Genomic DNA, 60,948 nt, shown 5'->3' on the forward strand with positions numbered 1-60,948 from the left:
GAGAAAATCTCTTTGTAGCCAACTTGGTCTATAAAACTCTCACAGGAAATTACAAGGAAACATGCCTCTTGTCAAGTCCACAGAAGGGTTATGAGCTACGGGTTCCTGTGAAAATCGCTTTGTTATGATTATGATCTCTCTGAGCACTGTGAGGATGATAAACGTCTCAAGGAACATTCACACCTCCCACAAATTATTGGATTCCATTACATTGTGGGCTCAAGAGATGAGGCTGTCAGAAAGATTAGGGACGGCACTGCACCAGTCCACCCCTGCTTTACACCCAGCTTGCCCTTTGCATTAGACACCTAAAAACCCATGCAGTGGCTGCTGCTGTTTTATGACATGTTCTATGCCCTCCTACAGTATGGGTATTGCAAAGCCTTCCGATACTTGCAGTTGCAAGAGTGCATATTTTAAAAAGTAGTGAAGTATAGACATTTTAAAATAGGGAAGCAAGTACATGGTGTAAAGTGAGTTCTTTATGACAAATGTCTTTATGAGTGAATTATTTGCTTAATAAAACAATGATTCGTTCAGTAACGCCACTACTGTTTGTTGTTCGGAGATGAGAAACTGTCGATTCTGCTTTGGCTTTGCTTAAAACCATTTTCATTGGCAGAGCAAAAAATAATAATAATAAGCAGAAAACTGCATGTTTGTAAGAAAAATACTTTTTAAATATGTATTTTTTTAACTTCAGACCATTTAAAATGTTACAATGTGAGTCCACTATCCATGATATCACTTTCTCCAGTGAAAAAGTCATCTTGTCTGAATCAGGAGAGAAATATGCACAGATCAAGCATTGTTAATAAGTGAAAACAGTCCAAAACATTACTAAACAAATATGTTGGATTTTGATGTGAGAAGACAACAGGGGATGGATTTTTTGGAGGAAGCACTATTTAAGACACCTTAATGATAGATTTGTTTGTTACAAACATGCAGCTTTTCACTTCACAAGATAGCCTACTAATTGTTCGATGACTTTCGAATCAAATTCAAGATAGAAGCCCAGTGAGTGCATTCAGTGTCATTGGATCTTGAGCAGCTTGGTTGACCTGCCTAACTTCTGCTTTTGAGTAAATCATGTCAGAATTTTTCAGAAGTAGCTCATTTTTAAGTTAACTACCAACAATGTGTGACACTCTATAAACAGTGGCTTGTTTCTTGCCTGAATTTGGCTGATGAGTGGCAGGGGATTAAAGCTTTTTACCTTTTTAAGTATTCTGAGCTTCTCAGGGAGAAAACTGTAACAAAACAAATGCTCCAGCGATCAGAAAATGATGCGCATGACTGAGCAATGAGGAGACTTGTGATGGGTTACGTAAGAACAGAGATAGAATTGTTAATGTTAAACTCAAATATTTGCATGATAGGACTTCAGTCTCAGTGAGTTAATTACAGAATGATGTGTAAGAGAATGAGACTTTCTTAATGTAATTCTCTTAATTTGACATTGTGATGAAAAAAGAAAGTCAGATAATTGCTTGGCAGAAGCAAATAACAGGGTGGCTGCATTGTTTTTAATTTAATTATGAAATGGGATATTCGTGGGAATTCTAATCTGCAATCATGTGTGTCCCTCACAACCGTTTAGCATGCTGATTGCTGTTTAACATTTTGATGCTCATTATGGGGTAATAGCCTAATGACAATAATGACTTTCTCAGATGATATTATCAGTGTTATCAGATAATTCAGTTTAAAGAAATCAACACTGTGACTGAGGGAGCATCAAACTGCTTTGAAAACAAAATCTTTTATATTAGATAAAGGCCATCAGATTTAAAAGGACTGGTGATCCAACATATTACTTTAATAAGTAAAGTTATTTTATACAAATCTTCCACTATGACTAAACGAATAACCTCCATAAATTACGCATATCGAATCGAATAAACCACATTTATTCTGTACATTTCTAATGAGATGTAAAAGTGTGCTGCCCTCTAGTGTTACCTTTATAAACTGACACATACCGACTTTATTGTATAGGGCTATGGTTAGTGCTTGGTCTGTGTTGTAGGCCTACACTATATTTGCGTGTTAATGGAGGAGTAATTTATAAATACACAACAGAAAATGTATCTTAAGCCATTGCTTTTAACCAAAAGTCTGTATAGTTGGAAAAATGGCACAACATCATCACTCACTTTTCAGAAGAGCAGTTATCTGCATTTGGGAGTGTAACAGGGAGACTGAGAGAGGCGTGCTGATCCATATGCAAGCTTTTATTAAAAGACGTGGTCAAAACAGGCATGGGTCAGACAATGGAAAACAGGTATATCATGGGCAAGACACAAGAGTAGTCCAGTAAACAGGCGAGGGTCAATCGACGGCCAACGTGATCCAGGGAGCGAGGCAAATGGTTAATTCAAACAGACAGACAATAGTCCAGACGAGGGGCATACATATTCCGAAACGGCAATACAAAGAGATAATTCAAGACAGGCTATAATTCCAGGGCAGTGAACCAGTGAATCAAGCGAGTTCATTGAGTTTGTCTCCCAGTGGTGAATCATTCAGCGTGGTTTTTACCTGATCTCGGATCAGTTTCATCAATTTATAGACAATTTTAACAAAACATTTGTGTAAATAAAAGGATGAGAAGTAGTTAATATATATTTCTGGCCTCTCCATAAAACAAAACAAAACTAGCCCTGCAAATTAATATCAAATATTTTAAAAGCCACATATTATACAGACATTTCATATTTAATGGTATTTTATCATTTTTATGGCATTTAATGTATTATACTTTCAATAAAACATTTGCAATGGCGTTTTAAAATCTGTTTTTATACATGTTTTAGTCTCAGTTTATGTTGCATTTACACACTTTTGACCAGCAGACGTCACCAGCGTGTGGTGTTTCGAGCGCTTCAAAACAGTGAATCATTTTGCGAAGGTCAATTGATTCCAAGCTTCGAAAAGGTTCGTTTCTCCCATCACTACAAGACAAGGGAAACCAGACTATGAACAAGACTAAACTAGAATCAGGAAACTCTGAATGGTTCCGTAATGTATTAGCGATAAACCCTAAACAATACTCAGCACTGAATGGTTGTTTGAGACTGATTTTTATAGTGTGTGAAATTGGCTGCAGGTGTAAATGTAATCAGTGAAATGGAACATGGGAAGTGTAGTCCGGAGTGACATGTATGCGTAATGTGAGCTGAATGTGAGAGTCCATGTAATAGGAGGGCGACTGTTACAGGGTATCCTGTTGTACTGCTTAGGCAGCAGCTCCACCTTGTGGAAAACTTGGGTATGTTAACATGTAACAGGAAGTCAGCAGTTGTTGTGCTACGTGTGCATGTGAGTTCTGCAATAGATAAATACACGGATCTTAACCCGCTGTAGGTGTAGCGTCCTTATTCACCAACTTGCAACATGGTGTCAGAAAGATTAGGACCCAAAAGTGAGCTTATGTAGCCTTCGCTAACGCGACGCGTTTTGTTTGTTGACTGGAAAGTTAAGTTCGCGGCGATCCAGTTAACATTAGCCATAACATTGTGACTGTAATATGGCGTCGTCCATTCCGCCACCGGAGCCGATGAAGATGTCTGGTGACCTGAGCAGCAATTGGGCAAGTTTTCGAGCAGAGTTTGACGATTACTTGCTGGCGACCGGACTATGTGAGAAAGATGCGGACGTGCAAGCGGCAACACTGAGACGGCTAATGGGCAGTGAGTGCCGACACTTATACAAGCACAACCTGGGCCTCACACAAGACCAGCAGAAAGACGTAAAAGCCATACTGGAAGCACTTGAAGACTACTTTACACCCACTAAAAATGTCATCTTCGAGAGGTACGTCTTTGGAAATCTTAGACAAGAGGAGGGTGAGACTACTGATACATTTGTTACGAGACTGAGAGAAAAAGCGGCAACATGAATATGGAACCTTAAGAGACCAGCTCATAAGAGACAGGCTTGTTCTTGGAATAACTGATGAGGGTGCGAGACGCTGCCTGCTTAGAGGAAAAGACCTCACATTGGCAATGGCGGTTGAGATTTGCCGCGCTGCAGAGATTATAGACTGTAAGTTGAAAACTATGGCGCTGGACACCTCTAGGCCTGGGGAAAGCCTTAATGTGGCAGAGGGACAGCGACAGCGACCTACCAACAGGCCATTTGAGCAGACCATCAAACCTGCACAGAGCATGAGAGGGACAGGCGAGTGCAGGTACTGTGGAACTCAACACAGACGTGGGCGGTACCAGTGCCCCGCTTTTGGGAAAACATGTCGCTTGTGCGGCACCCCCAATCACTTCGCTAAAGTGTGCATGAAAAGAGGCCAAAACACACGCCAGTTGCACACTATGGACGCCCCCTCTGAAGAGGACCAAGATGATGATGGCGGCAATCTGGGCCAGATCTACACAGCAATGAGCATAGGAGCAGTGAACACACAGGGTAAGAAGTGGTTTGTCAACCTCCCACTACAGAATGGGCCCCAGAGATGCCAGCTCGACTCTGGAGCAACCTGCAACGTGATGAGCATCAAGGACAAAATGAGACTATCACCCAGGACGGCTCTTCAGCCTAGTCTCACCAGACTGAAACTTTACAACAGTGCTTGGATGAACTCAATGGGCCTGTTCAGTACTCAGTCCGTCATTAGAGGCAAGAGACACAAACTTGACTTTGAAATCGTGAAATCCGGCCAGAGGCCACTGCAGAGGAGCTGAACAGTGTAGAGCACATCAAGTTGAGCATGCTGACTAAAGAGAGCTTAATCAGCACATACTGTGATGTCTTCAACGGCCCCATTGACTCTCTGCCTGGCGACCTTCACTTTGAGCTGGACAGCACTGTGGCCCCTGTGCAGTGCGCTCCCAGAAACGTACCAGTGGCCCTCAAAGCAGCCGTCAAAGCACAGTTGGACCAGTATGAAAGGGATGGGCACTTAGTCACAGTCACACAACCCACTGACTGGATAAGTAATCTGGTCATAGTAAAGAAGCCAGAGAAACTTAGGCTCTGTATTGACCCCAGACCCCTGAACCGAGCTCTCAAGCGGTCCCATTACCTTATGCCCACCTTAGATGATGTGCTGTACAAACTGCCAAAAGCTCGTATCTTCACGCTGGTGGATGCGCGGGATGCGTTTCTACAGTGCCGCCTGGATGAGGAAAGCAGCCTGATGACTACATTTTGGACGCCGCGGGGCAGGAAACGCTGGCTGAAACTCCCTTTCGGCGTGTCGGTTGCACCAGAGCTGTACCAGAGGAAGCAGCACGAGCTCCTGGTGGACTTGAAAGGAATTGAGCCTATAGCTGACGACATCTTAATTGCGGGCTGCGGCGATACAGAGGAGGAAGCCATTCGGGACCATGATGCAAACCTCACCGCACTGATGGACAGATGCAGGGAAGTAAAATTGAGGCTGAGTCTGAAGAAACTGCAATTTCGAGTTAAGGAAGTCCGCTTTCACGGCCACGTCCTCTCGGCCGAGGGCCTCAAAGCTGACCCTGACAAGGTCAGAGCAGTTCTGGACATGCCCAACCCCACAGACACTAAAGGTGTGCAGCGTTTTGTGGGGTTTGTGAACTACCTATCCAAGTTCATGCCGCGCTTATCAGAGGTCTGTGAACCACTGAGGAGACTGTTGGATAAAGATGTACAATGGCACTGGCTGCCAAAGCACGACACGGCTATGAAGGAGATCAAGACGCTGATTACAGCTGTACCTGTTTTGAGGTATTATGACATTAACAGGCCGGTCACCATACAGAGCGACTCCAGCCAGACAGGCCTGGGCTGCTGCTTGCTGCAGGAAGGACAGCCAGTTGCATTTGCATCCCGTGCATTGTCCCAAACAGAGCAAAATTATGCTCAAATAGAAAAAGAATGCCTGAGCATTGTGTTTGCCTGTCAGCGATTCCACTACTATCTGTATGGGAGAGGTGATGTTACAGCAGAGACAGATCACCGCCCGTTGGTGTCCATCTTCGTTAAGCCCCTCCTCAGCGCACCAAAGCGTCTCCAGAGCATGCTCCTTACGCTTCAGAATTACTGCCTCAAAGTGGTGTACAAGCCAGGCTCGGAAATGTACGTCAGTGACACGCTCAGCAGAGCTGCTACCCCACCACAGAGCACAGACACACAGTACAGGCGGGAAATGGTCTGCAGCCTGCAGCAGGAACAGTACGACATCGCAGCAATTCAGCAGACAGACTATCTGAATGTCACCAGCCAACGCCTCACACAAATCCGACAACACACAGAGAAGGATGAGTGCCTTCAGATGCTCAAGACTGTCGTGCTTGAAGGATGGCCAGACTGCAGAGAGGAGACGCCCATAGTTATTAGAGGGTACTGGGCCATCAGGGATGAAATCAGTGTGCAAGACGGTGTACTCTTCAGAAGCCAGCGTGTTATCATTCCTAAAACTTTGCGACCGGAAATGCTGAGACGGATCCACTATAGCCACATAGGGGGAGAGGCTTGCTACAGGCAAGCTCGTGACACTCTATTCTGGCCCAACATGCAGGGGGAAATCAAAGACTTTGTGCAACAATGCTCTGTGTGCAATGAGTACGCACATGAACAAAAGAAGGAGACCATGATGTCACACCCACTACCCACACGTCCCTGGCAGATAGTGAGCATGGACCTGTTCAACCATGCAGGAAAGGATTTCCTGCTCGTGGTGGACCATTACTCTGACTTCTGGGAGGTCGATTTGCTTCCTGACCTCTCAGCTGAAACTACGGTCCTGAGGTGCAAGGCTCAATTTGCACGCCATGGCATACCAGACCGGGTCATTTCTGACTGTGGATGTCAGTTTGCGTGTGGAGCTTTCAGGACATTTGCAAAAGAGTGGTCCTTTGAGCATATTACCTCATCGCCAAGACACCCAAAAGCCAATGGCAAAGCAGAGTCGGCAGTGAAGATTGTAAAAAGCCTTTGCAGAAGAGCCGCGTTTGCTGGCGAGGACCCATGGAAAGCTATTCTCCATTGGAGAAACACACCCACCGAAGGACTGCACTGCAGTCCTGCACAGCGGCTGATGTCGCGGAGACTGAGGACGCACCTCCCTGTGGCGGACCAGCTCCTGATGCCCCGGGTCATCAATGAGATACCGGACAAACTGTGTGAAACGCCAGATGGCGAAACTGAGCTATGACAGATCAGCCAAAGATTTACCTGAGCTGAACATCGGCCAGCCCATCAGGATGAAACCACTCCCTGGGGACAGGACTGGCCGGTGGAGAAAAGGGGTGTGCCTGCAGCAGGCGGGCCCCAGGTCCTATGTTATTAATGTGGAGGGGACAACATACCGTCGCAACAGGGTCGATCTTAGACCTGCGGAGAGAGTCCCCTCGTTGTCATCAGGGCATCTAGAACATTCCCCGGAGCATCCCGGGGATGCACATGCCACAGAGGAGGGCTCTGCAAGCGAGGACAGCAGTGAAGAGACAGGCACCAGTCATGGGGGGGGGTAACCCATTCATCACAAACCAGTTGCACGCCACACCGAGCGGAGCAGGGCCAGACATACTCCCGGAGTGGCAGGCTAATTAAGCCTCGGGATAGATTGAACCTGTAAGTGGGGCAAACTGAACAAGGAAAGTGAACACTGGAAAACAAGAACACTGCTAATAGCTGTCATATCGGTATTTGTGTTCCAACAGCTGTGTTAGGTAAATTAGGTTTTGTTCTGTTCATGGTAATAGCCTGTTAATAAGTTGGGGTGTTCTTTGCAGAGTTAACAGGTAGAGTTTAATGAAGTTCAGGTTTGTGAGCAATGCCATTTAATGTTTGGATATCTTACTACAGGAAGGGAGATGTTACAGGGTATCCTGTTGTACTGCTTAGGCAGCAGCTCCACCTTGTGGAAAACTTGGGTATGTTAACATGTAACAGGAAGTCAGCAGTTGTTGTGCTACCTGTGCATGTGAGTTCTGCAATAGATAAATACACAGATCTTAACCCGCTGTAGGTGTAGCGTCCTTATTCACCAACTTGCAACAGCGACCTCTGGTGGCAAGCGGACGGAAGTCCACGGATAGGATTCGTGACAGTGAGATTTGAGTTAATTCATTCAAGTTAATTGTATTTTAAGAAATATTGTTTAAGTGGACTCCTCCAATGGAATAATTTTACAACACTGATACAGTATAAGGTAGCACATTATTTTAAGGTGTCCTTGTTACATGTTACATGTATAGGCCTACTTACTATTATAATAACAATAAATTATGCATAATTATGCAACCCTAAGCCAAACTCTAATCTACCCCTAACCACATGGTAAGTACATACTTGATATTACTCAGTACTTAAATGTATAATTATACTGCAAAAATGACACTTTAAAATAAATTGTAACCCAGTATAAATATTAGTTTGGCCCAATTGATCTATGCTGAAAACCCTGTTAAATGAACTCCAGTGCACAAAATAATTTCTATTAACAACTTGTTTTTTTTTTTTGTTTTTTTTGCATTCTCTCTTGCAGTGTAATATAAAGTTGAATTCACACCTTACAAAATAAGGTATGATATGGATCTGAATCGAGATGGCACTCTTTTAACAATTAATCGTGCAGCTCTACCAGGAGAGTAACTATGTCCACCTCTTAAATGTGAAATCAGCTGTTGACTGCTGGGATGCTCTGACACATAAAACTCAGCATTCTGTGCATAATGTGCAGCCTCAGAGAAAACTAATTATTAAAGTGATTTTTCAAACATTGACTCATTAGCTAGTGAAAGATGGGAACACCAATGAAGACTTCATGATAAATCTCATTCACTTTTAAGCAATCCATATCAACACATATAGCGTAAAAGTTTACATGATAAATTATTATAATGCAACTACCTGATAAAAGATTACAAGTCTTTCAGCAGCATCGCATGCACTCATTTTTGGAGACTTCAGTCAACTCAGAAACTCAGTCAACCAAAAGTAAGTATTAGATGAACTTAAGAAAACACCAGTTCTTCATAGGCATCAGATAAGACAAAAGGTTGATATAAAACTCAATAGTATTTACCACACACTCTCTTAAAGGATAAGGAATCAACTAAATTGCATTTACATAGAATATTTCATTCAGCATTTTACATTAATGATATTTTTTTCAAATTATTATTATTATTACCAGGAAAAGAAGCACATTGAAATTACCCAGCTCACTTGGGTTTAACAGATAACATTCATACACACATACACATACAAAAAAGGATAACAATGCATAACTAGTCAAAACATCTACAGTCCAATGTTTCCATCTCCAAGTTATTTAAGATCACTTTAAAAACGTGTAGTGAAACCAGCTCCTTAAGATGTAATTTAATTTGCAAATTATTCCAGGCAAAGGGAGCAGCAAATTTAAATGATTTTTCCCCTGATTCAGTATGTACCACTGGAACAGAGAATAAGGAAAACTCCTGAGACCGAAGGCTATAGCTACGAACAGATTTTTTTACAGATGTAAGTATTAAGATATGAGGGAAGTAAACCCAGGATAGATTTATAAATAAAAACGTGCCAGTGTTTTAACCTACGGATGGACAAAGCAGACAATCCAACCTGGGCATACAACTCACAATGATGAGTGAGGGTCTTAAGATTTGTTATAAACCTCAGTGCACCATGATAAACAGTGTCTATAAAATGTAAACTCTGAGAAGATGCATGCGTACAGTATATATAATATCACCACAGTCCAGTACAGACATAAAAGTGGCAGCAACAAGCTTCGTTTTTGCCTCAAAGGAAATAAACAAATAAATCCTACATCATATTTATCAACTAAATTGCATTTACATAGAATATTTCATTCAGCATTTTACATTAATGACATTTTTTTAAAATAATCAAATAAATCCTTCATCTGAGAAACGGGAGGGTGACCAAATTCTTTTTTGGCCGTATGGTTTCTTATAGTTATAGTTATAGTTATAGTTATGTATGGTCGTGACTTGTCACATTATGTTTCATTCCTAGACTGTTAAAAAAGATTTCATTACATAATGTCAGAAGAATGTACACAAGCAAATTTGCCCACATCAGTCAGTTTGCATTTTTTTATTATGCAATTATGTACACATTAATACAAACATATGCATCTCACAACAGTAGTAAAAAAACAACAACAACAAAAAAAATCAAAAAGGGTATACAGAGAAAGAAAAGAAAAAATTAGATCTGTGCTAGGGAAAAACAAACAAACATTTAATTAACCAAATTAAACAGACATATGCTTCATAGGTCTTTTCAGCTTTTCTGTTTCTAATATTGTGCAAAGTAGTACCATAATTTCTCTAATAAAATGTTCACAATTTGTATTAATTTTAGCCCATTTCTTTACATGAAAATGATATTTTCCAACTAAAATAATTAGTTGTGTAAGAAAAGAAATTGTACTTTTAGAATCAATGGTATCTTGTACAAAAACAATTATGGCATCATATATTTCTATTTGTATTAATGTTCCAAACATCCTAGAAATGAAGTTAGAGACATCTACCCAAAATAATCTTGAGAAAGAAAAGATGAGTTACAGATTCTTTAACAGCACCACAAAAATCACAGGAGTTTTCCATATTCAGTTTGAACCGTTCAAATAATTATTTAACAGGGTAAATTCTGTGTAATATTTTAAAAGATAACCTACCTCTTTTACTTTATTACTTATGAAAAACTTGTTTGTTATTGGCCATACTTTCTTCCACTCAATGTTTTCATATTTAGATGAGCAAAAGACTGTTGAGCATGGCACATAATTCTTCTATAACACATTTCTAAAATATCTACTACTGCATTTATCTTTAACAATATTAATATCAACAATAAATATCACAAGTCAATGGCTGTTGGTCAGCATTAATGTAATGCGCAGAATTACGTAATAATGAAACAAATTTACTTGGAATTGCATCAGAAATAACAGCAGTCTTTAGGTTTCACAGGAATTTAAAAAATTTTAAGAAATTCTGAATATGACAAAAGCAAACCATGTTCATTATGCAACTGACTAACGGTAAATATTCCATTGTCATACCATGACTGATTAAAGATAGATTTTTATTTTTATTTTTTATACAAGATATCTCTATTATTCCACAGAAAATACCGATGTGGTGTGAAATTGTGCTTATAGACCAATTGCCAATCAGCAGGTCGGTCAGTTTGAATGAGTTGAGCGGTAACCCAACGTGTGACGTCACGCGTTACGATAGCCGTGCGCGCGCACGCACATGAATCGTCACACTCTACTGGCTAGAGATCCTTGAGAGGAGACAACTGGTGAGTGTGAATTAAACACACTTTTTTTTAAGAGTCTGTAGAACCAAATTACATCCTGAATGCTTTTAGAGTAAAACAGTGAATGGCGGCTAGCTGACTTTCAATCCTCATTAAATCCTCTTTTGTATTTATGCTAAATCACATGAGCGAACTGAAGCTAATGCTAACAGAATCAGCACTCCCTTTGTAAACCAATGGAAACTGTTAGCACGAGCTAACAGCTAGTTTGTGCTAGAATGTTCCATATCTGATAATAACGGTTTTGACTTGGTGAACACATTTACGGGTTAGCACTTATTCTCAGCAATGGTTACATATCTGAAAGTCGTTAATTTGTAAAAAGTCTATCATAAGCTGCTATTTCGCCTTTAAATCTTGTGTAACTTACTTAGTTGATAACTGTGGGCGTTTAGTGAAATTATTAACTTCAGAACAGTAAAAACTGGAGTGAATACATTGTTGCATACAAAATCTGCTCCAAATCCAAATCATTCTTACCAAACTGAGGTTTCTCTGATTTACAAACTTTTATCATACTGTGTTTTTCTATATTGTTGTCTTTGGTGGTAATAACACATATCCCTGTCTCGTAGGTTTCCTTCACATATTTATTTGGTGAGGTTTAAGCCTCAAGACAGAATGGCAGACACAAAGCGTCTCGCATTCTCCATCATCCAGTTTCTCCATGATCAGCTGTCTTCTGGGAGTCTGTCATCAGATGCTCAAGAAAGCTTAGAAGGTAAAACCTTAGTGCTAGAATCAGTGCTGGACACTGTTATGCTATTGGTTGGTAATTCCTTTTTTTATTTATTTTTTATTTACCCTTTTATCAAGTTGCCATCCAGTGCCTGGAGACGGCATTTGGCATCTCTGTAGAAGACCAGAGTTTAGCAGTCAGTCAGTCTCTGCCAGAGATATTTGCCTCTGCAGCCAAACAGGTAAAAGCTCTTCACTGGTGTCATCTAAACTTGGGGTTTTCAAACTCGGATCAAGGGATTGATAGGGGGTCCAGGTAAATGTTTAGAGAAAGTGTAAATAAATAAATAAAAAGTAGATTAACACACAAATAATAAAATTTTTGATTTAAATAAATTGTAAAAAGAATACAGTACTGTTAAAGAACAGTACTGTAATGAGCTGAAACTAAAAACTAAATTTTTCACAGTAATGGGTGCAAGAAACTATATAGGTGTCTATTAGGATGGGGTCCCTCACATGATGATGATCATATCTGGTGGTCCATGGAATTGAAATCCCCAGATATAAACCATGTCATTTTGGAATGTTTTTTCATAGCGTTCAACGGACTTCACTTAAGATATTGTTATATGTTGCAGACACCTCAAGTAAAGACCAATTCATCCAGTGATTCACCTTCAGAGGAGCAGTTAGCAGAAGCAGAGCATCTTAAAACAGATGGTAAGACCATCCATCACACCTTTACCATTTCAGGATTCTTCCTATGGTCTTCTCACTCAAAGTGTTGCATGTATGTACCTGCAGGCAACGATCAGATGAAGGTAGAGAACTTTAGTGCAGCTGTTGAGTTCTACTCTAAAGCCATTCAGCTTAATCCTCAAAATGCTGTCTACTTTTGCAACAGGTATATGCACAGTTTCATTAAATCCGAAAAAGAATAAAATAATGCTGTAGTGTTTGCATTATCCAAGAATGATTTAAAAAGTATTTTTATTTATTTTTTAATATTATTTCTTGGAGAATTGTTTTTATTATTTGAAAATTAATATAATTTTTCAAAATTATCTTTAGAGCTGCAGCCTACAGCAAACTGGGGAACTATGCTGGAGCTGTTCAAGACTGTGAACGAGCTATTGGAATCGATCCAAACTACAGTAAAGCATATGGACGGATGGGGTAACTGTAATGCTTTTATTTTTCTCCCTGAAATGTAGAGCACAGATAAATTATTGGAGGCCATTTGTTTACACTTTTTTTTTTTTTTTTTTTTTTTTGCACTTCAGGGTTCCTGAACATTTATCAAATTTAGAAAAGCAATAATCATGATGCAGTCTTATGTATTTCAAAAGGTTATGATTTAAGTAAGTGTGTGAAATTTAATTTAAAGCAGCACTTAATCCTCACTGAATATGTGCTGCAGCCTGTTTAATTAAGCAAAAGATTATGGGATACATGAGACATGTTCTGAGTGGACATACTGTATTAATTTTGATTTGTGTAGGTCTTACAGTTTTAAAAATCCTTAAATTTGTTTTTAAAAACCCTGCAGATACCCTCATAAAAAATTAAAAAAAAAAAAAAAATCAGGTATTAATGGATTTTGGTTTCACATTTACTTCTCTTATGTTTTTCTTAAAAACAAGGCTTGCTCTTGCCAGTTTGAACAAATACTCAGAGGCTGTGAGCTACTACAAGAAAGCGCTGGAGCTTGACCCTGACAATGACACTTACAAAGCCAACCTGCAAATAGCAGAACAGAAGATGAAGGAGGGACAGCCCAGCCCAGTGAGTTCACAGAACCACCCAGATAATAGGTTTCGTCTCTCTATGGAAACAGTGCTAAAGCCCATGTGTTTATCTTTGTTAGGCAGGGGGTTTGGGTGGAGTCGACCTAGCAGGTTTGCTGAGTAACCCTGGATTCATGAACATGGTCAGTAGAAATACATCTATATGTTCATCATTAATGCTTACTTATTCTCATCACTAACTCATTGTCACTCTCTTTAGGCATCTAATTTAATGAACAACCCCCAAGTGCAGCAACTGTGAGTAGGCAAAACTTAAGCACAGCATTTATTATACACGTAATATGCACATTATACATGAAGTGATGATGATTTCATATGATTTTGAAAACTCAAATGTTGTCATATGGTGTAAACATCACAAAATAGGGCTTGGGCCAGAAATTATAAACCAAAAATTAAAATAAGAAAAAAAGCTCCTGAAATTTAATATATGGAAAATGCCCTTGTATGAGTTTTGTTATAGCCTCTGCTTCATTTCTGCAGTGGAAAGATACTGATTTACTTTTGATTTGTAATGGCCATATAGTGACTTATTATTATTATTATTATTATTATTATTCTAATTAATTTGTTTTGATGTAATTTTAGAACTTGATATTTAATACTTAAATAATTTCATATTCAATAGACGGTTTCAACGGCAACATAAACAAACATTACTGCGCATGCGCGCTTTTGTGGCCCTAACTTAACTTCCGGTAGACATCCAAATACAATCAGTAACAACAGCTAAATCCCTCTAGAGTAGATTGTTTTGATAACAAGCAAAATATGTTTGCTGCGTAAATCAGACGGATTGAGATGCAGCGATAACTACTTGGACGGACTTATCAAAAATGCAAATGTATTCTCTGCCAGCAGGAGGCGCTTTAAAGCGGGAGAACTAGAGGTTCCCCCGGAAACGGCTGTTGGGCTGTACCTTACACAAAGCAGTGCTGAGCTCACAAACGCTGCTTTATCAGGCATATAACTTGCTAGATGAAATGAAAATGACATCGAACATTTTCTAAAGACAGATGTCCTTCAGAAATACAGTGATATAAAAACACCCGCGCCTCGTTTTGATTTTTAAACGTGCATTACGTGCTCATGTTTATTCAACGAAGCCATTTGGAAAATCGGTCCGTTTTGATATCGTGACGGGTCGCCACACATAAATAAATGTATGTGAAACACATCCCACAGCACAACAACCTGAGCCCAACTTCATTACTCATCACTTTAATAAATTAATAAATTGCCATTTATAAAGATTAGGGATGTAACAATATCAAAATCTCATGATACGATAATATCGCGATATGAAGTCCACAATATGATATATATATATATATATATATATATATATATAATAAAAGGTACTTTTGTGTACATTTTAAAGTTAAATTATTCTATCTAATGCACTTTGAGAGATTAAATTTAAGAACTTCAACCAATGTTCTTTGAAAACTTAAGTCAGAAAAAAGTTAGTGAATTGAATTGTACCTGAACTTTAAAGGGGACTCGACCCTCTTTATTTGTGATATACTGTCTCAGTCTAAATTACATTCACACTGGTGTTTAGAAGCTAAACAAATTAGAAAATAATAACAATAACAACATCACTGACAGTAATAGCCATATATTGTAAAACAATTGCAGTTTAAAATAAATGAAAATGAATATGTCATAGATATGCTTTTTTTTTGCTTTACACTACAGTATGGAAATTACAATACTTATTTCCTAATTTCTACACTTGAAAGAGATATTTTGAATTTGAACTGCATTTAAACCACTAGCTGTCAGCAATTCATAGCTTTTATGTTGACGGAAATGGCAGTAGAGCTTTTATCATGAAGGAAAACTCCAGCTTCAGTGAAAACAGGCTTACAAAAAACACGTCTCAATTGTGCGTTTTAGTTGGGCCATGCGACTTTGTGGGTCACACCACATTACATCAGTTTAAAGGGCAAAGATTTTCAGGTGTTAATAAAGAATGAAACTGATATTTTTTAAGAATTAATCATAAAAGTATATTAAATATTTAATAAGGTTTTCTTTTCAAGAATTACTTTTTTTTTTTTTTTTTTTTTAGTGAAGCACCAAAATGACAATTCTGGGCCAAAACGGAAACTGAACATTCAGGATGCACTTGGCTGAGAACTGAAACTAAAAATCAATTGTATTTAAAAATCAATTAATTAATCATATGTATTTAATAATCAATACTTAAATTAAAAACTGAGTTCTACAAACATTTAAATTGCACAGGATTTATGTCAAGAAACGACAATGGCCCTCCTAAACTATTTCGGACTAATATTTTTGGTTGCTGGAATTTTCGATGCATCGCTATTTTGGCTCAGTTGTACCAACTTGATGTAGAACTTTGTGTTCTCAGCAGAAATGTGTATCAGCTGTTTCTGTGCCCGTGTAGGATGTCAGGTATGATGTCTGGGGCTTACGGTCCAATGGGGGGAACCACCTCACCAGGACCAGGAGCCGGAGCCGGAGTTGGACCAGGAGCCGGAGTCGGAGCCGGAGTTGGACCAGGAGCCGGAGTCGGAGCCGGAGTTGGACCAGGAGCCGGAGTCGGAGCCGGAGTTGGACCAGGAGCTGGAGTTGGAGCCGGAGTTGGACCAGGACTAGGAGCCGGAGTTGGACTAGGAGCCGGAGTTGGACCAGGACTAGGAGCCGGAGTTGGACTAGGAGCCGGAGTTGGACCAGGAGCCGGTGCAGGTGGTGGTGCCAATGATCTCTCCAGCCTCATACAGGCGTAAGTTTTAACATCACTATCCTGTGGTTTTATTCTATTTCCTAACAGGAAATTCCAGGTTATATTCAGTGGGGCTGAACTAGTGTTTTTCTGTCACAGTGGTCAGCAGTTTGCACAGCAAATGCAGCAGCAGAACCCTGAGCTTATCGAGCAGCTGAGGAGTCAAATGCGCAGTCGACCTCCCAGTAGTGCTGGCAACGACGAACACTGACACTCCCTATGGTACCACAAATCACTCTAATTCAAGTATTCTTGTGAAAAGACTGGAACATAGCTTTAATAGGTTTTAGACTTTAAGGCAAGGCACTACAGGCAAAAACAATTGTTTTCATGCACTGGTCAATTTTGGGATTTTGGGTTATTGGCTTTGAATAAAGTGTTGTTTCAAACTAGTGCAAGGAAAACATCCAAAATGCACTTTTAAATGTTTATTTTATAGCGTATTATCTGTTTGCGTCTGTAGATATAAATTACGATGCATATCTTTATCGGGTGTCTCTTTCCACAAAGTGCAAATAGCCCGCCTTGTTGGCAGAGGCTATTTACACTAACTCCGCCCACTAACGTGTGATTGGACTAGTCAACACTACAAAATATAGCTGTCAAATATCAGCTCCAGTGGCTTAGATGGTAAAATGCGTATCGCAGCCTTTTTGATGCGATAAACCTGGGTTCGAACCTGCCTTTTGCCGAACTTTTTTTCCTCCATTTCATATCTCATTGGAAAGGTATTTATTTAAAAAAAAAATTAAGAAATAATCAAAAAGTTGAAAATAAAGTATTGTAATGTGTAGGTGTAGGGAGGACTTTATTGTCCCAATAAGGTGGCAATTATTTAATAATTAAAATTATAATTTACGCTTAATAGGTTTTTACGGCATACTGTTTTATAGTATAGTATACTACAATACTGAGGTGCAGATAGCTGCCACTATTTGCAATAAGTAGTATAAATAGCCAAAAATCCTGTTATTTTAACTAGTGTTGTCAAAAGACCCGGTATTTCGGGACCAAGTCGGTACTAAAAAAATGAAAACGTCACGGTACCAGATTTTTTTAAGTACCGGTGGTACCGAGTACCCGGTCAAACCGGTTCTTGACGCATACGGACCTATGAATGTCGGAATCCAGTTATAAAAATGGAATTTACAGTTTAGCACGGAGTATGTCAAAGTTTGGATGAATTAATCAAAAGTAGGTCATTATACTTAAATCAAATCGCTACATGGATTACTATCTGTAAATATTAAGTCGCAAAAGTCGATTCCGATATGAATGCTGCATGTTCTGCGAGTCTCTGTGTGAATGAATGAATGGCAGAGACGCGGGGGTTTTTGGGGTTTTTAACTACACACACTGAAGCGTGTTTGACGCTCATGGTGATTTCAGCATCTGCCGTCTCAATGAGGACAAAAATACATAAACAACATCTCCAGAACTGCTCTGAGAGTCACTTCACAAGCATTTTACCGTTTCATATGAGTAAAACCAGCGTCATATCATAGCTACACAGAAATTTAAAGGTATTCACGGCAACCCGTCAAAATAAAAGTTTATCTTAAAGACATTATGCCAGAAATATATTACTATTATTTAGTAGAATGTATGTGATACTATTACTACTGTTGAAAAAAATTTATATTTATTTTTAAAGAAATAATCACACAATATTTCTTCCATATTTTAATTTTAATAGTAAATCCCCTTTATTTACCAAAAATTTAATTTGGGTGAAACTTTACAGTTTTTCATACTTTTATCACTTGCGGAAAAACTTCAAACACAATTTAAATAAGTATAAAGAATGGCATTGATTTTTGTACATTTTATTTTTGTTTGACTTTATTATTAAAAATAGTGTTTTTTTTAATTAGCATGTGGTACCGAAATTGGTACCGAGAACTGAAATCGGTACTGAATACTGAAATTTTGGTACCGTGACGACACTAATTTTCACCATGTAAATAGAATCTATCTTAATCTGCACTGTGTAAATAGCATATCAATAAAAATACTATTTTCCCTTAGTGTAAACAGAATCCATAATTGCACTTAGTGTAAATAGCATCTATCGCTAAGAAAATATACTATTTTCACTTAAGCTGTGTCCCAAATGACACACTACACACAACCATGTAGTGTATGAATTATATAAGGTTATTTTGTCATTAATAATCGAAGTCTGATAGCCCCACCCCCTTCGCGACGTAATTAAAGCTGCGACAGTTGAGTGCATGAAGTGTTCAACATTCCACACTTCTTTTTTTCAGTTATTTAAGTGCACCACCCGGGTATTTAAAGTGCACTTTTTCTTTTTGGAATTTTCAGTGTGAACGCACTATTCGCACTATTTATACTACAAAATGTCATAAATAGTGCATAAGTACGCGATTTGGGACGCAGCTTTAGTGTAAAAAGGCTCTATCGCTATTTACACTTAGTGCAAATAGCCGCTGCCTATCTTTATAGGCTGTTTTCTCAATATTATTATTTATTTTTTTTATTTTTTTTAATCATCTCTTCAGTAGTGCTAACATTAACCAAACTTTAGAATAGTTTTTTTAGAATTTAAGAATAGTTTTAATCTTATCTATATTCTGAAGGTGTTTACCGAGTGGTTTGTTCATGTATCATTTGCTTTACTCCAATATTTTATTCCTCAAATTTTAACAGACTGTTGACAGTATATTCTAAATTATGTATTGATAAAATCCTCTCTTTAAAATCTTTTAATAGGTCAACTGAAGGATACATTTTCAGATTTATGTTCTGGAAATGTATGTGAATTTGTGCATATTAGACAATGCCTTGGTTGCATATTTAAACTTAACATTTTAGAAAACCTGAGGAAAAAAAAAAAAAACTGCTTGGCAAGAATGTTAATCTATTAGTTAATTTTTTCGAATTTTATTCACCTGGTGTGTCTTGCCTTAAGATGTTCTATAGGTATTTTTTTAATGTTGTTTGTGGTTGAGCTTTACAGATGTTCAGAAAACAGCTTATTTTAAACAGAATATCTGTTTAGAACTTAACATTACTTCTCTCATTTTGTGCAGACTTTCATTCTCGACCTGGTGGACCTATGGAAGATGGGCTACTTTTTTATTTTTTAAGGTATACCTTGTTCCTCCAACTCTTGGGACGAGACTGAGTTTATTCATCTATAAAAACTGCATGAGTTCCCACTGCCCCACATTGCCCTGCCGGTTGGAAGAGGTCATCAGTGCACATGTACACATCATAATTGGGCACTGGACTCCAGCAAATGTTTGGTCTAATGAAATATCACACTGGGTTAACACTATATTCCCAAGTAATAATCCATGTTACTGGACTGTGATTAATGAAGCGCTGCTACATGGACATAATGCAGATTTGCTGTAACACCTCAGTGATTCACTTGTCCAATGACAAGCCTCTGTCTGAACTGAAAGGGGTTGACAAGGAACATGTGCAAACTCAACATTGACAATTAAATGTCAGATTTCAAATAGGACTTGTTTTTGCAGCTGAAGTTTCATGTTTCACAACCACTTATTGCTTGCAACCAAGTGAGATTTGTCAGAAAGTATCATTACTTATGGTTCTGAATTTTTGGATTAAAGGAAATGGATGTTTTTTTGTCCATTTTGGACAACTGATATGTGTGTGATGGTATATTAAAAGGAACTTGTCATTCGTAACATCACTGTGTCTCAAAACCTAGCAAGTTGCCTATATAGATAACATTTTGTGGAATCGTAGGAAAGTTTGAAACATTGATTGAAGCTTGCTTTTTTGCCACTTTTAGAGGCAGCAAACTATATGCAATTCATATCCGAATGTAAAGTTTGACGTTCCAAAGTCCAAACTTAAGTATGTTGCCTAGCAACGCAAACTAGGTAGGCAGCCTACTTGATATTGAGACGCAGCAACTGAACAGGCATTGCAGCTTTCAGCAGCAGGAAGTATTGGCACAAACACGGGTAAAATGCTTCATTTCATGCACAAGTATATTAATTATTATCTGCTTACGCTTCACTGTTTAATGAAGAATCATAAAATGCATATTTTTTTTACTAGTAAAATTGTATAAACGCCTTTTATGTGCGTGCAGAGTTTGTTAGCTTAGCATTTACGTTAACTGCAGCCAACGACTCCCGTTTGAATAGAAATTTGTGAAACAATAGGTTTGCACGTCTTAATATAAACTGTTTTTTGGTTTTAACGTTTTTCTTCTTCTTTTCATACACGTACAATATAAAGGCGTATTTCTACTTTGACAGCTAGCAGCTCACTAGTGTTAGCATGCTAATCTCTACACCGACCTAGTCAGTCACCTTACAAATATTATAACGCCTCAGAAATTGGTTGTCAGATGTGAATTAATTTACCCTGCTTGTCTGACAAAAGTTGTCGCACTGAAGCTGATTTGAAGTTGCTTAAATCATGATGTTTCTAATATATTAATTACGATAATTAGGAAACACCGTGTATTGACGTTTCTAAAACATTTTCCAGGGATGCTGTCCATGACCTGACCAGTCGGCCTGAAGACGTGTCTTTGGATTCAGTGTTTGTTTGTTTTTTAAGATACAAATGCTTTGTTGAAGTGGGATCACAGCCCATCTCCTAAGTATGGAGATAGCTGTAGCCAAAATCCTGTGCCTGCTGGGGGTGTTTGCCCTGATGTTAGGGGGCATCCTTATTCCTGTGCGGATGATGCATACGGAGTATGATAAAATCGCAAGGTACAGAAGAGTGGTTGCTTTAAGCAACTGTTTCGGAGGAGGTGTATTCCTGGCCACCTGCTTCAATGCCCTTTTACCAGCAGTTAGAGCAAAGGTATGTCATCAAGCGTGGTTTTGGTCTTTAAAGATACAAAGCCATCTTTCAGAAACATAAAGTCAAGACACAAAGTCAACATTTATGTTTTAAAAAGTATAGTTTCAAATGAAAATAGTATTTTTCTCTCTACTTCTGAATTTGAACTTGATTCACGACTATTAAAAAGTATGTTTTATATATAATTAGAATTTGGGTGGTATGAATGAAATTTGGATGTAGCACATCCGCCATGCTTGTTTACACATCTTGGAGACTTAGGTTAACTTGATAAAGGTTTACTTGATTTTCCATATATTATTTTTTTTAAATATCATGTGAAAATGTGAGTATCGCTCGGCCATCATTGTATTGAATTGTATTAAGTTTTGGCCCACAATAAAAACTACAGTGCTTTAATTGTAAAACTGAGCAGTTAAAAACCATCTTACAAATACATAATATATAATAATACATATTATAGCGAGATGTTGATATTTATCTGCATTTAATGTAAGTAGTCTGCTGTTACAAAGATCTCATTGTTTTACATTAACTGTTTACAAACAGTTTCACAAACTCAGAATTTCATACTCCTGGCTATAAAAATATCAGTAGCTGTCAAATCACTTTTTTTTTTTTTTTCTCAGTTTGAATTATATTGAGGTATTTTTTCCTACTTGAGTATGAGATTCATATTTTCCCTATATTATACTATATGAGCCACAAAAGCCTGATGTATTTGATACTCAACAAGAAACACTTTTTTTTTTATTTTTTTTATAAAAAATAGATGTTTTTAACTATTATTTTTAATAATAGTCCTGTAGGCTTTACAGGCTTAAGCAATGTATTTATCTGTTAAGTTATTTATCTGCAAAGTCAGTTACACAACCAGTTTTACCATCAGGAAGTTCACTGGGCTTTAAGGAATCTAATTACAGTTTACAGTTACAGACTCTGACTTCCTACCTTTTTGCTTTCAGGTTGATGACGTTCTGGAAACGTTAAAAACCGCCAATCATTACCCTCTGGCAGAGACGATGATGATGATTGGGTTTTTCCTCACAGTATTTGTGGAACAGGCCGTGCTCACTTTCCGCAAGGAGAAGCCCTCGTTTATCGACCTGGAAACGTTTAATGCTGGTGGCTCGGCAGCAGGGAGTGACTCGGAGAATGATGCTCCATTCATCGCTCCCACCCGAGGTTCCAGAGACCACCAGTACCATTCCCATCACCACGGACACTTCCACCCTTCAGAGCTGACGCACGCTGGGCCATTGAGATTAGCTAGCCTGGTGCTAGCGCTGTCCGCTCACTCTGTCTTTGAGGGCCTTGCGTTGGGCCTTCAGGAAAAGGGGGCTGAACTCGGAACTCTCTTCATTGGAGTGGCCATCCACGAGACACTGGCAGCCGTGGCTCTGGGGGTTAATATAGCCAAGGCGGGCATCTCTTTACGGGATGCCAGTAAACTGGCCGTTACAGTGAGCCTAATGATTCCTCTGGGCATCGGGATTGGAATGGGTATTCAGACGGTCCAGCACCTGGCAGAAAGTATTTTATCTGTAGTGCTCCAGGGCCTGGCAGCCGGCACGTTCCTCTTCATCACTTTCTTTGAGATCCTCTCACGAGAGCTGGAAGATAAACATGACAGGCTACTGAAGGTGCTGTTTCTTGCACTGGGCTACAGTGTACTAGCAGGGCTCGTCTTCGTCAAATGGTAAAAGGGGTTCAAAATGTAACATTTTATAAAACTGCATACTGTTCTTCTAGAGCACCATCTGTCAAACATTATAACCAACGGTTTCTGTAAATCTACTGTATAACTTTTGATATTTTATAGAGCAAGTGTTTTCAAACTTTTTGATGCCAATTACCACAAAATATGATGATTTTATGTTATTTATATTATATTTATAAAAACAGCTGTAATGGCCTATATATATATATATATATATATATATATATATATATATATACAGTGCCTTGAAAAAGGTTTTTGCCCCTTCCTGTTTTTTTTTTGTTTGTTTGTTTTTTGCATATTTGCGAATTTAAAAGATTTAATATTACACAAAGATAATGCAAGTAAATACAAAATGCAGTTTTTAAATGATGATTTCATTTATTAAGGGAAAAAAGCTGTCCAAATCTGCATGACAACCCTAAAAAAATGTTTTTTATTTTTGCAAATTTTATGCGACCCACTTGTAGGACCCTGGACCCCATTTGGAAAAAAGCCTCTATTAATGTTATAATTTTGACTTCTACCCTTTTATGTCTGACTCAAATCTTCTGATGAATTTCAGGCTAAGAGACAGTTTGTAGCCAATAGTTCCACCCCTTTTTTTTTACTCATCCTTTATGTAAATATCATACATAGTCAATATTTACCAATATTACAATGACTGTTTTGAAGGATTTGCTTGTAGATACTATTAGCTGAATGCACATGTAGGATGTGAATGTTAAATGTTTTAGTGAGAACTTTGCGTTGAAGTTCCAGTTTTAGATTCGCATGTAGTTGAGTGCTCAGAATTCAGTCAAACTACTTGACACAAGTTTCACTGGGGGAAATACTCCTGATGTAGACAGAGACTCAGTTTTTGCTGTGAGCTGACAGACAGATTTTTGTTTAGAATCAGAACAGGACGTTTTTTAGGTGAATGTATTTGAGCAAGCTGGGTCTGGTGGTTCACTATTTGATCTGATGTTATATTATAGTTATATGCTTAATTCAGATTGTTCATTGTTACTTTTAAAGCTATATTTGATCTATTTTATCATGTTCTCAGTTTGAGTGTCATGAATATTTTGCCTCATAAATAAGTAAATAAAGAGAAATGCTGAATTTATAAATCCACTTACAAGCTTATGAGGCGTTATGAAAATGGCGTATATTGATATTGCCCAGAGTGAGCCTCAGGAAATTAAAACTTAACCGTGTATTGCTTCTTTGTTTTCTTTGTTTTGTATTCCTGTATTTTTTGTGTCTCTTACAGCTTTAAGAACCTTTATGGTTATATTGTTTTAAGCCTATCAGGGAGATTCTTAGTCTTTTCATTGTTTAAGTATTTCTGGGCAGTTTCAACAAATCAAGCAACATATGAAGAAAGAAGCTTTAGTCTTAAAGGATCTAAAGACTCTTTATAGCAACCTGTGTATGCTGCTTTAAGAGTGCAACCATACATTTATGGTTTTAATTTTTTTCTTTTCATTAATTTTTAATAATTTATCATTTGATTATTTTATTATTCCATTGAATTATTTATAATAATCATATACTCTTAATTCATTGATCAGTCATTTTATATGATTATATTTTGTATTATTTCTCTTTACTGTTTAATTTATTGTGTCGTGTTTTCTTTGCAAACAGGTTACAGATAAGAAAAGGTCTTCATTTAAGGTTTTTAATGTCATTGGACATTGTTGCAAGCAGTAAATTTCCATTGATATTGCTTGTGGTAATAACATTGGTTGGACTGAGCATTGAAACGAATGCAACTGAGATTATTCCGTATAATTTTACCATCACCACTTCTTTTTTCTGCTTCCCCTGGCTTCCTGTGCCTGTTGAGAAAAGACTGTTAATACAGCTTTGGGTAGTGAAACACTGATTTTGGGCACTGGACAAAACCTACTATTAACAGGTTTTGGGTACCAGATATTTTCAGGCAGGAACTGGCATCTGGGATTGGATCCAATATTCCTGATGTGGAGACTCGATCTAAGATTTTTCGGCGGGATGTCGGCACTATCTGTCAATCTGTAGCCATTTCCTGCCTGTGCTCTTTTCCTTGTGTCAATAAGATTTAGTATTTCAGTGTTGCAAAACACTCCTTTTTTAAATGCATACAGGATTTAATGTAATTATTGATCAGCTTTAATTTTTGGTTTAATAAAGTGATTTTCCTGGTTATGTGATTTTGGATTCTCTTATTTACTGTATGAATTGTTATAACCTAGTTGGAAGAGTTCCAGATCACCATGTAATCAGTCTGCTCCTTTAACCTGGCGTGTGCCACAATCTGACACACACAAGTCCTGGCTCATCAGACCCATTAACACTGACTGATTACACGCCATTGTCACGTGAAACTGCCTTTTGTCATGACAGGATTATGGCTGGATTGCGTTACTGTTATATCCAAGGTTTCATTAACTAGCACACTGTGTCTAGAAAACCTGACCTTGTTTACAACAGCTCAATGCAAGATTTACACATGGCAAAGACAGCTGACCAAAGCTTGGCTTACTGAATAATCAGGTTGCTTCATATGGTGCTTCATATAACATTATCTAGAGAAACAAGTGTTAATGATAAATCCCCTGTGATGTTTGTACTGGCTACTGTATACAGGCCACCAGGGCACCATACAGACTTTATTAAAGAATTTGCTGATTTTCTATCAGAGTTAGTGCTGGCTGCAGATAAAGTCTTAATCGTTGGTGATTTTAATATCCACATTGATAATGAAAAAGATGCATTAGGATCAGCATTCATAGACATTCTGAACTCTATTAGGGTTAGACAGCATGTCTCAGGACCTACTCATTGTCTAAATCATTCTCTAGATTGATCATGATCAACAGAAACTATGGACTCTCTCTTCTCTAGCACTTTAGATACGGTTGCTCCTTTATGCTTAAGGAAGATTAAGGATAAGAGTCCAACACCGTGGTATAATGAGCACACTCGCGCCCTGAAGAGAGCAGCCCGGAAAATGGAGCGCAGCTGGAGGAAAACTAAACTAGAGGTATTTTGTATTGCTTGGCGGGAAAGTACCCTATCCTACAGAAAAGCATTAAAAACTGTTAGATCTGATTACTTTACATCTCTTTTAGAAGAAAACAAACATAAACCCAGGTATTTATTCAATACAGTGGCTAAATTAACAAAAAAATAAGTATCAGCAGGTGTTGACATTTCCCAACAGCACAGCAGTAATAACTTTATGAACTATTTTACTTCCAAGATCGATACTATCAGAGATAAAATTGTAACCATGCAGCCGTCAGCTACAGTAACGCATCAGATAGTGCACTATAGATGCCTTGAAGAACAATTCAACTCATTCTCTACTATAGGAGAGGAAGAATTGCATAAACTTGTTAAATCATCTAACACGTGTATGTTAGACCCTATTCCATCTAAACTACTAAAAGAGGTGCTTCCAGAAGTCATAGATCCTCTTTTGGCTATTATTAATTCGTCATTGTCATTAGGATATGTTCCCAAACCTTCAAATTGGCTGTTATTAATAAACAAACTCCAGATTGTCCAAAATGCAGCAGCTAGAGTTCTTACTAGAACCAGGAAGTACGACCACATTAGCCCGGTTTTGTCAACACTGCACTGGCTCCGTATTAAACATTGTATAGATTTAAAAATCTTGTTAATTACTTATAAAGCCCTGAATGGTTTAGCTCCTCAGTACTTGAGCAAGCTCTTATCACATTATAGTTCTCCACGTCCACTACGTTCTCAAAACTCCTGGCCATTTGATAATACCTACAATATCAAAATCAACTGCAGGCGGCAGAACCTTTCTCTATTTAGTGCCAAAACTCTGGAACAATCTACCTAGCACTGTTCGGGAGGCAGACACACTCTATCAGTTTAAATTGAGATTAAAGACCCATCTATTTAACCTGGTTTACACATAATACAGTAATACCCTTCTAATATTCAAATCCATTAAAGGATTGTTAGGCTGCATTAATTAGGTCAACCAGAACTGGGAACACTTCCCATAACACCCAATGTACTTGTTACATCGTAAGAAGAATGGCATCTACGCTAATATTAGTCTGTTTTTTATTCCGAGATCATCCAGATCAGATGGTGGATCAGCAACTAGAGATGACCTCTACAGCCCTGAACGTCAGCGGAGATCAGGACACCTAGATGAGCCCCAGAGACAGATCCCCAGTGAGGACCTCGTCACCTAGACAGCCATTGGGACAAGACCATGGGAACCAAATGAGTCCTTTACACAATCTGACTTTGCTGCAGTTGGAATCGAACCACGGGTTTCGTCTGGTCAGAGGAGAACTGGCCCCCCGACTGAGCCTGGTTTCTCCCAAGGTTTTTTTCTCCATTCTGTCACCGATGGAGTTTTGGTTCCTTGCCGCTGTTGCCTCTGGCTTGCTTAGTTGGGGACACTTAATTTCCAGCGATATCGTCGACTTGATTGCACAGATACTATAAACTGAACTGAGCTGGACGATGACATCATTGAATGCCTTTAACTGAAAACTGAGTGTTTAATCTTGTCATTTTACATTATTTTGTCCTATTTTGATATTGGAAAGTTGCTTTGACACAATCTGTATTGTTAAAAGCGCTATATAAATAAAGGTGACTTGACTTGACCTGATATGGATATTTCATTTTCATTTAAAGCTGCAGTTCGTAAGTTTTGCCTCTTTGTCCCCATCTCTGTTTGAAAACCTGCAATTGCAGCTGTGTGCAGAATATTTTCCTTGCGTGGGTTGTGCTCTGGCATGGCTCCAGCACGGATAAATCTAATGTTTTGAGGAGTATGTGTGGCAGTCAGTCACCGCACCAGGCTATCTGTAATCAGAAGCACATTTATAACTGGAATATAATTGAATTTCATTCACATTTCATAAACACATAATCCTTTCTGGATTATCTCGAATTTCCTGCAAAAACCTATCCATACCACTCAAATTAGAAAACATCATTATAAGCTAACCGTTGTGAATCGGGCTAAAGTAAGGTGATAGTTTTGAACACTGGCTGGTTATACTTGCTCAAATATTGATATCAGATCATTTTTAACCAAACAAAGTTACAGACTGCAGCTTTAAATAACAAAATCAGGGGAACAGAATTGCAAGATGTAGGCTAAATTGATAATTATGAGAAAAAAGTAAAAATTGCATGATATAAACTCAAAATTCTGAGGGAAAAAAAGTCAGGATTATGAAATGAACTCAGAATTGTGAGAAAAAATTCTGTTTACATCTGGCAATTCTGATTTTTTTTTTTTTTTTTTTTAGAACTGCAAGTTCATATCTTGCAATTCCGTTTATATCCCGTGATTCTTACTTTTTTTCAGGATTGTTAAAAATCTTGTCCGAAAAGTGAGATACAATATGTAATTTAATTGCTACAGTATACGTTTTATTATACTGTTCAGTGGCAGAAGTGGGCATACTGAACAAATCACTGAAAGAATTTGAATAAATCGTTTTAGTGAACGGATTCAAAGATTCGAGTCCCACCACTAATGATCACACATTTAAGTGTGAATAAAAGTAATAAAAGAAGTAAATTATGTGTAAAAACCTATTGGAACTCGAACAGTAGAGCAGAGCGCTAGCAAAGGTGGGTTCGATGAACCCAGGGGACCACAGGGAATGCATGAACTAAAAAATAAATGCAATGTTAAAGTCAAAGAGTCTGTCAAATGCAGGCTGTATCAAGAATACAAGAAACTTAACTGAATGTGACAAATGTACCAATGCCAACCTATTGTCCAGAGAAAAAAACATTTAATTGAGCCCATGCGTAAGAGACACTCAGTCGTAACGAGATCATGTGAAGGCACGTGATGATTTTCCTGGTGGCTTTAGAGCAGTGGTCTCAAACTCCTGGAGGCCCACAGCTCTGCACAGTTAAGCTCCACATCACACCTGCTTGCAAGTTTCTAGTAAAGTTTGCTACGGTAGTAAATGCACAAAAAGTGGGGGTTATTTGACATCACTTCATGCCAAAAATCCAGAAGTATGGCACTGTCAACAGGGAAGTGTTAGATTTTATTACTGCATCCTAATCCTCTTAGCCTCCTAATTCCTCCCGACCATGGTCTTGAGATGCTGGATGGATGCATGATGGCTTAATCCCTCCTTAGAAGAGGTTACGCTTTGCCCTCCTGCATTACTCGCAGTGTCTCACCCATGGAGGAGCTACTGATACCCACAGATGCCGAGGAGGCACCGCCCGAGCCTGCCGTCTTCTTCTCTCCGGCAGGACCTGCTAAGACCCCACTGGAGAGAATGAAGGACTTCATGGCAAGCATATTCTCGGTCGGTGTCCGAGAGTATGTGAAGGACTACATTAGGCAAAACGGGCTGCTGACGCTCTCGGTTCTAGCCGTGATCACAGGATGCGTCCTGGGCTTCATGCTGAGGGGTCTGGGCCTCTCCACACAGGTAAGGCTTATTAAACTGGGATTTTAGAGAAATAAATGACTCTGGACATGTCAATGAAAATGCACAGAAGGACGAAATTAAGCAAACACATGCAAGTTGCAATTATTGGAAAGTTGTTAGTTATGCATTTCATGGGTGCACCTGAATGCATCTTTTTCCATTTTTTTATTATAGTTTTTGAATCAAAAGGGGACAGAAAAACATGCAACTCATACTGTGTGAAAAGAAAATGTCACAATTTTCTTTCAGTTTTTACTATTAGCTCATAATAACTTCAAAGATAAAAACTGAGAACAATATTGTTGGTTTTTGTTGTGATGAAATGAGGCGTGTTGGTTTGAATGTTAGTGCTTGAGGATATCTGTGCTCAGCGATCTAATCCCAGACAGACAGCAGTTGAGTCGAGACAAATTCAGGTTGACGTGAGAGACAGTCTCACCACGCGTGACGTCTGACCCTGCTGAACAGCAAATGGCAACAGTTGGGGAAGTAGATCAGATGAGCTTCTCTCGGAAAGCAAATTCATCCTACACAGTTACATTAGTCGCAAGCATCAGTACTATTACATATACTTTTAATATATATATATATATATATTTAATAATACTTTTAAGAACAAATATTAAATTCTGGCATGAGGAGAAGTGTGCTATATCTATATTAGGGATTTGGTATTGGTCGATAAGAGCATTATTCAGTAAAGCATTCATTCGATCCCACTTAAAAACGCGCTATTTGATCTTATGATTCACTCTTACCTCACGCCAGGTTTACTGCGGTTTTTACCTTTGACCAAAAGTTATTTGTTCGTCTCCCATCCAGTAGCCTAATTGCAAAGAAGTTGGTGCATTGTTATTTCTGATAAGAAACAAATTTTAAAGCTAAGTTCAAACAATAAATGTCGTTTTAATGCTCTTAAATGTGGAGTGACAGATCACTGTAGCCTCTTCAAGTTATAGCCTGAAATAAACATGAATGAACTTAAGAAGGTATGTTGAAAAACAATAAACTTGCAGAAATGTATTATCTCTTGTGTAATCATTCTATCAGTGTTTCCACAAAACAGGTTTTGATAAATGTCACTTAACATTGCATTTACCTTGCAAGTGTTATCCAGTGCTCACAGTTGGTTATTAGATATAAAAACACTAGAGGGGCTTATGTGAAAACTTTATGTGAAATTGAGTTGTATACATTAAGTGTGATTATTATATCTGAAAATGAATAGCAATTGAATAGAATAGTTTGGGCTCTGATATTTGTTTGTTCATTTTAACCTCTAATTATATTAATGTATCAAATTAAAAGTTTTTTGTTGTTTCTTAAGAAAACCAAACTATCTGTATTGGCATCAGAATTGTGAATAATCGGCTCAGTATTGGAAGATAAATTATTTGGTGGATGTGTGTGTGTGTGTGTCTATATATATAGACACACACACACATTAAATGCCGTAAAATTGTGAAATGTTATTGCAATATAAAATCCTTCAGAAAATCATTCTAATATGCTGATTTGCTGCTCAAGAAGCATTTCTTCTTATTATTAAAACACCACCATTACTATATAAATTTGTTCATAGAATCCTGAAAAAAGTATTGCAGTTTCCACAAAAATATACACAGAAACTGCTCCCACAAAAACTGGTTATACACCAAAAATAAAAATAAATAAATAAATTATATATATATATATATATATATATATATATTCCCACAAAAACTGTTTTCAAATTGATAAGAAACCTTGTTAATAATTGAGCAGCAATAATGAATAGGTGAGCACCAAATCATCAAGAGTAATTTTTGAAGGATCACTGAAGACTGGAGTAATGCTTGATAGAAATTCAGCTTTGCCATCACAGGAATAAATTACATTTAAAATCTATTATTATAGTTATTTTCAATTTTAATAATATGTCACAATATTACTGTATTTTTTTTTTACCGTTTTACCTTTAGTTCTTTCAGCAACATTAAAAATCTTAACCATTCCAAACTAAATATGACAAAATATAACACATGTGGTAGAACTAGATAACATTTAAGCCTGTGTTACCGTATTCTAAACATTAGCTCTTTTTTTGTTGTTGTTGAAGTTTTTACTACATGTGAAATTTTGAAATTGATAAGCTCTTCTTTTTTTTTTTGTGACCCAGGCAAAAATCTATTTCTCCTTCCCTGGTGAGCTGCTCATGCGGATACTTAAAATGTTGATTCTTCCCCTAATCACCTCCAGGTGGAGATTTGAATCATTCTCATCTTCATATTTTATACAAAATAACCCTTTATCCTGAGTGTGTGAAGATCTCAACTCTTACTGTCTGCCTATAGTTTAATGTCTGGACTGTCGTCTATGGAGTCGAAGGCCTGCTGCAGGATGGGGGTGCTGACGGTCACTTACTACCTTTGGACCACGTTCATCGCAGTAGTGGTCGGCATTGTACTCGTTCTCATCATCAAACCTGGCTATGGGGCACAATTGGAGAACAGCAGACTGGGAGGTGGACAAGTCATAACGTCTGCAGATGCCCTGCTGGATCTGGTCAGGTATGACTGTCCAAAAGAAACTGTAGTAACAACACCCTTGTAGTTCCTGAACTAATATTCATATCAGCCAAGCAGATTTTAGGAGTAGGCCTAGATATGGGCTCAGTGGTTTCTGGAATATGTACTGCTTGGAAAATAAAAGTGATGTGACGTACACAAAGTACACACATACAGCAGTGAACACACACACACACGGAGCAGTGGGCAGCCATTTATGCTGCAGCACCCAGGGAGCAGTTGGTGGTTTGGTGCCTTGCTCAAGTTTTGAGGGTGGAGAGAGCGCTGTACATTCACTCCCCCCCCACATACAATTCCTGCCGGCCTTGAACTCACAACATTTGGATTACAAGTCCGACTCTCTAACCATTAGGCCACGACTTCATGACAAAATGGGAAAGTTCACCCAAACATGACAGTTCTATTCTCAAATTCTTACCTGTATGACTTTTTTCCGTGACACAGAAAGATAAAGTTTTTAAATGCAATGACAAAGCATGGGGACCAGAGCATGTAGGCTTCAAAAATTACACAAAAAATATTTGTGCATAGTATATATGCCTTCTGAAGCCATTTGATGTCTTTGTGTGAGGAACCCAATCCAATTCACCCTAGCTTTCCTTTGCTTGTTCATGATTTGTGACTGTGAATTGTTCATTGAGTTAGATCTTTTCAATTAATCAGTTGAACCGGTTCATAAAATCAGTCTTAATGAACTTCAACAGTATGTTCTTCACAAAAGCAGCTGTATTGCTTCAGTAAGCTTTTCAGGTAGATTTCTCCTCATTTTGATAGACATGTTCATAAAATACATTAAATGAGTCTAATGGACACTGTAACTGCCATTCATAGGAAGAGTTGCCCATGTCTGGGGATTTTAGGCCATCCCATACAGTGCAATCCTATTAAAGCAGCGATTAGGGTATTTTTAGTAATCTGCACAAAGCGCCAAGAAAGAAGTGCAGGACCCTGCCACTCCCCTCTGCCCATCAACACAGCGAGTCTTGTGCAGCTATATTGATAATAGCTAACTTCAAGTGTTCAAGCAGGGTGTACATCATGTCATATAAAGTATAAATGCGGTGTAATATATATTCATAAAGACACAATTAATGAATAGGCATCATATGCTTTAAATATGGCCACTTATACTTCATTTCCATCCTCAGGAATATGATCCCCTCCAATCTCATTGAAGCCACATTTCAGCAGGTGAGTAAACAGACACCTTAAGATAACAGCTGTTAAGTGAACTTAAAACTGTAATGTGTTTGTACTACGAGCAAGAATAATACCATAGTCAGTTCACTTGGCAGCCATATTTGGAATGTTTGGTTCTGTTGCTGATTTGAAGTAGGTTATATGTTATTTAAATGTGAGTTTGGCAAGCAGTTTTGAAATTTCTGTATTGCCTCATTTAAATAAGTATTGTATTGTACGCTCAAAATAGCTACCAGGAGGCAATCCCATAAATGTTGTTTCTTATTCCGAAAAAGCACTAAAAAGCAAGATTGGTCCAGCATCCTAAGCATACATCTCAGGACACTGACCGTTTCTATGATTTTACCATCACATTGACAATTGGCTCTTTTATTTAGAAGGCGTGATTTATTTCACCATATACAGTGCATTAGTACCCGCCCACTTTATTTTTTTGTTTTTTTAGCAGCATTGGTTTTTCCCATGTAGCAATGCAAATTACATAATCAAATTGAAAAAGATGAATACACATAAAAGTATCTATCTATCTATCGATTGAACGATCAATCTATTCTATTCTATTCTATTCTATTCTATTCTATTCTATCAATCTATCTACGCAGTGGACTCAATTACGTAATTTGCGGTGCTTCATGGGAGTGGGTGGGGCTAAAGAACACTTTTGGTGGGCTTTGCTCACTGCCACTCTCTGATTGATGAAATTTTACAGCATCATGGGTAAAGTAGTTTTTCACCACAAGTTCTGCTATTAAATATGATTATTTTAAAAATACGTTAATGTGAATGGATGAAGGCATATGTAATCGATTAATAACCTCAGAGCTTACAACAGGTCTGTCCTTAAAGATTTACCAGTTGTTGTTAAAAAGACTCTAGAGTTTTTAACTTTTGGAACCCCACTGATGCAACTCTATTGCACTGCACTTTCTCCCATTCATAGTAATATTGGTAAACTCTTTTGTGTATAAATATATGCATCCTCTGACGATACCTTTGTGGACTTTCACCTGGTGGATGATAAAATCCATTGGATTTGCACCGTAGGATCAGGATATCATAGAGATTTGGGCTTTATGGACTTGGGCCAGTAAACAATTACCTAGCATCCTCATAACAATGTACTAAAACACACTGAAATTCCCTTCATAACCACCTAGAATACTAGGTAAAACCTAGTTCTATATTTTGTTGTTTCAGTACAAGACAGACATTATTCCAATCATAAAAACACCAGTGAACACAGGACGCCAAAATTATGTCTACCTGATGCCTGATGAAGACAATCCAAAGGGTCAGACGGTGCAGTTGGAACTAACGCCACCTCCAGACATCGAGCACAAGACCCGTCCAGGCAGCAGCCAACAGATGAACGTACTCGGCATTGTTATTTTCTCAGCCACAATGGGTAAAACATCTGCCTTCACCTAATGAAACATCTTCACTAAGTGAAATCACGATCAAATGTGGAACTATAATGAAAGGCTTTTCATTTAGGTCTCTTACTTGGTAAAATGGGCGAACGGGGAGCTCCTCTGGTGAACGTTTGCCAGTGCATCAATGAGTGTGTGATGAAGATTATTAATGCGGCCGTATGGTAAGAAAGCACTCATTCATACTCAGACATTTGGCAATCAAAACAATCATTCAGTTTAGGGTTTTTAAAGGAGCAGTTCCATGCAAAGACTGTTTGTTGTTGAAATTAAGATCAGTAAGTTGTTTTTACACAACACTTGGCCAGGATTGGCCATTGAGAAGCTTGAGGGCTCAAATACCATTAGCTGAGGATCTGAGTGAAAGTTTCCAGCTTGCAGCTGGCACGTGCATAACAGCCTCCAGTGTGAAGGTGTGTTAAAGCCGCACTGTCATTCAGCACATGCAGAGATTATGGATCACCTGCGCTTAAGAGATGTCACACACTTCTACATGATGCTGGCTAGTGAGGGGCTAACAACACTGTCATACACTTCACAAAATATTTAGGCCTAAATTTAAGATTTATCCCATTTGAATTGCATACAAATTTTCTATCTATTTGGATTACAGAGTTTTAACATTAACTAATCAATTAAACAGGTATGGTTTCTGCACTCAAATCATGGCGTAACTAATTGCTTCTATTTATGATCATATTTTCAATACGCATTAATTCAAATTGCTTAGATTAGAATCAGCATAAATCTGCTCATTGTGAAAACAATTTAAATTATTCTGTTAAAAAGAATGAACATGGTTAAAATATGGCTAGCTGTGGAACAAGCAATATTCAGTTGTATGAGAAATGTATTGCTGATAAATATTTATACCTGGTTATTGTGTATTTAAAATACGTTTATTAGTACTATTACAGAAATCTTAAAGGGATAGTTCACCCAAAAATGAAAATTTGATGTTTATCTGCTTACCCCCAGGGCATCCAAGATGTAGGTGACTTTGTTTCTTCAGTAGAACACAAACTAAGATTTTTAACTCAAACCGTTGCAGTCTGTCAGTCATATAATGGCAGTCAATGGGACCCACGGCTTTGCATGACAAAAAAACATACACAGACAAAACCAAATTAAACCCTGCAGCTTGTGATGATACATTGAGGTCTTAAGATATGAAACAATTGGTCTGTGCAAGAAACTGACCAGTATTCATATCATTTTTTACCTCTGATCCACCGCAATATCCAACTGTCCTGAGCGCGTTCACAACATCCGGTGCGTTACGCATCAACGTGCTCTGGCATAGTAGTATATGTTTTTTAGTTTTTTTTTTGTCTCTCAAAGCCATGGGTCCCATTGACTGCCATTATATGACTGACAGACTGCAACGGTTTGAGTTAAAAATCTTAGTTTGTGTTCTACTGAAGAAACAAAGTCACCTACATCTTGGATGCCCTGGGGGTAAGCAGATAAACATAAAATTTTCATTTTTGGGTGAACTATACCTTTAACTGTCTACGCATGACTGACTGACAGATGTATTAGTTAGGTTAACACTGTATGTTCTAAACAGATGGAGATTTTATATGCAACATAAAGCTTATATTTAGGCCTAAATATGCAGGGTACACAATTTCTATATTTGACTCCAAATCATTGACTGAAATCAAAATGGACATTATTTACTCCCTTAATACATACTTTCTTAATTTGAACAATTCATCACTGCATGTTATTCAAAGAAAAAAATGTTTTTTAATAAAAACTGTATATAACAATAATAACAACTTTTTTTCAATTCTCAGTGGACAAAAATTACCCTCCTGCATTTTTTCCCATCTAATTTTCTCTACTTAAAATGCAGCACATTAAATGTTGTAAAATGGGTTGAGTTTTCATGTTGAGTTCAATAGTTAGTCATAGTTTATCCAAAAATGTAAATTCTGTCATTTACTTACTCTTACGTCATCCCACATCTGTTTGACTTTCTACAGAACAGAAAAGATCTTTTGAAGAATCATTGAACCATACAATAAATGTCCATATAATCCAAGTGTTCTACAAAGAAAAAAAAAGAAAAAAAGAACTCGGATTTGGAATGACATGTGGGTCAGTAAATTATGACAATGTGGCAAATTAATGACAGGACAGCAATTTTTCATGTTGACTGTTGAAGATAAAGTCATCACATTTTGATAATGATATGAGTAATTCCTACCAGCTTTTCTGTATTTTTCAACAGGTATTTTCCTTTTGGGATCATCTTCCTTGTGGCAGGCAAAATCCTGGACATGAGTGATCCCTCCACACTTGGGAAGAAGCTGGGCTGGTACGGGATGACGGTTATGGCAGGCCTGTTTGTGCACGGCCTGATTTTGCTTCCATTCTTCTATTTCATTCTGACACGGAAAAACCCTTTCACATACATCAGAGGGCTTCTGCAAGCCATGGTCATTGCTCTCGCCACATCCTCCAGGTATGAAGAACTAGGAGCTTATGAAATCAGTTTTATTTTTTTTCTCAAATTGTGTGTTATTTTTTCCCAAAATTTCATTATTTAATTTTTCTGGATTCTGTTTTTTTTTTTTTTTTTTTTAGTTTAATTTTTCTATACTCTTTTTTTTTTAATCGAAAAGCATTTCTAATTAATAGACATCATGAGGCTTACACAATTTAACTGCAATTTATTAAAGGTTTAACAAAAAAACAGGCCTAAGTAAGTATGAAATGTTTTTTTTCCCTTAATTTCAGTTTTATTTTTACCAAACTCTGTTTTACATTACTTTTCTGGATTCAATTTGAATGGTTTCATTCAATTTTAATCAAAAGCATCTTCAATTAATTGATTTTATGAAAAAATATTAATGTATTTTATTTATTTATTTTCAGAAATACTTTGTATTTACATATTAAAGTACATTCTGGTAAAAAAAAAAAAAAAAAACTTTCTGGTAAATATTCCTTAAAAAAATAATGCTTTGATAATTTTATGAGTAGTAGTAATAGTACTACTATCATTACATTAAGTAATTTCTGTCACAGTTTCTTCAAGTTAACCCCAACTTTTATTTTGACAGGTTGCTGCGAAGACCTTTAAGTTTCTGTTTGTAGTGCAGGATTCCTATTTAAATAGTCTTTTTGTGACTTAATATTCACAGACATTACTCCATATCACGTTTTGATTTGATTTATCCATCTAAAATTTTGCAAATTCCGTGACATTCCGCGTTATACAATAAATTCCATTTTTATGACTGGATTCTGTGATTCGGTCTGCATTTTCAACATTGTGGAAATCATAGGGCCCTAGATGAACTCCTAAATAAATAAAATCATACATACATACATACAGGTGCATCTCAATAAATTAGTGGAAAAGTTCATTTATTTCAGTAATTCAACTCAAATTGTGAAACTCGTGTAATAAATACATTCAATGCACACAGACTGAAGTAGTTTAAGTCTTTGGTTCTTTTAATTGTGATGACTTTGGCTCACATTTAACAAAAACCCACCAATTAATTATCTCAACAAATTAGAATACTTCATAAGACCAATAACAAAACATTTTTAGTGAGTTGTTGGTCTTCTGGAAAGTATATTCATTTACTATATATGTACTCAATACTTGGTAGGGGCTCTTTTTGCTTTAATTACTGCCTCAATTCAGCGTGGCATGGAGGTGATCAGTTTGTGGCACTGCTGAGGTGGTATGGAAGCCCAGGTTTCTTTCACAGTGGCCTTCAGCTCATCTGCATTTTTTGGTCTCTTGTTTCTCATTTGCCTCTTGACAAGGTCTGGTGAGTTTGCTGGCCAGTCAAGCACACCAACACCATACTCATTTAACCAACTTTTGGTGCTTTTGGCAGTGTGGGCAGGTGCCAAATCCTGCTGGAAAATGAAATCAGCATCTTTAAAAAGCTGGTCAGCAGAAGGAAGCATGAAGTGCTTCAAAATGTCTTGGTAAACGAGTGCAGTGATTTTGGTTTTCAAAAAACACAATGGACCAACACCAGCAGATGACATTGCACCCCAAATCATCACAGACTGTGGAAACTTAACACTGGACTTCAAGCAACTCGGGCTATGAGCTTCTCCACCCTTCCTCCAGACTCTAGGACCTTGGTTTCCAAATGAAATACAAAACTTGCTCTCATCTGAAAAGAGGACTTTGGACCACTGGGCAACAGTCCAGTTCTTCTTCTCCTTAGCCCAGGTAAGACGCTTCTGACGTTGTCTGTGGTTCAGGAGTGGCTTAACAAGAGGAATACGACAACTGTAGCCAAATTCCTTGACACGTCTGTGTGTGGTGGCTCTTGATGCCTTGACCCCAGCCTCAGTCCATTCCTTGTGAAGTTCACCCAAATTCTTGAATCGATTTTGCTTGACAATCCTCATAAGGTTGCGGTTCTCTCGGTTGGTTGTGCATCTTTTTCTTCCACACTTTTTCCTTCCACTCAACTTTCTGTTAACATGCTTGGATACAGCACTCTGTGAACAGCCAGCTTCTTTGGCAATGAATGTTTGTGGCTTACCCTCCTTGTGAAGGGTGTCAATGATTGTCTTCTGGACAGCTGTCAGATCAGCAGTCTTCCCCATGATTGTGTAGCCTAGTGAACCAAACTGAGAGACCATTTTGAAGGCTCAGGAAACCTTTGCAGGTGTTTGGAGTTGATTAGCATGTCACCATATTCTAATTTGTTGAGATAGTGAATTGGTGTTTTTTTGTTAAATGTGAGCCAAAATCATCACAATTAAAAGAACCAAAGACTTAAACTACTTCAGTCTGTGTGCATTGAATTCATTTAATACACGGGTTTCACAATTTGAGTTGAATTACTGAAATAAATGAACTTTTCCACGACATTCTAATTTATTGAGATGCACCTGTACATACATACATGAAAACATAAATAAATGTATACGTAAGTGGCTTGTCCAAACTCCATTAAATTAAGTAGAAACATGCGTTGACCTCATGACCTTGTAAACGTGAGATATTCTCTCTTTTTCACAGTTCAGCGACGTTGCCCATTACAATGAAATGTTTGCTGGAGAACTGCCGAGTGGACAGACAGATTGCCCGGTTTGTGCTGCCAGTGGGAGCCACCATTAACATGGATGGAACGGCGCTGTATGAAGCAGTCGCTGCTATTTTCATTGCCCAGGTCAATGAGTACGAACTGGATTTCGGACAGTTGGTCACCATCAGGTACTTGCAGACAGGCAAAGATGTAACCAAATATAGTCAGGTTTAATGGTTGACCGAAATATTGAGACTTTTATTTTGACAGTGCTGAGAACGCTAGCACCTGTGTGCACAGAGATCCTGTTCCCCGTCTTCATTAGTTTCTGTTTAAAAGTTTTGACTTATTAATTATAACACAGAACTTCTAAACAATGTTAGTAAAGGGTATACAAAAAAGTATTATAGCATTTGCTTTTCTATTAATAGTAACATAAAGACAAATGTTATAATATTTTCTCATCTATAGGCAGCATTCAGCAGACGCACATTTCATTTAAACAAGTCTTTAAATATCTAATAAACGTTTAGTTTCACTAACCTTGCAAACTTTGTGAAATTCAGTTTTAGAGATCCTCTGAAATGTGAATTTGTAGACTGCATAAAAACGTGTGTAACGGTCTGTCTGTGTGACTGTGCAACATTACATCCTTGCATTCAAACTATGCAGCACTTTATCCAATCACTGAGTGCACTGTTGGTTACAGAATACTTCCTTTATGTTCACATTTTTATTTCAAATTTCTTTATTAGATTTTATGCATGGAATACCAACTCAACAAATTACAACATTAATTTTATACAATTATCCTTCCATGGTATTACTGATACTACCCCACTAAACATTCCCCTCCCTCAACAACCTAGAACTTCCCACAGGGAGAAAAAACAAAACACAACAAATAATAAAAAAAAACAAAAAAAAAAAACAGGTACAAAAATGTATGTTTATATATTAATGCTCAGCTTAAGTATCAAGACAGTTAGCCAGCAGATAATCTAAAAAGGGGCGCCACACTTTGTCAAAGGTCTTTAAAGAACCAGTGAGTGACAGTCTAATTTTGTCCAATTTAATACAAGTAAACACTTCTTTTAGCCATGTATCAAAGGAAGGGTTATGTTCATATTTTTAACAATTTATTTGTGAAAAATACTATAACAATTACAGAATTAAGAAGTTACCATCTAAAAAAGTCTCTTTATTTTACAGATTTTTTTTAATCTTTTTTTTTCATATTTAATAATTCTTAAATATTAGTAAATATTATGTAAAATAAATGTAATTTCAGCAAATGTTATGCATGCAATTTTAACTATCTTTAAAATACATAATCTGATATCATAATAGATACTAGATCAGCTCATCTAGCATGATCAGTTCTATCAGGAATCAATAAAAATCATAATAATCTTACTGTTCTGGTTTCCTCCAGCATAACAGCAACCGCTGCCAGCATAGGTGCGGCTGGAATCCCTCAGGCAGGCCTTGTGACTATGGTGATAGTGCTGACATCCGTCGGATTGCCAGCGGATGACATCACGCTGATTGTGGCCATTGATTGGATCTTGTAAGTTGAGATAACTGCCATTTTTATCTGCTAGAAAAGAAAAAAAAGTACAGTTGTTAATAGCTGTAATCAGCTGTAATCAAATGAATAAATAGTAAATGTTAACAAGAGTGAATACTAAAACAATGCATGAAGGAAATAGTGATAACAGAATCAAGAATAAAGTCTTCTACTCCTTCTGGTTTAAAGAGATCGCTTTCGAACCATGATCAATGTACTAGGAGACGCTCTGGCAGCTGGAATCATTGGTCACTTGTGTCAAAAAGACTTCCCACCTGACAGAGCGGTAAGCTAACATCTGCTTTCTGTTCATAGTATTTGGGGCAATGACATGGCAATCTTTTTTTCTCTTCTGTATCTATGAATTCATTTAAAAATACATTCAAAACAAAGTTCATACATATAACCTTTCTGTAGCTCAAACAGTAGAGCACTGTGCTTGTTTCTCGAAAGAATAGAATAAAAAATTAAACTTATCCAGTATTTTGACAAAATTCTTTGTGGGAAAACTATTTGAACAAAACTGCTTCACTGCTTATATATGTGACCCTGGAGCACAAAACCAGTCTTAAGTCACACATTTGTAGCAATAGCCAACAATACATTGTATGGGTCAAAATTATCAATTTTTCTTTTATGCCAAAAGTCATTAGGATATTAAGTAAAGATCATGTTCCATGAAGATATTTTGTAAATGTCCTACCATAAATTAATAAAATTTTTGATAAGTAATATACATAGCTAAGAACTTTTTTTATAGGCAATTTATTTCATCCCAGATTTTCAAATAGTTGTATCTCGGCCAAATATTGTCCGATCCTAACAAACCATACATCAATGGAAAACCTATTTATTCAGCTTTCAGATGATGTATAAACCTCAATTTCAAAAAATTTACCCTTATGACTGTGTGTGTGTATATATATATATATATATATATATATATATATATATATATATATTGGGGTTGACGGTACATGTATTCGTACCGAAGCGTCACGGTATATCTCGGTTCGGTGCATGAAGCCTTACGACGAATACAGGCAATTCACCCCCAATCCAGAAGGGGGCGCCCGCAGTAATACAACGCTGTTTGATAACCGCCAGCAGAAGAACAGCGAATGCCATGAGTTGCGCACTTGAAAACAAAGCCCCCAGACAGTCACCATGTGCTGATTCTGATGCGGTGACACAGAGGCGCGCGCGCTGATGTTTGGCTCACTGTATTTTATTTTGATAAAGTACCAACTGCACTGTCAAGTTAGCAATGCTGGAACTGATGTGATGATCAACTTTAAACACGTATTGTCTTATTAATAATCACTGTATAAAGGTCTGATTTTATTTGTGTACACTCACAATGAAAACAAAACATTTTATATATGTATAACATGTAATAATATTTAGTATTTTCACATCTCGATGGAAAAAATTGTAATTTGCACTACTGTCTGTTCAAAATAAATGAAAAGAAACTGAGCATAGAAGATTTTTCCCCCCCGTTGTACCGAAATCGTATCGAACCGTGACCCCCGAACCGAGGTGCATACCGAACCGTGACATCTGTGTACCGTGCCACCCCTAAAATATATATATATATATATATATATATATATATATATATATATATATATATATATATATATATATATATCTTACTCTTACATGTCATTGACCCATTTACAAATCTCAAAGGCTTTTTAGCATCATGTTGAAACTTTAGTTTATATTCAATGCTACATCATGACCTTCTTTTTGTCAGGCGAAAGCAAATGGAGCTGGACAGGACAGCCAGACGGCTCAAAACATGGAGAATGTGCCTTTAACTGAAGTACCGCTGCTAGCCGGGAAAGACTGTATATTCGAGGTGGTTGGGGACACAGTTTTTGAACGACCCACAGTCTACTACAATATATGTCAGGTCTGAATCACCAGACGATTGCCTTACATCCACGAACCTCATTTCTACCACTGTGCCATAAAGAAGTACTGAACGAACACTTTCTCTGGTCCTTCCGTCTCCACTTTTTAAAACTGATTAATATTGGCTGTTTTGTACAGCTGAATACATTTAGGCAGCGTTCCTTTCCCTATTCGAGGGAAATTCTTCTATTTACAAGGACAGGCCAAACATGTTATTTATTTATTTTCCCTCTGCTTTTGTTGCCTCTGTTGCTGGAGGTACAGCAGTTATTGCATGCTGGCATGCATTCAGGAATTTTATCATTCAGGTTCAGGCTGATGTTACGGTCAAAACATGATCTAGATATGCAGTGACATCATTCAACAACTTCCTAAAGGTAACAGGGAAGGAAACTGAGCAATGTTTTAAAATGCACAGTCAAAAGCCAATTATCTGGCATCACGCGCAACAACACGGGTGACTGATTTGCAAATATTTCTTTTTTTTTTTTTACATCTGCATTATTGATTTTTTGTGTAATGAACTTGCAATATATTTGTAATAAAAAAAAATACAAAATACAAAAATGTCTAATGTGCAGTGATGTTATGAGAAATGCCATGCACGTGAGGACAGATGGTTAACATCGGATTTGGTTTCGAAGAAAACAAGCAGAGCTTACGCCTGATTAGATAGAGCTGCTTGCTTCAGGTTTAAGAGCTCAGGATGATCAGCCCAAAGAACATTAATGACAAATTAGCTATTCAGAGGTTATGACCACCGAAACTAATTCAGTGGGGAGAAAACAGACGCATGACCATGTTCTAAAGCACAGCTGACCCAATTATTACAGCCTTTAGGCCTAATTACATTCAACGTGCAACATACTTTTTGTATCAAATCTTTTTAGCTTCTGATCACACTGCAAAAAGTGATGTTCATGCTTAGCATTTTTGTCTTGTTTTCCAATGCAAATGTCAAGTCTTAAATCGTGATATATTATGAAGCAAAATGTCACAAAGTTTTGTTTTCTGAGAAACTTCAACTTAATTCAAAAGAAAAACAAGTTCCCGGACCGTACCCCACTGACGAGACATTCGTTCTTGATTTAAGTATGAACTCATATTTGCAGAAAACAAGACTGCATACATCAATATGGGTAAGTTGTGGCCTAATGGTTAGAGAGTCAGACTCGTAATCCAAAGGTTGCGAGTTCGAGTCTCGGACCGGCAGGAATTGTAGGTTGGGGGGAGTGAATGTCCAGCGCTCTCAATACCACGACTGAGGTGCCCTTGAGCAAGGCACCAAACCCCCAACTGCTCCCCGGGCGCCGCAGCATAAATGGCTGCCCACTGCTCCGAGTGTGTGTTCACTGCTGTGTGTGTGCACGTTGGATGGGTTAAATGCAGAGCACAAATTCCAAGTATGTCACCATACTTGGCCGTATGTCACTTCACTCACTTTTTTTTAAAATTTGCATATCAAGTAAATATGCTAATTCAAGGATGTTTGTACTGGAAAACAAGAAAAATACTGAGGAAAATATATTTTTTTATTTAAATTTAAAAGAAATATTTCCAAAATGTAATTAATTTTAATTTTATTAACTTATGACTGTGTTCTGATTTGACCTTTTCAATGTGTGAAAGGGTGAATTAAACTTTTGAGACCCACAGAAACTCTGTATTCGCACATGCAAAAATGTTTCAGTGTTCCAGTGCAATTATAATTTAAAGATGAGTTTTGAATGTAATGTTTTAAAGCAACATCCCAGCTTTTGAACTCGAACATTTGTCACCTCCCCATTTTCACCTAAACCTACTTCATTTTAAAACCTATTTCGATGCTTTCTATTATTTTATTTTTTTCTGTGGGGAAAATGGGGCTTGTCCACATAAGCTACTGAAAAGTGCACTAGATTCCTAAAATGCAACATTTTTAATACTCCACAAGTTTGTTAATTTTGTTAAAGTCGGTCTCCTCTCTGTTCAACTAAAACATGACAGCTCCTCATAATATAAAACACGTAATATAGTGTGGAAAGTGTCAAATTTAATCAGCAAATGAAAGCAGATTAATTCTCCAACATTTACCCATTATAATATGAACACGCAAACAGTAAGCTAACTGGAGCAGTCTTTTTTTTACCGTTAACTCGAGAAACATTTAGAATAATAATGAAAGTAACAAAACATTTTTACGACAAAACAATGGCATTTATTTGAATGAAACACATGGAACATCCTGCTACAGGACCTCAGGTCACACTACCAGCAAAGACCCGAAGCATGTGTACAATTACTGAAATCAATCCTACCGACAAATGAACATGCACACAAGTGTAGTGCTGGTCTTCAAACCGGATGTGTACTAGTACTGTGTGAGAACAATTAAATACAATTCTTCACCTCTGTGTGGCTTTACATGACTTAACGTCTCAAAGAGCAGATTGAAATTTCACATTAAAATGTACAAAGCTGCATTTAGGATCGGCTAAGTACAGAGTAAAACACTACATTAAAATGCATTATTGTTAATTCAGCAAGCAAATGTGTAACTGTACACTGATCTAACCAATTCCAGACAGAGCTTGCAGCCAAGCGCCTACAACCCTGCTTTCATCAGGCTCCAATTTATCCAGAAATCTCCCAGACCTTTAACACGACACGAGGAGTGAATTCAACGCTGGTTAGAAAGATCACGTAAAACCAAATAAAAAAAAATAAAAATTGGCTTCTTTCAACCACCTTCCAAATAAAACAAGACAAGACAAAACAAAGAAATATGTGCTTAAATGCAAAATAAACTTTAATATCAAATGAAAAACTTTATATTAAAAAAAAAAAAAAAAAAAAAAAGGAAAAAAAAAAGCAAACTGTAGGGGAAAAAAAACAAACAAAAAAATAAAATAAAAAGACAATACTTGCGGTTTTATATTTTAATTTCCAAAACAGGAAAACTAAAACACTTTACACTCCAAGTTCTTTGGTCCTTCCAATGTTCTTTTACCTTACAGATGGGTGAGCTGGAGCACTGAGGAATTGGACTAGTCACTATTTACAAAGGTCTAGAAGACGTGGGGATGTGTAGTTTTTACTGACAATAAAGCTAAAAGCTTTCACATTATAATATAATGAAGAAAATGGGACTATTAAGTCCAGTGTGGTGAAGGGAAGAGGGGACAGAAGGAAAGAGCAACAATGCCATGGTATCTTTAAGGCATCGTAACAGTGTTTACAAAAAAAAAAAAAAACCTCTAATCTTCCGATATATATATATATCTGAAATTTTTAAATTGTCCAGGGTTTTACAAATGCCAGGCATCAGGGACAAAACCACTAATGCAACATTCTAATATCTGCTCAACCCCAGAGAGTAAAACACTAGCACAAACTTATTTCACCCCAACACAGATTTATGAATTATGTGTATGTGGACAGTCAACAATAACTGAAATCTTTAGAACAAACCGCAATTAACTTTCAGATTCTCTTACGACACAAAAAAAAAAGAAAAGAAAAAAAGTCCCTTTACTTATGAGACTTGCTGGTTTTAAACGACACTTGCAGGACTCTGTCTCCCATGCGGTATCCGTTCAGGCTGGCGATGGCCATTGCTGCCTCTTCATAATTTGTCATGGTAACAAACCCAAACCCTTTGCATTTGTTGGTGTTGAAGTCACGGATGACCTTGACGTTGGTGACAGCACCGAACGGACCGAACATCTGCCATAGGATGCCTTCATCGGCATCCTGACCCAAGTTGTAGATGAAGATACACCATCCAGAGGAAGAGCTGCCGGACACATTCATCCCAGAGGCACCACTCATGTGGTCAACACTCATGGGTGAAAACCTGCCAGAGCAAGAGATCAATCAGTCAAGTCACCTTCATTTCTATAACACTTTATACAACACAGACCGTGTCAAAGCAGCTTCACAGTGACAAACAGGAAAACAGCAGGATCAATTATGAAAGCAATTCATTTTAATGCATTAGTAACAAGCTTTCATGGTGGCGGTTGCCAGATTTATACGCGAATACGTTTTTTCACATTCTTGTGCAGCGCTGTTTGAATACATGCAATCCGTGCGTGTATTAGAAAACATAACATTCTGCAGTTTATTTACTAATCATTTTAGGCCATTTCGCGACTTCAATCATCATAGTAACCAGCATCAACCACCTCTTCCTCTTCTCATCGGAGACATGATGCTGCGCTAAGCATCTAACTGTCGGTGCTTCGTGCTTGGAATGATTTTTGCGTCTTTCTCTGACAGTTTTAAATACAGGTGCATCTCAAATTAGAATGTCGTGGAAAAGTTCATTTATTTCAGTAATTCAACTCACTATCTCAACAAATTAGAATACTTCATAAGACCAATAAAAAAACATTTTTAGTGAATTGCTGGCCTTCTGGAAAGTATGTTCATTTACTGTATATGTACTCAATACTTGGTAGGGGCTCCTTTTGCTTTAATTACTGCCTCAATTCGGCGTGGCATGGAGGTGATCAGTTTGTGGCGATCAGTTTGTGGCACTGCTGAGGTGGTCTTTCACAGTGGCCTTCAGCTCATCTGCATTTTTTGGTCTCTTGTTTCTCATTTTCATCTTAATACCCCACAGATTCTCTCTGGGGTTCAGGTCTGGTTAGTTTGCTGGCCAGTCAAGCACACCAACACCATGGTCATTTAACCCACTTTTGGTGCTTTTGGCAGTGTGGGCAGGTGCCAAATCCTGCTGGAAAATGAAATCAGCATCTTTAAAAAGCTGGTCAGCAGAAGGAAGCATGAAGTGCTCCAAAATGTCTTGGTAAACGAGTGCAGTGATTTTGGTTTCAAAAAACACAATGGACCAACACCAGCAGATGACACTGCACCCCAAATCATCACAGACTGTGGAAACTTAACACTGGACTTCAAGCAACTTGGGCTATGAGCTTCTCCACCCTTCCTCCAGACTCTAGGACCTTGCTTTCCAAATGAAATACAAAACTTGCTCTCATCTGAAAAGAGGACTTTGGACCACTGGGCAACAGTCCAGTTCTTCTCCTTAGCCCAGGTAAGACGCTTCTGACGTTGTCTGTGGTTCAGGAGTGGCTTAACAAGAGGAATACGACAACTGTAGCCAAATTCCTTGACACGTCTGTGTGTGGTGGCTCTTGATGCCTTGACCCCAGCCTCAGTCCATTCCTTGTGAAGTTCACCCAAATTCTTGAATCGATTTTGCTTGACAATCCTCATAAGGCTGCGGTTCTCTCAGTTGGTTGTGCATCTTTTTCTTCCATACTTTTTCCTTCCACTCAACTTTCTGTTAACATGCTTGGATACAGCACTCTGTGAACAGCCAGCTTCTTTGGCAATGAATGTTTGTGGCTTACCCTCCTTGTGAAGGGTGTCAATGATTGTCTTCTGGACAACTGTCAGATCAGCAGTCTTCCCCATGATTGTGTAGCCTAGTGAACCAAACTGAGAGACCATTTTGAAGGTTCAGGAAACCTTTGCAGGTGTTTTGAGTTGATTAGCTGATTGGCATGTCACCATATTCTAATTTAACAATTAAAAGAACCAAAGACTTAAACTACTTCAGTCTGTGCGCATTGAATTTATTTAATACACGAGTTTCACAATTTGAGTTGAATTACTGAAATAAATGAACTTTCCCACGGCATTCTAATTTATTGAGATGCACCTTTACTTTCACACTGCAGACGTGTTTGCTACATTAGTACGCGCCTCTATTTGATTGCGTCACGTCATTGTTCAGTACAATTTATTCTGTCTTTTCGGCCAAACAACGAAAGAGATTTTTTTGCTATTTTCAGCCGTACAATTTCGGTTGCCGAACATTCGGTGCATCCCTAGTTTAAATCCTCCAAGCAGAGCTTTTTTCTCTATATCTGTCCAGTGGTTCGCTTAATCTTCCCAATCTGGCATCCATGTGCAAACGATATCTCTGCGTTACAGAAAAAGTGCTGATGAGCTGAAAATATTGACATTGAAAATGAGATATTCCGCTCAAATAAGTAATACAGCCAGTCGGTTTCCATGTGTTATTCGCTGCGACTAAATCTGTGAGCAAACCATGCAAATTGACATTGTCTTGATTTGTGCTGTGCAAGAACAATAATTGACAAAATATATTACGCTTTTCTCACAAGCAGTGAAGAATCGGATGCAACAACTACAACATTCTGATAAATGGACAACATTAAAACTACAGGAAGCATAGCATATTTGGCTTTCTCACCTGAAGCGCTGCGCCTGGTGATGTACAGGTCCTCCAAACCGACGGGACTGAGTGTGGTACAGCTGAGAGATCAGCTGGGAATTCTTGGTCTGGTTTGGATTGGCAGCAAACTTCACCGTGATTGGTTCAGAGGCACCAGCTGGTTTGGATCCATTAAGATCCTTGATGGCTTCCTCCGCTTCAGACCTCTTATCGAAACGGATGAATGCAACCCCACGAGACAGACCTAACAGGTAAGAAAGCCCCTCAAAAATGAGTTGAGACCCAGAATACATTCAAGATGGAAAATTGCAGGGTGCAGGAGAGAATTATTACCCGAGGCCTGATCGACCAGTACGCGGGAGTTTATGATATGCCCGTACTGGGTAAACATGTCCTCTACATCCTTCTGTGTCATGGTCTTGGGTAAACCACTGATGTACAGGTTGGCATCTTTGATGCTGTCAGAGCTCGGCCGGGCATATGAGACCTGATGTAATGGAGAAAAATTGCATTAAAAACCACTTCAATAAGGCTTTATTAAAAAAAATAAAAAATTAAGCCATCATGTTTGCCCCCATTACTGATAAAACAATGTAGTTCCACTGTGTAGCCATAACCTCACATCTGAGTTTCACATATGAAATCAAATTAAAAACAACCCCAACAAAAATAAAACCCAAACAATAAAAATGCTACAATGATATTGTGTACTTCATATAGGTATAAAACAGTTTTATAGTCAAAAACAAAAACGGGCAACTTTCAATTTGAATTAAAACTACAATGCTCAAAAGTAAAACAAACCAACAAAAAACAATGATAGATAAAATAAAAATAAAATGTCGGACTTCAGCACAGGGCTTCTGTTCGGCACAATTTCATACTCAAGCAAATGACTACTAAAATTTACACCTCTGTTTTTACACCACAACCACGCAAGAGAAATGAAAATAGCATATTTTCATCTTAAAAGGAACTCCAAAATAAAAACGTCACTGACTTCAGTATAATTCTGTACCGAAATTAAACCATGCTTAGTCAAAGACAGCCAATCATACAGATTATGAGAGCAAAAATCTTGAGACATCAAATGTCAGAAAAAAAAAAAAAAAAAAAAAAAAAAAAAAAAAATAAAAAATAAAAAATAAAAAGGAACAATTGTTGAAACTCATGAAGTTGTTCATTCCTTACAGAAAGCAGGCAGGACTGGAACGCTGTCCTAACTGCTTTGAGTCTAGTTTACCAATATGGCATCTATAATTTAACACATGGATACAAAAACACCTCTTTGCACGTTACCTTGATAGTTTTAGACTGTAGTCTCAGGCCATTGAGTGTATTGATTGCCCTTTCTGCATCACTAGGGTTAACATAGTTAACAAATCCGTACCCTAAACTGTGGCCTAGAGAAAACAAAAGGGAAAACAAACAAAATAAAAATAACAAACGTTCGTCCACATCCTGCAGACTATTCTCTCTGCACAAAAGAAACAATGCAAGCTGTTCTTGTGAATGGCAATTGTAAAACAAAATAGTTACACGTTCATCAAAAACAAAGTTTGACATCAGGCAAGAAAACGGTTAGGATACAGAAATCTAATCCAAACATCAAAAACAGTCTTCATAAAATAGTTTCTAGGAAAAAAAAAAAAAGTTAAAAAAAAAAAATACCTTCCTTCACCTCCTTAAAAATAAAAACAAAAACATTAGTAGGCATTTAAAAAAGTTTAAGTAAATAAAATACAATGTACATTCAACATTATAACTATACATCATATTTCTAAGTATAATAAATTCCATAGATAGTGGGATGCTTTGGGCAAGAAAAAAAACAAAAAGACTTTCAAACAAAGTTAATGGCATAGATGCATGAAGATGGCACCAGACTGACATCAATAGGCCTCTCCCGGTACTCCACAATACAACTGGAAATTGATAATTGTCCTCAAAAACATAGGAAACAATAGGAAAACAAAAACAACCAAAAACACAACCCAAAGAATAAAGCACATTTGCTTATACACTTCGCACAGAACAAGACAGGATGCCCACACTATTAAAAAAAGAAAAAGATTTCTCAAAATGTCAAATGAGTTTTTGCAATCTCCACACCAAGAAAACATTTACAGAAAAACAAATGTGCTTGACTTCAAAGTCAAATCAAAACTTAGCACACTGTGGGAGGACTCCAAGTCTAATCAAAAGCTCAATGATATTGAATCGGACCAGTACCATCTTTACACCTTTTCAAATAGAGGGGGAAAAAAAAATAATAAACCAAAAGAAAATTTGTGAGCAAAATGTTTATTGGAGCATAAAACATACCACAGTGGACAGTGAAATGCTGCCACAAAACTGACCCAAGCTTCAATAAACTGGTCAAAAGAAAGCAAAGATTTGCTTTAATATAAAAAAAAAAACAAAAAAACAAAGCACTTTAAAATACTGAAAAATAAATGCATTCCCTATAAAACTTGTAACTTAAAAAAAAAAAAAAAAAAACAGTGTCGGAAAAAATCGGATTGGAAACATAGACAAGAAGAGAAAGGCTGCTTGTTTTCATAACTTCATGCAATCACAAAGAACAAAGAAAAAAAGACCATTGCTCACCGTGTTGAGACGTACCTGCCATCTTGTCTCGTATGAGTTTGGCCGACTCGACCTCGCCAATGCTGCTGAAGAGACTACGGAGCTCCTCCTGACTCATGTTCTGGGGCAGGTAGTTGATGATCAGGTTGGTTTTCGCATCACTTGGCTCATCGCCCATGTGGTCCTCGTAACCGTTCGGCATGTCGTATACTTCCTGCTAGAGAAAAGATTATACATTGTGACCAAACCAAGAAAACTTACACTGGCAGACTAAAACCTAAAAAAAAAAAAAAAAAATGCAAGTAGCATGACCAACAACATCCGACATAAGTCTACACACAAAAATAATGGCCAATTTTACCTTTACTGAGCTGCCACCCTTGTGTGAGTCTCTGTCATTACCCTGGTTCTGAACCTCACAAACCTGCAGCAACAAATCAGTTGCAACATGATATAAATATATACCTAATAACACCATGCAATATATAGCTATTTGCACTTTTGTTTAGGTGCTAACTGTAATTCCTGGCCTTTATACTTGTACTATGCAAAAAACCAATAGTTGAAACTAAATCAAATACTGAATTGTGATTTTTATTTTATACAGAAACTAAAATGTAAATTTTCTCTTGGCTTTAAACAAATAAAGTTGTGTTAATTAAATTTGGGCAATTAAACTTCCTCACCAAGAAGCCACCTTTTGATATTTTAGCTGAACATGCTTTTCTACTTTTTAGTTTTGGTCATGGTGAAGTGCATCTACAAAGCTAACGTCTGGCTGTTGTACATTCACTTTATGTGGATAAAATAAATGCTAAAACTGTCCAAATGCACCAGAGAAGCACTAATAAAATACCACTGTTTCAGTCAATAACTTCAGCCCTCCAAACCTATTCTGCCATAACCAAAAGTTTTTTTTTTTTTTTGCTGTTGCAAAAGATTTTCTTTTACTAAAATTTCTGTGCAGACCTACTTGAAACTCGTCTCTGAAAATCTTCCCAATTGTCAATCAAATAAGTGAACAACGATAGCTCAATGGGAAACATAAATACCTTAACATATTGAATTCTTATAAAGGTAACTCACCATTTCACTGAAGAAATTAATGTAAAAGTAGATTATAGATACTTACTTTTAAATACCTTATGTGTCCTCTTCTGACGGCCATGTAGACACCTTACAGCTTCCAAAATCTTAGTCTGAAAAAGAAAATAAGAAATCGTAAACAGCCTTGCAGTAGAGACACATTTTCTATTAGAGAGCTAAGACAAACATTACATCGCTACGAACCGTACATCAATCGGTTTAGACCATTTCATTTTTTTTTTACATAGTTTGCACTGGCGTAGGCACAAAATCATTTTAGTTTACCACTTACAATGGAATAAACGTTTAGTCGTCGACTTATTTCCTCTACAACCAAAAACAAACGCAAAACAATGAAGAGTAACGTTAGCTAAACGCATGTATGCTAGGCTAAGCTAGGCTAACCAAACTAAGCTAGGCTGCACGAATAGCGCGAATAGTTACAAATAACTAAATGTTAAGAACATCGCAAGAGTATCAATACCCACACGTAGAGTGGTTACATTATTACCTAAACTCATTTAGCAAATTATAATGATACTTTCAACGCTTTAGGCCGCTCTTTTGAGGCCTGTTCGCCAGTATAGAGGCTACCGGCGCGTGCTCGTGAACGTTTGAGAGCGTGCAACCCGCACATTCAAAAAAATCACATGTTATAAAAAGAATGACATAATTTTCAAGCACAAATAAATATATATACCTCCGTTTCCTTTGTCCTCGACCGTCGTTGTAGTACAGCGAGTCACAAATCGTGAAGAGAACAAAGCGGAGATCTGCACTACTACTTCGCACGCGCGATCTCAACCCAAGACGGGGGTGCGCTCGGGGTGTCTCGCGCTCAAGCGGAAGTAAAGCCACGCCTCCTCCCGTCTGGAGGAAGACATGCTGCGGAGTCACACCCCATCTAAGCGCAGCACATGACCTTTTGAAGCATTGCCATGTTTATATACAGTATATATGTATGTATGTATATATATATATATATATATATATATATATATATATACATATACATATACATATATAAACAGTATATATATGTAGTTTTGGTTTGAACATTGGGGGGTTAAAGTGTGAACTGTTTTAGTAGGGTCCCGGGTCATGCTCACTTATAAGGTTTATTTATTTGTTTGTTTGCTTATATATTTATTTTTGTGAAATGGTGTTTTGTGCTACCATCTATGTAAAGTTCATGCAATAAAGTAACATCATAGTTAACAATTACTTGTTTACATGGGATATACATGTAACGCATTTTACATTATTTATAGGCACTTATGGGCTATAGTTTGTCAGAATGTTCTAATTCAACATGCGAAGGCAATCTAACTTAACATTTTCTTATATTGATATTGTTTATTGTTTATTTCTTACTCTTTAACAGTTCATTGGGCTCTTAATAATTTAATCTATGCCATTTTTTGGAATATCTGAAGGCCACGTACCTGTACGCAACTGTAGCATTTGTTACAATAAGACTATAGCCTATTAATCATTACCAGGCCAATAATTACTTTTTTTTTTTTTTTATGAATCAATATATAGCATTTCTTATGAAGAAACAACCGCCTGCACATTTAAAAACCAATAGCTACAACATGCCACAGTTGTAATAGAAATAGGGAAAAATCTATTCTCTTAACAGATTATCTAATATAAATTCTACAACAACTTTGACTACATTTTACACAATAAATAAGCCGACAATAAAACGTGATAATTCTAGTAAAGGTGGTCATGAGTAGCCTAGTTTAAAAAGATTTTAATATTTAGTGCTGGTTCAAGACTGTTTTGTCCTCTTTACATCAGTCTTTTTAGTTTATTTGCCTTTTTTAGATAGTGTTCGACTTTCTCCATAGCAGGGGCTATTCTAAGAATTTGTTTAATGGGGTGGCACAGGGGGGGACCAAGAACCAGTCAGGGAGGCCCATGGGAAAATCACGTGCCCCAACAAAAATGTCACTGCACAAGTGCCTGGACAATGCATCTATGTTTTTATAAATAAAAACCATTGAACAGACAATAATTGTTATCAACTTCTTTTATTGCCCAAACAGACTGTATGTGTGTGTGTGTGTGTGTGTGTGTGTGTGTGTATTCCCTTTTCATTTTTTCCCCACAAAATTCTGTCTAAAAATAAACAAACCTCTAACTTAATCATCAATATAACACAAATTGTATAGTTAATAGCCATTCTCATCTGATTAAAGACAAAATCATTTAAATGTGAAGCTGTTCTTGGACATTGCAAACGAAAATAAAAAATACAAGACTACCACGCGAAAACGTTTGTTTATTCAATACAAACAGGTGTTTACTATTCTACATCTTAAAATTACAAGTGTCAGAACGCTAACATTATTAAAACTCCACATTTGAGCGTTTACTACGTTACTTCAGACTATTTGGGAAAGTGATTGTGCCTTTAATCTTTGAAACAACAGGAAGAAACGTAGCATAACGATTTCTATTTTAAGAAAAAGCTGGTGCACCGCTTAAATAATTATTTAACGCCTATAATTATATTTTAATACTTGCAATGAACAGAGACGTGGTCTGCAGACGTACATGCTAGTTTCGGTTATTGGGGGTGGGGGTTATATCCCCCCAACAAACTACGCCCCTGCTTACAACTGTTACACAAACAACACTTGAACGACATGAAATATTGTCTCCTTTCACAAAATACTATGTTTATCTGTAAACGTGTTTCAAAGCACAGACTGTTTTTACAGCATGAACTAACGTTTGTTTTCACAAGTATGCACTTGTTGTGTTTTTCATTTTCATCCATTTATAATAAAGAATATTTAGTTTGTTCTTTCAGTGGTAGGTTACTTATAGTTTTTCCATCGTCAAAAAATGTCAGACCTTTCAGGCTTTCAAAGTTTATGCAGCTTCCATAAACAAAGCCTACATATAGTGCTGTATAATTACCGAACATTTTTTAAAATGTTAAAATCGCGGCTTGTCAACAAGCAGTCCCTCCCTCCATCTATGCTAAGCTATGCTAAAAGTGCTATCGCCAGATCCAGACTTCAGCTGAATGGATTCAAAAACGGTAAAACTCAACTTATTAACTCTGGGGGAGTTGGAGAATGAGCCTATTTCCAAAAAAAGTGGAGTGTTCCTTTAATTCGCTCTGTAACAGAATCACCACCAATTAAGTGCAATGAAAAGTAAATATTCTTTAGAATGAGTAAGCGCCAGTGAAGTCTATCTGACCCTAAATCCCCCTTTTGAGGCGTGGTTTCGTTTTGTGACGTTTAATTGACTTGTTCAGTTTCTTTCGTTTTTGCATTTTCGACGGCCGTCTGAACGATGAAGCCACTCAACGTTAACGGTAGGCAAATGCCATCTTGCTTTCTGTTAGTTGTAATTGTATTATTTTAGTAATATTGTAATAGTTTAACTTAATGTTTGTTTATAATATTATATTTTTTTGTTTGTTTGTTTTTGTTTTTGTTCCAATCATTCGTTCTAATTAAATTTAGGGAACATTTATTTCGTTGTACGGCAAAATAAGCACATCCAAGTACCCTGATACCAGGATACTCTCTGAACTCTTTTGCTGCTATGCACAAGATAATAAGGACTGCAAATAGGCTACCCTCCCAGAATTTCACCCATCACCTTGCATTTTATGTAAATTACTTTAAACCAGAGAAAAGTAAACTGTCTGTATACATTGTACAGAGAAATATCACTGAAAATAAAAAGCAAGGGGAAGAGATGGAGAACAGACTGGAAGAGTCGCAAACCAGAGAATCGAGAGAGACACTGAAACTTAGCAGCATGGAGATTTTAAAACCAAATCGTAAGTATTTTATTACATTAACTCTCACTGCCCTGATGAATTCATGAGCTCTCTGTTAAATAACACAGATTACATGTATGTAAATACGATTAGGGGTCTGTTTCCTTTATTTCACTCTCCAGTCTTTCATGATTCAGTCAAACCTGCAGTCTTGTTCTCATTTATCAGAGACAGCTCAAGAAGAGGTGAGTTCATTACAGTTATTATGATATCCTGTTGAATTGGTTAATTGGTTCATGTTTGTGTTTAAATATTCTTAATAATTAAACTCTGCTCTCTTTCTCTTAGAAAATGTGGGAGATTTTTTTCATTATTATCTTAAACTGCAGGCTTCACATCCCTGCAACCCTTAAAAAAAGGAAGGATGGAAATCTTCAACTCATACTGAATATAATTTATCATCATTATTACCTTTATTAAAATGGCATTATTACAATTATTTACTTTTAAGCTAAAACTAGTCAATAAGGTGGCAAACAAAAGTTAAACTCTGTTCTCTGTGGAGAGTGTTTCAATAATTCTGTCCACTAGATGGAGCTGCTACCTTAAGACCCTTTTTCTGTCAGTAAATTTTGTGACGGGCTTTTCTGTGGGCGGAGCTTAGGTGGTGGCAGAAGGATTCCCCTGACCACTTAACAAATGCTAGCCTAATGAAGTTTGTTGACTTGTTTTTTTAACAATGATTGGAGAAAATCCAATTTTACCTGCATAAGGTCACCCACTGTCTGGGACCACGATTGTTGGTTGTTGAAAAGATTAACTTCAACGGACGAAACCAGATTGGCCGACCTGTACACGCTCGCTCAAAGGATGATATGACAGGATTACCTCCGGTTGTGACTCACATCACAGAAACCAAACAAATTCACCTCTGTCTATGTAGTCATGAAGATGTATTTCAATTTCAGCAGATAACTATTTTTACAGCCATAAGAGTGAACTGGAGATGGTCCTCACTGCAGAACACAAGATCCAGGGGGTGTGGTTGGCTCTAGATCCAACTCCTCCCACCTTACATTTACCTAAACCTACCCGTCTCCACCCCCTGATCCATAAACCCACCCATCTCCACCCCTAAACCTACCCGTCTCCACCCCCTGATCCCTAAACCTACCCATCTCCACCCCCTAGATGTGGATCCAACCCAGCCCCCTGAATCTTCATTCTGCAGTGAGGGGCTACTGGTGAACTGGGCCAAAATACAAAAAAAAGTTAAACATTCAAGGTGATGGATATTATTTTACAATGTATGTATCATGTAATGGCCAAATAGTTATTTTAAAGAAGCCTATGTACCTCCTGTAAATTATGTAAATTTACAGTGACATTACAGTATCTTTACATTACTTTATAGTACATTTAAAGCAAGATGTGATTTTCTAGAAATAAAAATTCCAGAAATTAATTTTGAACTTTTTGTATTTGATTATTCTTTCTAACCAAGTTCTTAAATTCCAGGCACAGTCAATCACACAATGTATATACAATTACAGATGATTAAGTAAATCATCAGTTTGTTGTTTTACACACATGCACACAAACATTATTTCATGCAGATGCATAAGAAATCTTTAGATGTGTAACACAAACCATAATCCATAACAACAAAAGACAATACTTTATTTAACCTTTTCTGATAAGTGTGTGCTGCAAACGCGAGCACCTGTCATCCACAGCTGTCGTCGTTTATTTATTTTATTTTTAATTTTTTGTCTGGCAGTTCACTTGCTCCTGATAAAATGACATTTCATTATTGTTTATAAGGGTGCATTATAGGCAAATCTCGTCAAATTCTGTTTTACGTTGATACCTCATAATGAGTTCCTAATAAGCAAAACGGGTTACCTACACTACTCATTTCCAATGCCACTGCTAAAAGGCCCAAGTCCAACAGGCTTTTGTGTTTTCTTGTGATGGCCATGTTGTTGGCCACTATGAAGATGCAGTCCACTTTGTGTGCAATAAAACAGATTTTGCTACACCAGTGATGTGAATGGAACTTGTATTATAGACTACTGCATGTCATTTGCATTATTATTAGTAGGCCTATTATTAAAGTAGCCATTATTATAATGATTGTCTACTTTGAGCTGGGTACAATTAATTAATTAATTAATTAATTTATCTTTGTGGAAAAAACTAAATTCATTAATAAATCAAACCCAGATAGAACATTTCATAAAAGTAATTTAGACGCAGACAACAGTTTTTGGCACAAATGTAACACCATACTGATAAGTTTGACGTTCACTTGCAGAACGCCAGTTTTTAGAGGGCACATAAGTCTGAAGTAATGAATTTAGGTAAAGGGGTGCAGAGCCAGTGGTGGTGTAGTTTGCTTTTTGAATAGGCGAACGTTAATCTATCTTATTTTGATCGTTGGTTACAGATTGTTGGCATTTAACTATGCGCACGTCACTAAATGGCCACGTAAAGCTTTGGACCGTTTTTTTATTTATTTACGGTCTATGCTTTGGACACGTGTCGTTTTAGCTATCAAAAGACTGCTGTCTTTTTGTTCAAATCATTCTTTTGAGTCGGATCTGTTCAATGAATCGGAATTGGTCAAACCTTTTCAAAGTGTAAACGAATCGCACGAGCTGTTTTGAAAATTTTCCTTTGAACAGTTCCAAGAATATGAATTGTATTGTAAAGCACGAAAGGAATTTGCGTGGGTTCTCTTCGCTCGTGAACATGAACCAAGTTATGTGATTAGATCCCGTGGGAAGGTTAACAAAGCGACCGAGTCCTTCACGGCTACTTGTTTTGGTTATTGGGTGGGGGTGGGTTATATCTCCGGGTTTCGGGTCGGGATCGGGTTAATGTTTAATGAATAGCTTCGGCTTGGGTTTGTAGCTAAACCAAAAGTATGTGCAGTAGGCTACGCTTCTTTGTCTCACACACACACACGTTCGTTTTTGTGAAAAGTGGGGACATCCCATAGGCGTAATGGTTTTTATACTGTACTTACTGTATGTGCTATTGCCCTACACCAATCCTACACCTAAACCTACCTTACAGGAGACTGTGCATTTCAACTTTCCCCCCAAAAACCTCACTCTGTATGATTTATAAGCGTTTTGAAAAGTGGGGACATGGGTCAATGTCCTGAAAAGTCACCTTCACCTTGTAATACTTATGTCATACCTGACTTTTCACAAAAACGCGCGCGCGCACACACACACACACACACACACACAACTCTGTATAGCTATCTTAGTGAGGACATACATTGACACAATGCAATCTCTAGCTCCTTACCCTAACCCTAACCTTCAGAACTAAGTGCCTACCCAAACCCTTACACCAAACCTACCCTTTACCCAATTATAACCTGACCCCTAAAACCAAGTCTTGACCCTCAAACAGGCCTTTAAAAGGGTCCCAGAAAGTGAGGACCGGCCAAAATGTCCTCACTTTACAAGATTGTCCTCACACCAATGGTCTAAAACTCAAACCGGCCCTCACAAAGATAGCTGTACAAGTGCACACGCGCACACACACACACAAACATTAATAATCACATTTTTAAATATGACTTGATGCTAATTGTACTTTTATTTATATTTCGCCTTCTGCGTGAATTAGCAGAAGGCGAAAATTCGCTTCGGGAGCACCGTTCGTCAGCGATTCGCTTCGCTTTTTCGCATCGCGCTCAGTGTGAAACAGCCTTAGCACGTGTAATTAAACCGTATCTAAAGCCGTCTACACCAAAAGAACCCATTATAATCAGTTGATGCGGTGACTGTCACAGGAAATGGCGCGAGGCGACAAATTCTATCCCGAATCTTTGAAACATGCTTGGATGCACTGAAAGTGAAACCTAAAAAAACATGCGCGCATAAGAAAGCTATTGCACGCTTTCGCGAGCTTCAGCAAATGCACGCGATCACAGATTGCATGATTCCCAGCCGAAACAACCCACGTGAAATTGAAATAATAACCTCAGTGATATAAGATTTTGGCCATATTGCCCATCTAACTCTGCATCCCAATGTGCATACTATC

General features: G+C 37.5%; 4 protein-coding genes and 1 long non-coding RNA gene across 15 annotated transcripts; 4 read left to right on the forward strand and 1 right to left on the reverse strand.

Moving 5' to 3' along the window:
* Positions 1 to 11,142: 11,142 nt before the first annotated feature.
* sgta (small glutamine rich tetratricopeptide repeat co-chaperone alpha) lies at positions 11,143 to 20,035 on the forward strand. The gene is made up of 12 exons (XM_058790601.1): positions 11,143 to 11,274; positions 11,868 to 12,013; positions 12,109 to 12,212; positions 12,612 to 12,693; positions 12,778 to 12,877; positions 13,045 to 13,149; positions 13,617 to 13,758; positions 13,841 to 13,903; positions 13,981 to 14,018; positions 16,201 to 16,539; positions 16,639 to 16,761; positions 19,596 to 20,035. The coding sequence occupies exons 2-11, from the start codon at positions 11,914 to 11,916 to the stop codon at positions 16,748 to 16,750; spliced, it is 1,185 nt and encodes a 394-aa protein (XP_058646584.1). The 5' UTR covers positions 11,143 to 11,274; positions 11,868 to 11,913; the 3' UTR covers positions 16,751 to 16,761; positions 19,596 to 20,035.
* Positions 20,036 to 20,414: 379 nt separating this feature from the next.
* LOC131548969 (zinc transporter ZIP3-like) lies at positions 20,415 to 25,261 on the forward strand. Its single transcript, XM_058790614.1, has 3 exons — positions 20,415 to 20,504; positions 21,040 to 21,363; positions 22,329 to 25,261. The coding sequence occupies exons 2-3, from the start codon at positions 21,157 to 21,159 to the stop codon at positions 23,064 to 23,066; spliced, it is 945 nt and encodes a 314-aa protein (XP_058646597.1). The 5' UTR covers positions 20,415 to 20,504; positions 21,040 to 21,156; the 3' UTR covers positions 23,067 to 25,261.
* A 4,121-nt stretch (positions 25,262 to 29,382) lies between these two features.
* Positions 29,383 to 44,161, forward strand: slc1a8a (solute carrier family 1 member 8a). Of its 2 annotated transcripts, XM_058790597.1 has the most exons (11): positions 29,383 to 29,526; positions 31,685 to 31,764; positions 31,860 to 32,075; positions 33,242 to 33,284; positions 34,491 to 34,698; positions 34,788 to 34,887; positions 36,963 to 37,196; positions 39,738 to 39,932; positions 41,180 to 41,314; positions 41,504 to 41,604; positions 43,084 to 44,161. In XM_058790597.1, the coding sequence occupies exons 1-11, from the start codon at positions 29,383 to 29,385 to the stop codon at positions 43,239 to 43,241; spliced, it is 1,614 nt and encodes a 537-aa protein (XP_058646580.1). In that variant the 3' UTR covers positions 43,242 to 44,161. The 2 variants fall into 2 exon arrangements, with proteins under 2 accessions (XP_058646580.1, XP_058646581.1); XM_058790598.1 differs by lacking the exon at positions 43,084 to 44,161 and having other exon boundaries at positions 41,504 to 42,112.
* Positions 44,162 to 46,455: 2,294 nt separating this feature from the next.
* elavl1b (ELAV like RNA binding protein 1b) lies at positions 46,456 to 54,006 on the reverse strand. 10 transcript variants are annotated; one of them, XM_058790606.1, is made up of 8 exons: positions 53,824 to 54,006; positions 53,170 to 53,236; positions 52,399 to 52,461; positions 52,074 to 52,251; positions 50,748 to 50,851; positions 49,782 to 49,935; positions 49,467 to 49,692; positions 46,456 to 47,072 (listed from the first exon to the last, which is right to left on the reverse strand). In XM_058790606.1, the coding sequence occupies exons 2-8, from the start codon at positions 53,203 to 53,205 to the stop codon at positions 46,748 to 46,750; spliced, it is 1,086 nt and encodes a 361-aa protein (XP_058646589.1). In that variant the 5' UTR covers positions 53,206 to 53,236; positions 53,824 to 54,006; the 3' UTR covers positions 46,456 to 46,747. The 10 variants fall into 10 exon arrangements, with proteins under 10 accessions (XP_058646589.1, XP_058646586.1, XP_058646587.1 ...); XM_058790603.1 differs by having other exon boundaries at positions 52,059 to 52,251; positions 53,824 to 54,005; XM_058790604.1 differs by having other exon boundaries at positions 52,074 to 52,254; positions 53,824 to 54,005.
* A 2,812-nt stretch (positions 54,007 to 56,818) lies between these two features.
* Positions 56,819 to 57,367, forward strand: LOC131548970 (uncharacterized). The gene is made up of 3 exons (XR_009273297.1): positions 56,819 to 56,940; positions 57,063 to 57,125; positions 57,229 to 57,367. It is a non-coding gene; the product is annotated as an uncharacterized LOC131548970 (long non-coding RNA).
* Positions 57,368 to 60,948: the final 3,581 nt, after the last annotated feature.

This window comes from Onychostoma macrolepis, chromosome 11 (genome assembly GCF_012432095.1).
Source record: "Onychostoma macrolepis isolate SWU-2019 chromosome 11, ASM1243209v1, whole genome shotgun sequence".
In the NCBI taxonomy this organism is placed as follows: domain Eukaryota; kingdom Metazoa; phylum Chordata; class Actinopteri; order Cypriniformes; family Cyprinidae; genus Onychostoma; species Onychostoma macrolepis.

What these genes read in the sequence shown, in the direction of transcription:
- slc1a8a (XM_058790597.1), top strand. Translation starts at nt 29,383, where the DNA reads ATGGCAAGCATATTCTCGGTCGGTGTCCGAGAGTATGTGAAGGACTAC. An exon ending in TTGAAGCCACATTTCAGCAG is followed by an intron (nt 33,285 to 34,490) that starts GTGAGTAAACAG and finishes TTGTTGTTTCAG; the next exon opens with TACAAGACAGACATTATTCC. An exon ending in TATTTTCTCAGCCACAATGG is followed by an intron (nt 34,699 to 34,787) that starts GTAAAACATCTG and finishes CTTTTCATTTAG; the next exon opens with GTCTCTTACTTGGTAAAATG.
- elavl1b (XM_058790602.1), bottom strand. Translation starts at nt 53,205, where the DNA reads ATGGCCGTCAGAAGAGGACACATAAGGTATTTAAAA. An exon ending in AGGGTGGCAGCTCAGTAAAG is followed by an intron (nt 52,255 to 52,398) that starts GTAAAATTGGCC and finishes TCTTTTCTCTAG; the next exon opens with CAGGAAGTATACGACATGCC. An exon ending in ACTGGTCGATCAGGCCTCGG is followed by an intron (nt 49,693 to 49,781) that starts GTAATAATTCTC and finishes CTTACCTGTTAG; the next exon opens with GTCTGTCTCGTGGGGTTGCA.
- sgta (XM_058790601.1), top strand. Translation starts at nt 11,914, where the DNA reads ATGGCAGACACAAAGCGTCTCGCATTCTCCATCATCCAGTTTCTCCAT. An exon ending in TTGCCTCTGCAGCCAAACAG is followed by an intron (nt 12,213 to 12,611) that starts GTAAAAGCTCTT and finishes TATATGTTGCAG; the next exon opens with ACACCTCAAGTAAAGACCAA. An exon ending in CTCTCCAGCCTCATACAGGC is followed by an intron (nt 16,540 to 16,638) that starts GTAAGTTTTAAC and finishes TTTCTGTCACAG; the next exon opens with TGGTCAGCAGTTTGCACAGC.
- LOC131548969 (XM_058790614.1), top strand. Translation starts at nt 21,157, where the DNA reads ATGGAGATAGCTGTAGCCAAAATCCTGTGCCTGCTGGGGGTGTTTGCC. An exon ending in TACCAGCAGTTAGAGCAAAG is followed by an intron (nt 21,364 to 22,328) that starts GTATGTCATCAA and finishes TTTTGCTTTCAG; the next exon opens with GTTGATGACGTTCTGGAAAC.